At 38.3% G+C, this 60,948-nt stretch overlaps 5 protein-coding genes across 9 annotated transcripts; 2 read left to right on the top strand and 3 right to left on the bottom strand.

Moving 5' to 3' along the window:
* Positions 1–945: 945 nt before the first annotated feature.
* On the bottom strand, positions 946–3,729 carry LOC114305293 (uncharacterized). The gene is made up of 5 exons (XM_082876400.1): positions 3,403–3,729; positions 2,771–3,312; positions 2,287–2,386; positions 1,490–1,721; positions 946–1,394 (listed from the first exon to the last, which is right to left on the bottom strand). The coding sequence occupies exons 1-5, from the start codon at positions 3,727–3,729 to the stop codon at positions 946–948; spliced, it is 1,650 nt and encodes a 549-aa protein (XP_082732526.1).
* Positions 3,730–18,224: 14,495 nt separating this feature from the next.
* Positions 18,225–26,847, top strand: LOC114288439 (uncharacterized). The gene is made up of 2 exons (XM_028231943.2): positions 18,225–18,298; positions 25,305–26,847. Exon 2 carries the CDS (start codon positions 25,449–25,451, stop codon positions 26,643–26,645), a length of 1,197 nt encoding a protein of 398 aa, XP_028087744.2. The 5' UTR covers positions 18,225–18,298; positions 25,305–25,448; the 3' UTR covers positions 26,646–26,847.
* A 1,489-nt stretch (positions 26,848–28,336) lies between these two features.
* On the bottom strand, positions 28,337–37,774 carry LOC114288438 (uncharacterized). 4 transcript variants are annotated; one of them, XM_028231940.2, is made up of 6 exons: positions 37,647–37,742; positions 37,080–37,201; positions 35,742–35,900; positions 34,849–34,900; positions 31,325–31,391; positions 28,337–28,626 (listed from the first exon to the last, which is right to left on the bottom strand). In XM_028231940.2, the coding sequence occupies exons 2-6, from the start codon at positions 37,092–37,094 to the stop codon at positions 28,536–28,538; spliced, it is 384 nt and encodes a 127-aa protein (XP_028087741.1). In that variant the 5' UTR covers positions 37,095–37,201; positions 37,647–37,742; the 3' UTR covers positions 28,337–28,535. The 4 variants fall into 4 exon arrangements, with proteins under 4 accessions (XP_028087741.1, XP_028087743.1, XP_028087742.1 ...); XM_028231942.2 differs by lacking the exon at positions 37,080–37,201 and having other exon boundaries at positions 37,647–37,774; XM_028231941.2 differs by lacking the exon at positions 31,325–31,391 and having other exon boundaries at positions 37,647–37,738.
* Positions 37,775–45,936: 8,162 nt separating this feature from the next.
* On the top strand, positions 45,937–51,394 carry LOC114288437 (zinc ion binding protein). 2 transcript variants are annotated; one of them, XM_028231939.2, is made up of 7 exons: positions 45,937–47,780; positions 47,866–47,921; positions 48,542–48,814; positions 48,912–49,148; positions 49,548–49,667; positions 49,979–50,107; positions 51,056–51,394. In XM_028231939.2, exons 1-7 carry the CDS (start codon positions 46,049–46,051, stop codon positions 51,074–51,076), a joined length of 2,568 nt encoding a protein of 855 aa, XP_028087740.2. In that variant the 5' UTR covers positions 45,937–46,048; the 3' UTR covers positions 51,077–51,394. The 2 variants fall into 2 exon arrangements, 1 of the variants encoding a protein (XP_028087740.2); XR_014332967.1 differs by having other exon boundaries at positions 45,942–47,780; positions 49,914–50,107.
* A 302-nt stretch (positions 51,395–51,696) lies between these two features.
* Positions 51,697–57,451, bottom strand: LOC114288436 (amino-acid permease BAT1 homolog). The gene is made up of 7 exons (XM_028231937.2): positions 57,127–57,451; positions 56,748–56,927; positions 55,376–55,495; positions 54,989–55,180; positions 53,871–54,176; positions 52,949–53,131; positions 51,697–52,325 (listed from the first exon to the last, which is right to left on the bottom strand). Exons 1-7 carry the CDS (start codon positions 57,187–57,189, stop codon positions 51,834–51,836), a joined length of 1,536 nt encoding a protein of 511 aa, XP_028087738.1. The 5' UTR covers positions 57,190–57,451; the 3' UTR covers positions 51,697–51,833.
* Between the last annotated feature and the right edge of the window lie 3,497 nt (positions 57,452–60,948).

Genomic DNA, 60,948 nt, shown 5'->3' with positions numbered 1-60,948 from the left:
ATTTTATTTATTCTTATTATTATTCGTTATTTGTTACATTTTTAAATGGTGAACTTATTACCACCACCACCTACCACCACCAACCACCCACCTGCCAGCACCACCCATCACCACCCACCACCCATCTGCCACCATCACCCACCATCCACCACCCATCTGCCACCACCACCCACCACCTATCACCACCCACCACCTATCACCACCCACCACCCACCTGCCACCACCACCCACCACCACCCATCACCACCCACCACCCACTTGCTACCACCACCCACCTGCCACCATTACCCACCACCACCCACCACCCACTTGCCACCACCACCCACCTGCCACCACCACCCACCGCCACCCACCACCCATCTGCCACCATCACCCACCACCATCCACCACCCATCTGCCACCACCACCCACCACCCATCACCACCACCCAAGACCCACCTGTCACCACCACCCACCACCCACCTGTCACCACCACCCATCACCACCCACCACACATCTGCACCACCACCCATCACTACCTACCACCCATCGCCACCCACCACACATCTGCACCACCACCCATCACTACCTACCACCCATCGCCACCCACCACACATCTGCCACCACCACCCATCACCACCCACCACCCACCTGCCACCACCACCCATCACCACCCACCACCCATCTGTTACCACCACCTACCTGCCAGCACCACCCATCACCACCCACCACCCATCTGTCACCACCACCCACTACCCACCACCCACCACCACATTTAATTTAATGACAACATATTTATTTCTGAAAGTTACTAAGAAACACATTGCATATTAATAACAACATATTTAATTGTCTTTGGTAGACTATACATAAATTTGGATATTACACATTGCATGAACAACATATTTAAGTACACATGTACTAAGAAAACCATTATCTTCAGTGCCCATGGTGAACATGATTTTGCTACATAGCAGTAGCAATTGCATCCCTAACGTTCGATTGGGACGTTAACCCATGTTGTGACATGTTAACGTAGTCAGGTTGGTCTCCAAGAAGCCCGTCTGCTTCTGCTTCTGCTTCTGCGGCCATTTCATTATCAGCTTCCATAAAGAATGGATCCATAACTGCATGCAAACGGATCCAATTGTGCACTACACAACATGCAATCACGAGAGGCCCTTGTCGTGTAGACTTGTAATTTGGCATGGACCACAATATTGGGAAGCGCTTCTTCAAAACACCAAATGTTCTTTCTATGACGTTGCGTAATGACGAATGTCGATGGTTAAACAATTCCTTAGGTCCTGCATAACGATGGCCACGAAACTCTTGCAAGTGATATCGTTGAGACCGAAATGGAGCAAGAAATCCAGGCATGTTCGTGAAACCAGCATCAACTAAATAGTACTTGTCTACATGTAAATAATGAATACACAGTTCTGTCAATTGATATGTATAAAAACAGACAAGGAAAAAAGTGTACAGTATGTTGTTCAGGGACAGTCACCATTGGGTGGATGTGGGAATTGTAGATCAGCTCGTGTAATAGAGTCAACCAGAATAGCGTTGTCGTGAGCGCTACCTTCCCATCCAGAATTAATAAATGTGAACAACATATCGAAGTTGCAAGCTGCGAGTACATTTTGCGATACTGTTGTTTTCCGACCGCGGAATGTATGTTGTCTTGAAGCAGGGACCCATGCATCCACCAATGTGCCATCGATAGCACCGACACAATCCTAATTGACAGATATCAGACTTTGATATTAAAAGCGAAACAAACTGATTGATTTTACTTTCATAATTAAAAAATAATAATATTTATTAACCCTTATGGATATGAACAAATTTACAGGACAGACACACTGTTCGTACCTTGAACCAGGGAAAAAACCGCCTGTCATTTAAAATTTTTCCCGGGATGTCCTCTAGGTTACATGGTTTGATAACCGATGATGAAAGCTTGCACAATGCCCGCATAACAATTTTTATGTGCCGACAAATTGTTTCCGTTGAGTGTTGAAATCTATCTGCCATTATTCGATGGCGATCATTTTGTGCAAAAGTGTATAAAAAAATTCCAAGCGATTCCTCCACACTTATATGCATATGTTCAGTATCGATAAAGCCATTATGGAGTAAAGTGTCTTTCAATAAAATGAATGTTTGTGCATCCATTCGCATAACGTTCATCATTGTTTCTGGATGGCCATTTAATAGGCCGAAGATGTAATCATCACCTCTGAATGGACACGTTCGCTGCGGTCGGCGACTACTTGACGCGTTCATATGGTCATACATTACAGCAATCATCAAGAAATCCATAAAATCATCAACAACCTCATCCTCCTCTGATGAGAGCTCCATTGTATTGTTTTCTCCGTCGGATGACATATGCCTTTGTCTACATCACAGTAAAAGCATAATTATAAAATATGTTATTCATGCAGTAACAGTTAGCGTTATTGGTGAAACAGTAAAATTCAGAGGATAACAAAATTTATTTAACACATGGTCATATTATAATAACTTCCATAGTTTTAATATAACAGAAAACACTTAAAAGTTTAAAAAAAAAAAAAAAAAAAAAAAACTTACGAACATAGAAAAGGAAAAAGAATATGATGGAATGAAAAAAAATAAGAATTAAAACCAAATTAGGAATAATGAAATGATCAAACAGTTCAGCCAAGAAGATTTGTTAACACAAGCAAAACAGAACGTCTCAGTTCACTGCAAAGCGAGGATCATGGCTAGGCGCAAATGGGTAGGAGTGCGCATGAAAAACCTTCGCCATTCCTTATCCTTGAACAGTGTCAGTGCCCTAACGTACTGCAACGGTGGTATGTCCCCAAGCTCAAGCAATGCATCTTGACATGCATCAAGGGAATAATCATCACCACTTGCACTTACAGCCTCAGTCTCATTTTCTCGTGCACGTGAATGTCCTGTTTTGGCTTGTACATAGGATGTGAAAGCTGCACACACATCATCAAACCCACTTGACCGTGACTTTTTGGAACGACCACTGTCAGTCTGGCTGGTTGCAGGGCCCCTCTTGTGACTTTTGCCCTTTGCTGGATCTATATACTCATCCCCGAATAAGTCAACAGGAATGGCCTCAGCAGCATTACTCTCACCAGTGTTACTCCCACCAGCATCGGCGTTCCAAAATTTATTTAACATGTCGTCTTCTTCTTCTGAGTCAAGGGGTCCTTGTGTGGATGCACGAGACAAGGCCCCTGTAGCACAACAATTTTCAACAATCTCTGCCATTTCTTGAAAATATTCAAACTCTTTTGTCCTAAACTTCTTCACATTTCTGTTAGCCTACAACAAGTACAAAACAAGAATTAAGCATTGTATATATCATGAAACGTTTAAAATAAAATTAGAAAATAGTACAGATTAATGGAAAACCTTATCCCAAAATTCATCGGGTGCAACAACAGTGCCTATAATAGGATCCCATCCCAAACCAGTCTGTGCCTGGAGTCGCTTGAATGTCTGGTAACCAGCTTTCAAGCGCTGATATTTTTGGCGCACCTTAACACCTGTATACCGAAATCCATATATGTTGTGCAACTGATTTGCATAATGATTCCAATGCCTAATTGTCCACGAAGTAGTACGGCCCGTTGTTTGATTGTTTCTAACCTCATCTCTCAACATATTAATTAATTTCGTTTCAATTCTGGGCGTCCACATTTTGGTGTTCTCATTGTCATCGGAATTATTTCCATCCATCTATAAATATACAAATTATATTTAAACTATTTTGGGATGAATATACAAGCAGAACGGAGTATTTTAAAGAACACTGCGATGGATATACAACAATAACAGTGCAATATGATTCGAAGGAGAACACAGATAAAGGAAAAAGAACAGATTATTTTATTTCAAGGAAAAAAGTACGTAGCAGATTAATTGAATTTAAATAGCAGAAATATAATCACAAAAAAAAAACATTCAGATAGCAGAAATATAACCACAAATAAAAAAAAAAAAAATCGACTCTTATAAACCCAAAACCAACTTTTTTTCCTGTGTCCCAAACGACCCCTTGCAAGTAGTCATGGAAAAAACATTTTTTTGTTTTATCAAAAAAAGTTTTGCATAAAAAAAATTTCGCTAAACCTTTTTTTTTTAATTCTACAAAATGTAATTTCAGCCAATAGAAAGAAAAGGAGAGTAAAGTATGGTATGAACTCGATCAAAAAAAAAGTATGGTATGAACATTTTATTTATTTATTTCTATAAATTAAAATATGACTCAAAATAATAAAAAAGTAAAATACATACATAAATATTCTAATCTGTTGAAAAATTATGAAAAAATATAATTAATTTTAACATAAGTACATTGACTTATCTTTTAATAAGATCAAAATAAAAAATATTTTAATGTAAAAAAGATAACATTATTATTTTTTTTAATTCATATTCATATGAATGATAAATTATTAATAAAAAATGAAATGCTATAAAAATTAAAAACTTTACTATATTTTCTATAAGTCTTATTTACCATATAAATAAATAAATATAGACATATATATGTCTAAATGGTAATGTAACAGTAGCTATCCCTGATTTTAACCGTGTGTGCCAGCGCTAGGGGTGTCTTTGCTCTCAAAGCCTCAAAATTCAGTTAACATTGGGGTGTCTTTGCTCTCAAAGCCTCAAAATTCAGTTAACATTGTGTTTAAATAGTAGGAAAGAAATCAGTAATTTTTTTTTAATTAACAATCAGATAAAAAAAAATTAGTATTGGTTGCTAACAATGTAAAAAAAAAAAATCTGAAATAAAAAAAACACAATGTTAACATTCAGTTAACAATGTTTTACAAAAAAAATTCAGTTAACATTCAATATTTAACAATGTGTTTAACATTGTGTTATATTGATTTGAATTCAAAACAAATCAGTATTGCTTGTTAATTGAAATTAAGGAAAAAAAATAGTAAAAAAGCCGGTGGGTTCAAACAGTTCAGGGAGGACCGGCGGTTCAAACCATTCAGGAATGGAAAGTGGAAGACAAAACCGGAAGAGAGGTGGGAAGACCGGCCGGTCGACCGGCCGGATGACCCGGGGGACGACCGGCCGGGTGTCCCAGGCACTGCCACTATGCCTTTGATAGAAGAAAGGTTCAAACCGTTCATAATTTCAAATAACAACCGATCTGAAATGGAAAATACGACATACCAAATTCTGATAAACCATTTACGAACTGATTTCAACTTCTCCGAATTCATTTATACATAACAGATGAATGATTTACACTATTCTTGAAGAACAAAAAGTTGAAATAGTTGATCGAGTCGTTTGAAATCATTTTCAGATAACAGATGAAGGATGAAGGATTTATTTACCAGATTAGTGGGAGTTGAATAATTATCGCCGGAGATGAAATGTGTATACTGATTGAACGTGCCACTGTTTGCTCGTCGAATTCGACAATAAATTTGATAAATTTGACCTAAAAAAAAAATTAGAATGAATTTCTCAAATAATTTCCCTATAACAAAATATGTAAATAATTTTGTGAGTAATTTCACCTCCCAGTCGTCGTTGTTTGGTTGCCCGTAATAAGAATCGTCCGCAACGCACAAATCGTAACTCAGTTGATTTGTGTAATATGATACGAGTACGGAGTGGGTTGGGTAGATTCATTATTTATAAAATGAGTCTGACTTCTGAAACTCTCTGAAACTCATCCGTGATGAATCTGAACACAGAAAAGCCACCCGTGATGAATCTGAAGGACAGGTGTAGATGAGGTTCACGTGAAAGTTGGGAGATGATGAAGAAGGCAGAAACGTTGAAAGGGAGATATTTGCTACCAAACAGATTTTCAAACTGTAATTTGAATTAACACGCGGAATCAATTTTTGAACATCGTACCCAAACGTCATACGCGAGCCCACGTGTTGAAAATTGATTTCAGTTCACAACCAAACAGAGCCTTAGATTTGGGAGGTACTCTTCTATACCAATTTCTTCATTTTTCATTTGTCTGTTCTCAATTTATATTTTTTCAATTTTTTGAAATGAAAGTGATGAAAATTTTGAAAACACTATTGGTTCTAAAAAAGAAATAGAGAGGAGGAAGTAAGATGGCAAAAATAGAATTTTATGATGCATCGATGATGGTGTGTTGGAACACATTGTCCTAATGGCAATAATATGCCTTAGATGCTTGATGAACTAAGAAAAACACATGCTCCTGAACCATGTCAAGATGGAAGGGATTTTTTTTATACAAGGATTAGTTAAAACTCTTGATAGAATTTTCTTTGACAAGAGTTTCTTGAGATGAATTTTTTTTTGGCATCACAATTTTTTCTGAACACATTGGATTCACTTTATTTTATGTTTTTGTTTGATCTTGTTGAAGCTAGTAGTTTAGTTAAGATCAATTTCATTGCAATTTTTTTTGTCATTAGTGCCTTGATTGATGCCAGAGAAAATTGTTTGTGAGTAGCTCAATTTTCTCTAATTTATTCAAAATAAAGAGAAAATTGTGACCAAATCAAACAAAATTAGTCCAAATATAGAGAAATTTGTGAGCAAATTAGAAAATTTCAAACTAGAGAAATTGAGAAAAATAGAGAAATTTCAAAATACAGAGAAGTTTGTCTGTGTTTTGAAATTTGTTTAGATCGAAATTTTCCTATTTCTCTATAAAAATTTGAGAGACCCCAACTATTATAAAAATATTTCATATCTTTTATGGGGATATATTTTATGAGTATCAACACGTGGTCAAGGTGACGTCGACGTGTTAGCCGGGGTGCCACGTGTCCTGGTCGTGACGCCGAGGTGATCTCGGCTAGGTCGAGATTATCTCCGAAGATATCGGAGTCCGGGATAAGCGGATAAGGGACAAGAGTCCTAGAATGAGGAAGGACTTCAGCCTGGATAAAGATAAAACTCTTAGGGAGTTTATCTTTATCTATTGGAGAGTCCAAGCTAAACACTGAGCAGAAGTCCATTAAAGCTAGGCTTCTATTTGGACTAGGATTGTGTTGGCTATAAAAGAAAGACACCCCCATGGGTCTAAGGTATGCAATTTATATTCTGAACAGTGAGTTTAACACTTGATCTATCTTTGAGAGATAACTGACTTGATCATCGGAGTGCCCTCGGGTGGATGAACCACCGTCGGAATCTCTTCTTTCTGTTGCAGGTCAATCAGGCGCCATCTATTCTGCCAGTACTCTCCAGTTAAATACTGAGTTGGCAGTGTGGTCAGAAATTCACTCACACAATTTGGCACTGTATGTGGGAAAGAAATGAGAATAAATGGCCAACGACGGACAGAAAGAGAAGATTGAGGATAACACTCCTACTGGGAGTGGGAGACCTGTCGACCTTGACGTCGAAGAAGACAATTACAACGAAGAAACTCGTGACCAGAATCGCGGAGGAAAGGACGTCGGCCAGGAAGGCGACGTACCAAAGAAAACGGACCCAAGCGGGTACTACAACGAGGACGACCTCCAGGTATGGAAAGAAAGATGCCTGCGGAGGGACGATGAGGTAAATACCATAGCGAACAAATTGGCGGACCTGCAAACAATTGTCAATTTCATGATGCAAAATAACGTCATGCAGCCACCATTCCCACTACAGGACACGCCGATTCCAACGGCCAATGCCCAGAACGGAGGGTAGAAAACAATCCCTGTAGCCCCCCAACACGCCAGAAGCAAAAAACACTCTCACCGACCGTCAAAGGAGGTCGGGCAGAAGAGAAGGATCTCGAAGGACACATTACACCAAGGAGGCAGACCCTAGAGAACATCGGCATGTTCAAAGGCAGGAGTTGTGCTTCAATGCGACCAATGGAGAAAGATTGAAAAGGGCTCATAACGAAGCTGAAAGTAGTGCACCTAAAAGGTTGAAATCAAGAGATAGCCGAGCTCCTGGGCGGACCAAAGAAAACTTTAGAGATTACCTCAAGAGAAAGCAACAAAATGCCAAGGTAACGTCCCCTGTTAAGTCGAGAACACCATTCTCAGTGGAGTTAGACAAAGTTGAGGCCCCGAAACGATTTAGTATGTCGAGGTTCCAGATATGCGATGGTAAGTCAGACCCCAACTTTCACATCAATTTATACCTAAACTCGATGGCACTGTACACTGGAAACGAACCATTGCTTTGCAAGGTGTTCCCCTCATCCTTCGGGAAAATTGCATCAGATTGGTTTCACAAATTGCCAAAAAGAAGTGTGAAGACCTGGGAAAGCCTGGCCGAGATGTTTGTGGCTAGGTTCGTGACAAATAAACTACAGCCATTAAGGGTAGACGCCCTGATGGCTCTGAGAATCAGTGAGAATGAAGGCCTTAGGGCCTACGCAAAAAGGTATTATGAGGTGTTCAACCGAATACCCAAGTGCAATCAAGAGGTGGTAGTCGTATCTTTTAAGAACGACATGAAAGATGATTGTGCACTATGAAAGTCATTGGCAAAGACATTGCCAAAAAGCATGGAGGAGCTCATGGCCAGAATTGAGAATTATGCCAGAACCGAGGAAGACATGCCAAGGATTAAGGCGACAAAGCAAAAGAAACTAAATGGCTCGTCGAAGCGAGGCCGAGGTAACAACAGATCCAATAAACAAGAGATAGGGCTGAGAACTGCACAGGCAATCACAACTGTATTCCGAATCCCAATTCACAAAGTCCTGGATAAAATCTGAACCCAACCCTACTTCAGAGCACCAGCTAGGGTACAAGGAGGGAAGAAGCCTTGGAAAGCATTGTGCTTACCATAATGAAGATGGGCATCTGACTCAAGGTTGCAGAGCCCTGAAGTCACACCTAGAAGACCTGGTAAGGCAAGGCCATTTGAGGGACATTGTAGATGAGGCCAAGACAAGAGAAGAGCAAGCGAGACTTCCTCAGGCACCAGCAGCTCCACCACCCCAAGCATAGCAGCCGCAGGTAGGCGGACCTTGGGTAGTTAATGTAATTCACTCGAAGGTCAATGAAAACGAAATACGGAGAGAGACCTAGAAGGTAAAGCACTTGCAGCATGTGTACCAAGTTCGGCAGAAAAGACCTCGGGCCGAGGAGCGCCAGGGACCAGTAGTGTCTTTTATTGAAGACAACCTGGAGATGGTACAACATCCGCACAACGATGCCTTGGTAGTATCCTTCCAGGTTGGGGAGTGCCAAGTGAAGCGCATCCTAATTGACCAAGGTAGCTCTTGTGACATCATGTATGTCAAATGTTACAAGGAGCTGGGCCTTCACCCAGACGATATGGAGCAATCCAATGGCCCAATGACCGGGTTCAATGGAGCGCCGACGTGGCCACTGGGCGTAACAAGCTTGGACGTGCAGGCTGGTACCAAGAAGATAAAGACAGAGTTCACCATAATCGACACACCCTCCCCTTACAACGTTATCCTGGGAAGGCCATGGTTGCATGCAATGGGGGTTGTTCCCTCAACATTGCATAAGTTACTGCGGTTCCCAACAGAGCATGGGATAGAAGAGGTGAGAGGGGATCAGCTACAGGCAAAGAACTGCTCCATGACAGCAATGAAATCCACCTGCAGCATACGAGAACCAGAAGGGGCGGAGATCGAAGATGAGGACGTGGAAGTCCTAGAGGACGTCGGCAAGGAGCTCGCCGAGAAGAGTAAAGAAGCCCTAAAGAAAATCCTCATCCAGCAGGGGGATGAAGAACGCTATTTCCTTCTCGGCTCGGGCTTAGCCGAAGAAGAGGAAAAAGAATTTGAGGCGTTCTTGAGAGCAAACATTGAAGTGTTTGCCTGGACGCCTTACGAGATGTTTGGCATCGACCCTGAGGTCACTTTCCATAAACTGAATGTAGGCAGGTCGGCCAAATCTATAATCCAACGGGCAAGAAAACCGACGTTGCTGCATGTTGCGGCAGTAGAAGAGGAAGTAGATAGACTTCTGGAGGCTAGAGCCATTCGAGAGGTAAATTACCCGACATGGCTATTGAATACAGTGGTGTTGAAGAAAAAGAATGGTAAATGGAGAGTCTGCGTGTACTTTACCAACCTGAACAAGGCATGTCCCAAAGACAGTTTCCCATTACCCAAGATAGACCAACTGGTGGATGCCACTTCAGGGCATGGAATGATGAGCTTCTTGGATGCCTACAAGGGGTACCATCAGATAGCCATGTACCCCCTAGATGAGGAACAGACTGCATTTATCACTCCAAAAGGGTTGTATTGCTACAGAGTGATGCCTTTTGGGTTGAAAAATGTAGGAGCAACTTATCAGAGATTGGTAACCAAAATGTTCAAACACCTAATTGGCCGAACAATGGAAATTAACATCGATGACATGGTCGTGAAGACCAAGGAACCTAAAGGATATCTGTCCGACCTAAAAGTAGTCTTTGATATCCTTAAAACATATCGGCTTCGACTCAATGCATCGAAGTACGCATTTGGAGTGGGATCTGGTAAGTTCTTACGATACTTGGTGACCAGAAGAGGCATTGAGGCCAGCCCAGATCAGATCAAGGCCATCCTAGAACTGGAAAGCCCAACATCGGCGAAGCAAGTACAGATGTTGATTGGAAGGGCTGCAGCCTTGAATAGGTTCATAAGCAGAAGTTCTGACAAATGCAAACCGTTCTGCAGCTTAGTGAAGAAAGTCACAGACTTCTTATGGGCAGAAGAATGCGAAGTCGCCCCGGCCAACTTGAAGAAGTATTTGACCACGGCTCCAGTTCTCTCAAATCCAGAACCCGAAGAGGAGCTGTTCCTGTACTTAGCAGTTTCAGAACATGCGGTAAGCGTAGTGATAATCCGAGAAGAAAAATGGGAACAAAGGGCTATTTACTATGTAAGCAAAATCCTGACTGATGTAGAAACCAGTATTTATCCCTGGAGAAGTTAACGCTGGCCTTAGTAATGGCTTCAAAGAAGCTGAACCATTACTTTCAAGCCCACAAAATTGTGGTGCTGACTGAACATCCTTTCAAGTCCTTGTTACAGCAGGGAGATCTGACAGACAGAATAACCAGGTGGGCAGTAGCCTTGGGCCAGTATGACCTGGAATATAGACCCAGAACAGCAATCAAAGGCCAAGTCTTGGCCGACTTTGTGGCCGAATTCACTCCAAGAGCCATCGTACCTCAGGCTCCGTTGAGCTGAGGTGTACGATGTACAAGCAAGCAAAAAGGAGCCCAGCCGAAGGAACCAGAACAAAGGAAGAAAGAAAAACTTAGGCCCTACAGTATTTACATCGGCGACTTTTTTCAACTGTTTGTTGACGGAAGTTCAAACCGACAAGGAGCGGGGGCAGGATTAGTACTGGTATCTTTAGATGGACAGATACTAGAGCAATCCATTCGTTTAGGATTCAAGGCCTTAAACAATGAAGCAAAGTATGAAGCACTGATTACAGGACTGAAACTGGCAGTAGCAGTAGAAGCAGATGAGGTGATAGTCTTCTGTGACTCTCAACTTATAGTCAACCAAGCAACAGGAGAACTTGCAACCCGAGATGAACGTATGTCAACATACGCAAAGGAAGTAGGCAGGTTGGTGGCCTTGTTTCAGAATTGCCGACTACAGTAGGTTAGCCGAGATGATAATAGTCATGCCGATGCCATGGCCAACCTGGCTAGTGCCATAAAACCTGCACAGACAAGGACGATAATGGTTGACTACTTATCGGGCCCAAGCATCGAACCACTGACCACAGAGCGTGAAGCAATGTGTGTGGACATAGGACCAAGCTGGATGGATGCAATAATAGCTTTCCTGAAAGAAGGAAAACTGCCAGATGATCACAAAGAGGCACACAAGATCAAATTGAAGTTGGCAAGATTCAATCTAACAGCAGAGGGACATCTCTACAGAAGATCCTTCACTGGACCCCTTTTAAGGTGTGTACATCCTTCACAAGTGGAAGATTTTTTGTACGAAATACATAAAGGAGTATGTGGAAGCCACGCTGGGGGCAGATCACTTGCTCATAGGGCCATTACCCAAGGGTATTGGTGGCTCTACATGCAGAAGATACAGAAGCCTATGTCAAGAAGTGTGAAAAGTGCCAAAGGTTTGCACATTGATACACCAACCAGCAGCAGACCTGAACCCAATATCCAGTCCTTGGCCGTTTGCCCAATGGGACATGGATCTTGTTGGAAAACTGCCCCAAGTAACTGGGCAAAGGAAGTACCTGCTGGTAGCAATAGATTACTTCACCAAATAGATAGAAGTTGAACCCCTTGCCAAGATCCGAGACGTGGATGTGAAGAACTTCATATGGAAAAACAGCATCACCAGATTTGGGATTCCAAGAGCAATAGTTACCAACAATGGAATACAATTTGACAGTAAGCTAATCAAGAGCTTCTGTGCAAAATTCAAAATCAAGAATTAGTTTTCAACCCCAAGCTTTCCTCAAAGCAATGGAAAAGCAGAAGCATCCAACAAAGTCATCTTGGATGGGATTAAGAAGAGGCTGCAAGCAGCAAAAGGAAAGTGAGTGGATGAACTACCAAGTGCACTTTAGGCATATCGGATTACGCTGAGAAGATTAACTGGGGAATCCTCATTTGCCATGGCTTATGGCACAGAAATAGTCATTCCTCTGGAAGTCGGCATCCCAGGGATCAGAACCCAGGGAATAGAGAACGGGACTAATGATGTATTATTAGCCCGAGATTTGGATCTGCTAGAAGAAAGAAGGGAGAGAGCTGCAATTCAGCTGGCCAAGGCTTATAATAAGAAGGTCAACCCAAGGGAGTTTCAAATCGGTGACCTCGTCTTGAGAAAAGTCATCGGCAACAAGAAAGATCCCAGAGAGGGCAAGCTTGGCCCAAATTGGAAGGGACCCTATAGAATCATCTCAATATTGGGCAATGGGGCATATCGGCTTGAAGATAATGAGGGCAAAGAGTTGCCAAGGCCCTGGAATACTTACAATCTTAAATTTTTTTTTATCATTAAATTTTCTTGTTCTTTGTTATTAGCCGAAGTAATAAATAAAGTTTTAGCTTGATTTTTCACACTTGTGATTGATAAAATAGTTGATGATGTTTCCAGAATACATGTGTAATGAGAACCCAAGTGGAACTTAAGTTCACATTAGGAGGCAGAAAGTTGGAAAATGGTTCCTAGCAAGGTAGAATATACAAGCTAAAATCAGTCTAACACTTGTTAAAATTTGTGAAAAATTTACAAGTTGAAGTTAGACCGAGATCATGTTGTAAAAAATTTACAAGTTGAAGCTAAACCGAGATCATGTTTAACACTTGTTGAAATTTGTGAAAAATTTACAAGTTGAAGTTAAACCGAGATCATGTTTAAACACTTGTTGAAATTTGTAAAAAATTTACAAGTTGAAGTTAAACCCAGATCATGTTTAACACTTGTTGAAATTTGTGAAAAATTTACAAGTCGAAGTTAAACCGAGATCACGTTTAAACACTTGTTGAAATTTGTGAAAAATTTACAAGTTGAAGTTAGACCGAGATCATATTTAACACTTGTTGAAATTTGTGAAAAATTTACAAGTTGAAGTTAAACCGAGATCATGTTTAAAGTTAAACTGAACACTTGTTGAAATGTACAAGTTGAAGTTGAAGTTGAAATTTGAGAAAAATTTACACGTTGAAGTTGAACTGAACACTTGTTGAAATGTACAAGTTGAAGTTGAAGTTGAAATTTGAGAAAAATTTATACGTTGAAGTTGAACTGAACACTTGTTGAAATTTGTGAATTTTTTTTTTTTTTAAAGTTAAGGCCAAGGTTGTATTAAAATAAGTACTTATGTACTTGCCGGTGTAAACCGTTGGTGGATACAACTGAGGTATTTCACCCCAAGAAGATTACATAGTTAAGGTGTACATTAAAGATATGCAAAAATATTCTAAGTATGAGAACCATACAAGAGCAGTAAAAGGAAGACGAACATGTAAAGCGTTCAAGAGAAGAAGCTGTATTTACATTGAAAAGAAGGCACATCGGCCACATCGAGAGCTTACATTGTTTCAAAGAAAGGAAAAAGTACAAAGAAACAGAAAAAAAGAGAAAGACATCAAGTTAAGACTCTTCGGCAGCACTGGCTGGTTTGGTCTGATCTGAAGACTGCTGAGAAGACATGTCGGCCGCCTTTTCAGCCGCAAGCTCGGCATCTATTTCTTGGAGGGTTCGGTCGAGGCTCTTATTGGCAATAGACACGTCCGATGTTGCCTTCTCAGGAGTAGCATCTTTGGGAACCTTCTCACCCTCCTCATCTTGAGTCAATTCCAGGACTTGCTCATTTGGAGTAGGGGGCTTGGCCCTAGCGGCTTCCTTTGACTTCCTCACCAAAGCTTCCTCCTCAGACTCAGAATCGTCGTCAGATTGGCTTGGAGTTGGGGGAATAGCAGGGCAAGGACGTCGGTGTTCCTGAGAATGGAGTCCTCGGGGACTTCAAGATTTTTCAGTGCAGACATCTAACCAAAGGTGAAACCCTTGTTGCATGCCTACTTCACCTGACGCTCGTAGTTCGCCATGACATCGGCTACCCCCTTAGCATATGCCTTTTTATCTATGGCCTTGATCTCAGCATCCTTAGTGGCCAAGGCATCTTGCAGTTCCTTTTGGGCCTCGGCCATCTTTGTCTCGGCCTCTTTCTTTTTTGCCGTAAGGACCTTGACAATGGCTCGGCAGCGTCAGCTTTCTCCTCAGCTGCGTCCTGAGCTTTTACACCTGCCTCGGCTTGATCTGCCAAGGTCTTCATCTTGTCCTTAGCTCTGTTGAGGAACTTTTGTAAAACAGCGACCTCCCTGATTTTGTCGGCCAACTCCTTCCTCATCTCAAAAGCTTGCATTGAAAAGGAGTGGACGTGCTGGATCGTCTGAAAGAAAATCAGCAAAACTCAACTTTAGTAAAATCCTCTGAGTATGAAAGAATGAAAAAAAAGAAATACCAAGTGTGGAAGACTTACTTGAACAGAGTGCTGAAGCATCAGAGCGAAGTTTTCATACTCGCTCATCTCGGCGTTTCGATTTAGATCATTTGGAAGGAGCAAAGCCGTTGAGAGGGCGACACCGACTTCAAGATCAGTCGCATTGTCGCTAGCTCTGACCGACTTGTCCTCAACGGTGATCTGGGGGGCCTAGGGGGCATTTGCTTTTATGGTCCTCGAGGTCGTGGCAAATTCTGACCTCGGCCTTTTTGACCGAGTTGATTGGGATGGCTCGGCCTCGGCGAGCCTCTTCTCGGGGACAGAGGGCGACTTCTCGCTCGAAGCCAACTTTGAAATTGACAAGGTGTCCTCAGTATCAATCTGAGTCACCGTTGCCTTTGGCTGAGCCTTCTTTATTCTTTTTAGCTTTGACTTTGGTAGAGGATGGGACTGTGCTGGTTGGGCGTCTACGGTGGATGGAATGTTAGCCAAGAGGTCTTTAGCGACTGCTTTCTGGCGGCCCATCTCAGCAACAAAAACAGTTCGCCATCGTCGTTGGCATTGAGATGGTGGGATCAGTTGTGGAGCTGAGGTGGATGGCTGCTCTACTGGATATGAGGTTGACCCTTGATTTGGCCGAGATGAGGACGCTGTTGGAGGAGTTGTGGCAGAAGGGGGAGATTGGCTTTTCTTCCTCTTTGGGACGTCAGGGAATACCGATTTGTAGGTTGGGATGAAATTGAGTACCAAGGGGGCTCTGCGCTTGTGGACTGGCAAATCCAATAGCTTCTTCAAACCCTTGCTGGGGAAAAAGGACTTTCGGAAGCCTTTTTCTGGTTGGGGAAGAGCTGCAAGAAAAACAGACATTAGAAAAAACGAAGTATTGAAGACTTTAAAGACAAAGTAAGTATAAACACTAGGCTCTTACCATTACCCTCTACAAAAACTGTTCGAGGAAGAGGGTAGAGGTGGAGGTCCTCATCTGGAGTGAACTCCCAGTTCCCCGAGATAATGAAGTAATCATCCCCGGTTCCCTTGTTGGAGTCTGGGAGGTCGGCAACGATTTTATACTCTGTGGACCTCGGCTTGAGGTAGTAAATATAGCCTTTCTCGTTTTTAAGGCCATACATGGTGTAGCAGTATTGGATGTCGGCTAAGGTAACCCTAGCATTTTCTTATTTGGCTAAGGCTATTATACCATTTATGACTCGGTAGGAATTGATGGCAAGTTGCATTGGGTTCAACTTATAGTAATGGATTATCTCACGAAAGAGGATGTTGAGTAGGAGCCTAAGTCCGCACTCGATAAAAGCTACAACAGGGAAGGGCATAGAATCAGTTGTAGGCATGATGGAGTCATCCTCCCCAGCCAACCTCAGATGAATGTCGGTCGGGATGTCAAACTCCGCCTAAAGTGTTCTAACTTGGTCGGGGTGTCTACCCTATGCTTCCACATACCCATAACGTCGGCTTAAATTGGAGAAGTTGGATTTCAGAAAGAAGGTGTTTTGTAAGAGTTATAGGGACCTCGGCAAAAACCTAAAATGCAATCTGGGGTAAGAATTTGTGGGGGTCGTTTCGGCTCTTCTTAGAATTTGTGGGTTCTATAAACAAATCCCAAACCTAGATCTATGGAAATGAAGATTGGAGGCAAGAATCTGGAAAAAACACGGCAAACAGAAACAAGAGCAATGATTTAGAATCAAGAAAAGGGGTGAATCATCAAGAACACTGTGACAGAGTGTGTGCCAGGGTGCAAGGCCAAGAATAGTGGTAGAATGAACAAGTATGTGGGTATTATGTGTATATTAAAGAACGGTTTGGGCAAAAAGCAAAATTGTGAGAAAAATATGCTCAAAATACATGGTTGGATTAAAAAAGACAAATGTGAACAAACATTGCAATTATAGTATACAGATGTAACAGTTTGAGGAAGAGTAAAAATCAAAACGAAGGAATAGTGACTTACAAGGGAAAATTAGAGTCGCCGAGATCAGATGGTGGCAGCAACCGGAAAAGTGTAGCGAAAATCCTCGCCGGAGAGGAGTGAACAGAAGTAATTGCAGAAAGCTTCGCAAAAATGATAATGATAGATTTAGGAGAAAAAGTTAGAGAAAGAGTTGGGTCCTTGAGAACGAAGGATACAAAAGTGAAAAGACGGAGAGAGAAAGTTGATTTTGATCAAAACGCGGAGAATGACGGCAAAAAGTCATCAATACATCTAGAGCAACGTGCTTACCAAACGACGCACCCAGACACAAGACGACTTACAAGCGCGTATCGGATACAGCTCAAAGAGAGAGAGACGCGTGGCAAGAACGGTTGAATAGTCATGCGTGACAGCTCATACGTGTGATAAAGCTCTTGAAATTCTTGATTTCATGGAGCAGTACCTCGACTTGGAGGATGATCTCGGCTGAGAAACTTGAACAAAACTTGGTTAATGGTTCTGAGGCATTGATGGAAGCAGACTGTGGGTCTTGGTCATATTGAGCCAACGAGTTCTTACTTCGACAATGAATTAAGAAACAAAGCTTAGCCGACATTATAGAAGAAAGTATTGATATAGGATCCATCACCTCAGGATGCCGAGGTAATAGAACCTAGGAGGCAGTTGTGGGGATATATTTTATGAGTACCAACATGTGGCCAAGGTGACGCCGACGTGTCAGTCGGGGTGCCACGTGTCCTGGTCGTGACGTCGAGGTGATCTCGGTTAGGCCGAGGTTATCTCCGAAGATATCGGCGTTCGGGATAAGCGGATAAGGGACAAGAGTCTTAGAATGAGGAAGGACTTCAGCTTGGATAAAGATAAAACTCTTAGAGAGTTTATCTTTATCTATTAGAGAGTCCAAGCTAAGTACTGAACAGAAGTCCATTAAAGCTAGGCTTCTATTTGGACTAGGATTGTGTTGGCTATAAAAGAAAGGCACCCCCATGGGTTTAAGGTACGCAATTTATATTTTGAACGGTGAGTTTAGCACTTGATCTATCTTTAAAAGATAACTGACTTGATCATCGGAGTGCCCCCGGGTAGACGAACCACCGTCGGAATCTCTTCTTTTTGTTGCAGGTCAATCAGGCGCCATCAATTCTGCCAGTACTCTCCAGTTGAATACTGAGTTGGCAGTGTGGTCAGAAATTCACTCACACATCTTTTATACTATAAAATCTTAATACAAGGGATCTAAAAAAAATTCTCCAAAATATAAAGTTTTTTTCTTTTTCTTTTTCCTTTTCTTTTTCTTTTTATTCAATTTTTCTTTGCTTTTTCTCTTTTCAAATTCAGCAACCAAACAAGGGTATATTTATATTTGTATTTGTATTTATTTAGCCATTGCAGCCCTCACACTCACTCAAACCCAAACTCTCGGGAGGAGAAGGAGAAGCTCTGCTGATAAGCATTACAACAGGTCAGTCTCTCTCTCTCTCTCTCTCTCTCTCTCTCTCTCTCTCTAATCCATTCTCGTGTCTAGTTTGTTCTCTCTTCGTCTTGTGATTGGTCTGTGATTTATTGTTTCCCTTCTCTTATCTCTCTGTTCTTCTTTCTTTGCAATCTCTTATGGCTGCCTTTCCTTTTGTGTGTGTGTGCATATATATATATATATATATGCAAGTATGTGTGTGTTAGGTATGTATAGATCCTCACAAGATACAACAAAATCAAGTTTCTCAATCTTTTATATATTTATGTATGTATATAGCTTTTTTACTGTTCTTATCTCCCCCACAATCCCCCAAAATTGACAACAATATGAGAGAGAAAGTAGAACATTAGATCGGATTTAGTATTTGCATGTAATAAGAAGTTTCATACCCCACTGGAAGGAGGGTTAAGAATCTTTCGAAAAGATTGACATTCAGGTTAAACACCTCATCCATAAATATATATAAAACACGATGAGATTGCAATTATACATTTCAATTTTTTGGTTATTTGATAATTGAGGAAAATCATTTAACATCTTTTGAATAAGGAAAATCATTTACCAGTTTTGTATGATTTGATAAATGAGAAAAACGTTTAATAGTTATTGGAAGTGGAAGGCATTTTTGAAAAAAGCGTGACAACGTTCACCCCGAAAGGACTGTACACTTTATATATAATAGAATAGATTGAATACCAAGAGTGTACCCGCAAAGTGTCAAATTCAAAACAAGCAAATCAATTGTTTCTGTTAATTAGGAAAATTTAAACTCTAAAGGCTAACTATTGGGTTTGTAACTATCTATCTATTCTGTTTCCTTCTGTCAATGTAAATAAATGTTTGCGCTATATCTACCATTGAATGTATACTGTGAAACATGACCTGTCCAATATTGTGCTCCACATGCTCTATGAAATGCCCATCATGATCCTACTTTCCATTTAGTTGCTGAAAGATTGATAAAGAGAGAGAGAGAAAAGAGAGAGACTGGAATGAAAGATTGGTATGGTATAGAATGTTATTTGAATAAAGAGGTACACTCTCCGTTATATAGGAGAGAACATTACAAACATCATCATGCCAAAAGTGTATCCACTAACTGAAAGTAAATGCACTAATCTAAAGCCTAAAGCACTAACATAAAATATATTAACAAATATAAAAGTGAAAGTGTGTGGTAGTGGGTTGACAGCTACAAATGCACTATGATGGATATTGTATGTTAACAGCCCTCCGCAAACTCAAGGAGGGTAGGCATCGACCAAGTTGAGTTTGGAAACAAGATCACGGAAGCGCCCAGGAGGATGAGCCTTGGTGAAAATATCAGCAGGTTGATCGGCAGAAGCAATAGGGAGAAGATGAACAGTACCACGTGTAACATACTGTCGAATGAAATGACAATCAATCTCAATATGCTTGGTGCGATCATGAAAAACATCATTGTGAGCAATCTGAATGGCACTCTGATTGTCACAATAAAGAGAGGTAGCGCCAGAAGAGGAAACACTCATATCAGTGAGGAGCCAGCGAAGCCAGAGAAGTTCCTGAGTAGTATCAGCAAGAGCTCGGTATTCAGCTTCGATGCTAGAACGGGCAGTGAGGGATTGTTTCTTGCTACACCAAGTAAGAAGAGAATCCCCTAAGAAGAAACAGAATCCCGTGGTGGAGCGTCGATCCGTAGGATCCCCAGCCCAATTAGCATCAGAAAAGGCACGCAGTTCAAAAGAGGAGGAAGCAGAGCAGTGAAGGCCATGGAACAGAGTGCCTTTGAGGTATCGAAGGATGTGGAGTAGAGCAGTATAGTGGGGAGTGCGAGGAGCCGACATGTACTGACTAACAATGTGAACAGCATAGGCAATGTCAGGACGAGTCACTGTGAGATAGACAAGACTACCGACGAGCTAGCGATAAAGAGTAGCATCATTGAGGAGAGCCCCATCAAGAGGAGTAAGACGAATCTGAGGATCAACTAGAGTAGATGTAGTTTTGCAATCAGTAAGACCAGCACGAGCCAGAAGATCGGATGCATATTTGGCCTGAGATAAATAAGAACCAGTAGAATCATGAGAGACTTCAAGGCCTAAAAAGTAGTTAAGAGTACCAAGGTCTTTCATCTCAAACTGACGGTGGAGAAAACGTTTGAGGTGGAGAATACCAGTTGCATCATTACCAGTGATAATCATATCATCCACATACAGAAGGAGAAGAGTGGTACCATGAGGAGTAGTCCGTATAAAAAGAGCAGAGTCATAGGAGCTAGAGGTGAACCCGAAGTCATGAATGGTAGAACTGAACTTAGCAAACCAAGCGCGGGGTGCTTGCTTGAGGCCATAAAGGGCACGCTGTAGTTTGCAAACCTTATGAGGGGGAAAAGTAGACCCAGGTGGAGGTTGCATGTAGACCTCCTCAAGAAGATTACCATTGAGGAAAGCATTTTTGACATCCATTTGAAAGAGCTCCCAGTGGCAAGCAGCAGCAACAGCCAGTAAACTGCGAACAGAGGTAAGTCGAGCAACAGGGGAGAAGGTTTCCTCATAATCAATCCCATATTCCTGGTTGAAACCCTTGGCAACAAGACGAGCTTTGTAACGTTCAATAGAGCCATCAGAATGAGTCTTGATTTTATAAACCCATTTGCAGCCAATCGCAGTTTTGCCAGGAGGAAGATCAACAAGATCCCAAGTATGAGTTTTGTCCAAGGCTTGAAGTTCATCAGTCATAGCTTGCTGCCAAAGAGGATTAGTACAAGCCTCACGATAGGAGGTAGGTTCATAAGTAGAAAAGGCAGCAGACCCAACAATATAATCACGAAGGTGGATAGGAGGTTGAGTTACCCGGTGTGGTCGACCCGTAGGAGGATCGGTGGGGGGAAGAACCGGTGGAGAAGAAGGTGGTGCAGGGAGAGGGGGACCTTCAGGGAGAGCAGTCTGGTCAGGAGCAGGAGTGAGCAAGGGCGTCTCAATGAAGGAGGAACCTGTATCAGAATCATCAGAGAAGAGATCTATGGAAGGATTAGTAAACAGTACATTAGTGGAAAGTGCAGGTAAGTGAAAGGAGGATAGGGAGGAAAACATTTGGTGCTTCCAAAAAACAACATGGCGGGAGATACAAAGACGTTTAGAGATAGGGTCCCAACAGCGAAAACCTTTATGTTCAATTCCATACCCAAGAAAGCAACAAAGACGAGAACGAGGTTCAAGCTTGGTGTGTTCATGAGATTGAAGGAGAACAAAGAAGGCGGAGCCAAAAACCTGAAGATTAGTATAGGGAGGGAGAGTGCCATGCAAACGTTCAAAGGGAGTTTGATTATGGATGACAGGGGTAGGAGCACAATTGATAGTGTAGACAGCAGTGAGGGCAGCTTCCCCCCAAAAGCTTTCAGGGCAGGAAGAAGAGAGAAGGAGAGCGCGAGTAGTGTCAAGAATATGCCTATGTTTCCGTTCAGCACGGCCATTTTGCTGGGACGTGCCAGCACAGGAACGATGAGGCAGGGTACCATGACTCTGAAGAAAAGAAAGGAAATCTGAATCCCGATATTCCATAGCATTGTCAGAGCGAAAAAGTTTGATGGATTTGGAAAATTGGGTATGGATCATTTAGGCAAATCGATAATAAAGGGTTTTGAGTTCAGACCTAGTTTTCATGAGAAAAATCCAAGTAAACCGGGAAAAATCATCAATAAAAACAACAAAATAACGAGATCCCCCCATAGTAGTAGTAGGGGAGGGGCCCCAAATATCCGAATGTATAAGATCAAAAGGTGCACAGGAAACAGAAGTACTTTTATTGAATAATAAAGCAGGTTGTTTGGCAAGTTGACAGGGTATACAATCGAAAGTATCTGGAATTACATGACCCAATTGTCCACTAGAAACCAAAGACTTTAAGCAATTAATAGAAATATGCCCTAAGCGACAATGCCAAAGATGAAAAGGAGATAATGAGGAAGTAGATACAGGAGCAGCGATCTGAGGGGAGTCAGGAACATGAAGGTGAATGAGCTCATAGAGACGTCCGTGCTTACGGCCGATCCCAATAGTCTGCTCCGTCTGAGGGTCCTGCACCAAACAATGAGTAGCAGAAAAGGTGACAGTTAGACCAAGTTCACATAATTGACCAATAGAGATAAGGTTTAAGGTGAGAGCAGGGATATGATAAACTTGAGGTAAAGATAAAGAAAATGTGGAAACAGTACCAATATGACGGATAGTCATAAGAGAACCATCAGCAGTTTGAATTGAGGGAATGTGAGGAGATGAAGAGATGGAAGAAAATATAGTTGAACTGGAGGTCATATGATTACAACAGGCAGAGTCAAAATACCAAGAAGAGTTACCTGGAATTACAGACAAAGCAGTATAAAGAGGTGTACCAGAAGGGGAGAGAAGGTGTTTGAACATGGCCTCGACATCCGTTGGAGAAAAGAGAGGAGTTGACGGAGCAGGAGACTCAGAAGAACCCTCAGCGGCAGCAGCAGCAGTGTGATGAGACTGATTCCCGGAATGAGACTGATTCCTGAAACGATGAAAGCTCCCCCGAGGAGAACCACCGCGAGAAGAGTGGCTGTTGGAGGATGAGCGGGATGGATTGCGAAAACAATCCTGTTGCAGATGACCAGGACTAACTTTGTTGCAGTATCGGCAGGTTCTGACGGGGCAATTGACCAGGAGATGTGTTGAAGAAAGGCCCCGATTCTGACAGTAGAGGCAGGCAGTGGTCCGCTGGGTGAATGATGGCCGGTACGGAGGAGTGGCAAGAACAGAGTCTACATGATGAGTTTGGAGAGTACCAAGACGAGTTTCCTCTGATAGCAACTCAGAAATAGCTTGTTCCAGAGTGGGCAAGGGATGGCGATGAAGAAGAGAGGCACGTACGGGCTCAAAAGATGAAGTGAGAGCCATGAGAAAGTGCACCAACCTTTGCTGATTTCGATAGGCAGCAAATAAAACGGCATCTTCTCGGTGAGGCCAAGTCGGTTCGGAAAGAGCAAGCTGGTCCCAAACGGAGTACATTTGAGAAAGGAAGTCATTGATGGACTAACTAGATTCTTGGCGCATCCGATGAAGTTGGCTCTGAAGTTGATATTGATGAGCAAGACCAGTAGTCTGGTATCGTTCTTTCAAAAAATCCCAGATGTCTTTTGCAGGAGTAGTGACAGAGTCAAGTTGAAAGCGACCAAACTGAAGACTGATAGAGGTAACAGAAGTATTTCGAAACCAGGTAATGATTTGGTAATTCTTACTGTCCCATTCCTCAAGGCGATCTTCATATGTAGGAGTAGCAGGAGGAACCGTGGTTTCAGCGGTGTCTTTCACCGGTTGGGTTATGTCCCCGGTGATAATTCGCCAGAGCTTCTTTCCTTTGAGGAAGGAAGACATGGCTTGGGCCCATAGAACATAGTTGGAACCATTCAAAATAACGGAGATGGGATGGGAGGCATCATGACGATCCATAATAATAGTTGAGTAGGGCTAAATTGATAGGAATAGACCTGTAGGAGCAAAATTAGGTAAAACAGAGTGTACTAGTGAGTCCGGAAGGTCAAAAATAGCTAAGAAAGGTGGGCTGTGTAGAGATGATGTCAGCAGGATGGAAAATGATGTCAGCGGTGCACGTTAGCAGAGAGGGCGTGCGGCGCACGGTAGCAGAGAGGGCGTGCGGCGTGTAGTAGCAGAATGGCGCACGCGGGTGCACAATAGCGGAACAGCGCACGCGCGGCTCACGGTAGACGAATGGCGCACGCGGGTGCACGGTAGCAGGCGCGGCGCACGAAAGGGCAGAGTGGAAGGCGCGTGTAAGCGTGGCAACGGAAGCAGAGATGCGCCGAGCAAAAGGGCGGCGCGTGAGAGCGCGTGAGAGTGTTTCTGGTGACGGGCTTGGTGCCGTTGGAATCGTAAGGAGATTCCGAGCTGTTTGGTGTAGTTCCACTGTGTACGGGACTAAGAACCAAAATTGAAGAATGCCAGAATTGTATTACTGTGCTCTGATACCATGAAAGATTGATAAAGAGAGAGAGAGAAAAGAGAGAGACTGGAATGAAAGATTGGTATGGTATAGAATGTTATTTGAATAAAGAGGTACACTCTCCGTTATATAGGAGAGAACATTACAAACATCATCATGCCAAAAGTGTATCCACTAACTGAAAGTAAATGCACTAATCTAAAGCCTAAAGCACTAACATAAAATATATTAACAAATATAAAAGTGAAAGTGTGTGGTAGTGGGTTGACAGCTACAAATGCACTATGATGGATATTGTATGTTAACAGTTGCGATCTTTCAAACCCCGGGAGCGCTGACCAATGTGGGTAGTTCATGGTTACTATGGTTTCATTCATGATAAGTATTGATGCATGGGTGCATTTAGTCCATTTACGTATTTAATATTTATATATGTATGAGATCCGTTTATGTTTTTTTTTTTTTAAATAAATATTTATCAACTCGTATAACTATTCCACTGCCCTCTGTTACTTCTCCCTTCTAAGCATGTCCTACTCTCCCTGTAGTACATCTCCCTATTCTAACCATTATTCTATCCTCGTGGGAATTACCATATAAGATAACAAGAATTTTTTTTTTTTTCTGGAAATACACAAATTGGCACATAATAGGATAGATGTAGTTGAACATGAAACCTTGGAGTTTTTTTCAAGTTCGATAGTATTGTTTTTTTTTACATCAGAAATATTTTTACTTTGGTATCCATTGTATAGTTTGTCTTGCTTCACTTTTGACACCTAATCTTAACTTCAGTTCTTATTGACACTAAAACTATGAGTCCATTGTTTGTACCATTCTCATTTAAAAAATAAAAATAAAAATAAAGAATTACATTCTAATCTATTAGAAATATCAATGCACTTGTGGCAATATTGACATATAGCTGTTTTACCAGAATTTATGATTTGCATACTTTTAGGTGCCCTCAAAAGGTATAGTTCGGTTTGATTTGTCGCTGAAACAAAATTTGTTTTTTTCCCTGTAGGTCACTGGATGTGGCATTATCAAACTCTTCTCTTGTCCGTCGAGTGGAATTCTGAATCATCAACCTGAAACCTCTCTTTTCGATTGGTATCATAGCATCTTTGTTGCTTGTTTGCTGTAGTAACCTAATTGGGTCTTGGAAGATATGTCAATGGCGATGCATATGCCTAGCAAAAATGACGAATGGAGACCCCCATTGTTTGATGGTTCAAATTATGCATGTTGGCAAGCTCGCATGAAGACGTTCCTGTGGTCTTACCGTGTTTGGTTATGGTTTGAAATTGGATGTGGACCTCCTCCGGTGTTAGACCCTAGTGGTAAATATAACCCTAGATCTTGTAATGACTGGGATGAATCAGACTCTGAAAATATTGGCTGGAATGCTAAGGCACTAAATGCGATTTTCTGTGCTGTTACCCCTAGTGTGTTTTGGAAGATCTCTAATTGTGGTACGGCCAAGGATGCTTGGGACACTATTAAAGTTAATTATGAGGAAACACTCTGCGTAAAAAACTTAAAACTTCAAGCCCTAGCCACAAAGTTTGAAGAATGTAGAATGCGGAAGTCAGAAACTTTTGATGAGTTTTATGATAGGCTTAGTGACATTGTCAATTCTAGGTGCAACTATGGGGAACTGATAAGTGAGTCTGAAATTGTAAGGAAGGTCCTTAGGTCTCTCCCTGAACGATTTAGGTTTAAGGTCATTGCTATAGAGGAGTGTAAGGATATTTGTTCCATGAGAATTGAGGATTTAGTAACATCCCTCGGAACCTATGAGTTGAACACGTTTCCACCGAAGAGCATAGATTTCAAAACCGTTGGGGAGGATGATGTTACATCTAGTGATGATGAACTAAGTGAGGAAGACCTAGCTAAATTGTTTAAGGAATTTAAAAAATTCCTCAAGCTCGAAAAGGGTAAAACTTCCACATCTTCTAGGAAGGGTGAAAACTCAAGGTCTAATCAGATTAAGAGTTACAAGAAGTCTGACTCTGGTAGAGGTAGGAAACCCCAAGTTATCCAATGTTATGAGTGTCACGGCTTTGGTCACATAGCTAAGGACTGTGCTAATAAGAAAAGGACTAAGGCTAAGGAGAAGAAGGTAGCCACATGGGATGACACTGAGTCTAGTGAGGGAGAATTGTTTTTCCTGTCTTCAGGTTCCTATTGTTGGATTTATTTTTTTTTTTGGATGTTTTTTGCTTTTCATGATTGTTGGAACGTGTGCTTTAATGTTAATTATCTTTATCAATTCACTATACGTTTCACTAGGTATTCTTGTTTGATTGTTTTGATATGGATTATCCTGGATTTTCCGTCACTCGCACATCTGCTGCAATGAAGACATCTACAACTTTGTGATGCTGTTGAACGTTTCTCTTAGTGGAAAAGAATGGGGTCAATGAAGACATCTTCTGCAATCTGTTTGGATTGCTTTTTTTTTTTTTTCTTTCTTTCTTTGCTTTGTAGTTCTCTTTTTTACCTTTTGAACTTTGTAGTTTCCTGCTTTTATCTATGAAAGAAGCTCTGTTCTTGCAAAAAAAGGGGACAAAACACTGGTTCTGAGAGAAGGAACCTTCATAGAGAACAATGACTGGTAACAAAATAGTCATCTACCCCTTGGTGACCTAGTGGTCAGTGGTCACATGTTCGAGTCGCGGAAACAGTCTCTCCGTTTGTTAGGGTAAGGCTGTGTATGTCGACCCTTTTCAAGATCTTGCTTTAGCAAGAGTTTCGTGCAGTGGGTATGTCCCCCTTTCATTTAAAATATATATATGGAAAATGACTGGTAGCTCGAAAAAAGTGGCCCGATTTTGGCTCGAATCGCAAAACGACGTCATTTTGCGATTCTTTTTTTTTTTTTTCCTTTTCTTTCTTTCTTTTCTTCTTCTTCTTCGTTGAACACAGGAGAAGAACAGAGGGGAAGAGGAGAAGAGAGGGAGAAAGAGAGAGGAGAGGAGAGAAGGGCCCCTCCTGTGCCTCCGCCGGCGCCGATTGTCGCAGCATCTCCGATCGTTGCAGCAGCAGCTCCAATCGTTGCAGCCTCGCCTTCGGCCCCACCTCCTCCAGCCCGATTTTGATAGCCTCCTCCCCTCCAGTTCTCCTTATTCCTCCTCTTTCCTCCTTCTTCTTCTTCTTCTCCTCCGAATTCGAGCCAAATTCGAGCCTCCGAATTCAAGCTACGAATCGGAGTCGTATATATATATATATATATTAATTTTTTTTTTTAAACAAAAGATCTACATACATATAAAGACTATTGAAGCAGATCATTAGGGAAATTAAATCTCATGGAGTTCAATTTCAATTCCAGTTCAAGTAACTCACGAACCCATAAGGGAGGATTGCACAGTAATGTACATTTAATTTTTTCAAGACTAGAGAGCAATGCATCCCAACAATTTAATAATGTTGTTTGTTATCCAATTTTCATATGAGTAATCATTCATCCCCCCTTTTCCCCCACCCCTTTTGACCTCCTCTCTCTCTCATTGGTTACCTTTTCTTTTTCTTTTTCTTTTTTTTCCTGCTCCACCAATCACCTCCTGCCACGTGGCAAAGGGGGGGGGTGAGGGGTGACCCCCAAAAGGGGATCCCAAGCATTATTCTTTTCATATATAGAAAACAATGTTTTTATCTCGGTAAGAAATTTAAGCAAAAATGTTAAAATATAAACGAATTTGGTAAATTAGTGGCACATTGGAATGGCTAAAATGGTGTGAAGAGATGTGAGAAAAAAAACAAGTAAAAACAAAAAAATATTTGCAAGTCCACCTTGACAAATCTTTTTTTTTATTATTTTTGAATCACAAATACTGCGCCCATAATATTAGGAATAAGATTGCAAAAGTCTTGCCTTCTCTAAATCTTTGTTTTAACATGACCCTCTCACTCCAACTTGCTGTTTTGTGAAAATAAAAACAGTTTTAAAATGAAATTTTGTTTTTAATTTTTCAAATTTTATAAAAACAGAACAAAATTGTTATCAGAAGGGCTGAGTGAACCCCTCTACATGTACGGTTACTAAAATACTAAATTATATTATATGGAGAAATTGGGAAGCAAGGGGTGAACTTCTCTTCTTCTGTAGAAATAAACTTAGACATAGCCGAGTTCAAATTGTCTATCAGGTAAGGTCTATAGATGGTATTTTATGTTCTCATTCTTCATTTCCTAATACAACTCAAATCTGGGAAAATGCAACAAAATATCCAAAAGAGGAAAATGTTCCTCAGTGCCTCCTCGTTTTCGATTCGCTTTTGGAAAGCGTCGTCCCTGAAAGCTTGTTGATCTCATAGAGTAGTCCAGCAGAGAACAATAAGCTGCAATGGGTTACAAAAACATCAGTATAGCATCATAAGCAAAAACTCGGTTTTAAAAGCTCCCATTGAGCACTACTACGAAAATTTGAAGTATTTGATGAGAGCATAACAATCCACAACCCTATTTTCTCAAGCTCAAATTAAATTTTCTTATGTTTCTTGGAGATAAAATTGATTTAAAGAAATGATGCTAAACAAATAAACAAACAAAAAAGCACAGATGATCCAGTATAAACCGGCTAAATGGAAATCCTTAACGCCATCTCTCTGCTTCTGCATACCTGACACAAAACCTGTAATATTCAAAGGTAATACAACTCTGTTCCTTATAAATACCCTATAATGAGAAACTGCGAAGTTTTGAGTCATTTTCCCGACTAGCTGGAACCAATCTTCCATCCTAGAAGAAGTTAATATGCAGTTAAGACTATCCACTTCAGACCATTCTCGAGAATGGTGGTTGAGTTCTTCCCAGCAACACACGTTACTGGATCAAAATTCATCTAACCATTTAAGTAGAGACGTCATCAACAGAAGCACTCCAAATACAAAGAGCAAATGGGAAGAAACAAAATGAAATAAAACAACCTCCAAATTTGTCCATGGGGAAAGCATCATCCAATTGAAATTTAAAGACTCTTGTCGAGGAATGAATCATAGACTTTCCTTTCTTATCAGGAACCTACCATGTGCTATCAAACTCTTCATTCCCCCATTAATGACAGAAACAGAGATAATATAGATAAAATGAGAACCGCACATGTATATCCTAATTGGGGTGTCTCTCACTATACCACCATTTCTTCTAAAACCTCACCTTTCTCCATTGACACAAGTCAAAGGTTGACTTGCTTCTATCAACATATGCTAAGATTAGGAAACACCTAAAGGAGATGCTTGCTTCTCTAACAAGAAAGATGTACATTTACAATCATATTCATCAAATGCTAGACATGTATAACCCACCCCAGAAAAAAAAAGGTGAAGATGCAAAAAATACTCATAATTCAGATTACCAAGAACATCATGAATTCCTAACTATTTAATGCACCATGTCTTCCTATACTATAATATGCCAACACATCACAAAGTAAAAAGAGAGCAAAACTCGAATTAACCCTAAAGATTAAAATACCTCTATATCAATTATCAATTAACCAAAATATATGGCCGATAAACATCAGCACAATTTGGGCAGCAAACTTATGGTCTTCAAGATGGGGGATTTCGTCAAAACCCCATTAGAATAAAATTTTAATGCATTAAGGACAAGCACAAAAAATTTTCCTTGAAAAGTCCAACAAATATTGCTATTATCAAAATATTAAACTTTAAAATAATATAACTTTTGATGTAAATGTCGGCTTTTAATATTTCTAGAATTCTCTCATCACCCATTTAATGAGACTTAAGGCTTGATTTTGATTTCGTTTGGTTTGGTTAGAATTCTCTCATTAAGATCTATCAAATAAGATCCATGTTGACTATGAAATTCTTTTTTAAAAAAAATTTATTACCGTTAAAATTAATGTAAACAGTAACAGTAACATGCAAAGTTTTTAAAGGCGAATGAGTATCTCGAGACGTTTTACCCCTCATGAGGTGAGGCGTAAGCCTCAGGGCGCTGAGGCGTAAGCATTTCAAATCTCAAAATTTTAATATTTAGTGAATAAATTAAATATATTAAAATAGTAAAAAAATAAAAACAAAATTAAATATAAAGATGTAAATACTTTTTGCTTGAAGGCGTTGAACATTTTACTGCATAGAAGGAAGTTTTCATTCACTGAAAGTGAAATTGATATTCTTAACTTGAGTGATTGAGCTTCTCACTTGACCATTAAATGTGATTTTTCTTGGTTGATCATTTACTTAATTTTTCCTGGTGATTATAGTTGTAAAAAGGGATTTTTTTTATTTTTTTTTTAAATTTTTTTTATTTTTTTTATTTTTTTATTTTTATGTTTAAACAATCTAATAGACTAACAAAAACCCAAGGCAACCCCTGTATGCGCGTACTCCTCACATCCTTATACGCAAAAAGCGTACAAAGCGCACCTAAGGCACATGTCTCAAACTGTGATGCGTAAGTCTTTGGAGAGTAATGCCTAAAAATCAAAGTCTTGATGCATTTTACCTTAACCTCGAGGCGAGCCTCAGGAAAGCCTTTTAAAACTGTTATTCTGTCTTACAATAACATGTTATTCTGTTTAACAATTATTCTATTTGACAGTAATATGTTACTCTGTCTCACAGTAACATGTTATTCTGGTTCACAGTAACATGTTATTCTGACAATATTGTGCAAGAAAGAAAAAAAAAAGAAGATATTTTACTTTGTCACTGCTCAATTATGTGCTCCGTAGGGAGTTTATGAAAAAAAATAAATTGGACTGTCCTTTACACCAAACTAGGGTCCAATGGAGGGGTTTTGATTAAATTTCTCCTTTAAGATTTCATGTAGGGCAATGCATCTATGTCATGGCTACTTCTCATAGCTTTATGTGGCTTTCCAAATCTTTCCTTTCACTTTGAAAACAAAGATGACATCCCACATTAATCATGATGGGAGCCATACCAATTAGTAACAAAATTTATCATTTTCCTTCCCTACACATACATAATATATATTTTCATATTTTTCCTGAAACATAAAAATTACAATAAAAACAATTCAAGCATGAATCACAAGCATTACCATGTTGTGATACAAACTCGATGAACAGTGCCTGCAGCAATAAGGGCAACTAACTCTGCAAATATAACTGCAAAGGGAGAAAACAAAACAATAACAACGTTATCTTATTTAAATGCTTTAATCCTTTATTAAATAGCCAATGCCGTAAACTAACTAGCATGTCCCTGCCATTGAGTATATTCAAGTGGCTAGATCCCCACCAGCCACCATTGGTTGAGGAAGTGGTGGTCTTAAGAAAGTGTTAATATTGATATATTATTGATTGATATGTTGTTATTTTTTGTCTATTACAAATGGTTCCTTATATAGATGTAGGTGTAGTGGATGGTGTGTAGTGGATAGTGATAGTGGTGTAGTGGGTTAGGTTTAGTGGAGTAGGTGAGGTGGTAGTGGTGTAGTGGGTTAGGTTTAGTGGAGTAGGTGAGGTGGTAGTGGTGGTAGGTGATGGTAAATTCTAATAGCCCCCGGCAAACTCAAGGAGGATAGAAACTAACCAACTTGAGTTTGAAGAGAGGAACAAAACAAGAAAATACATAAAAAAAGGATAGGAGACACTGTATGGTCGTGTCAGACCGTTGGTGAAGACACTGTATGGTGGTGTCATAACGTTGTAGAGGACACTGTATGGTGGTGTCATAACGTTGTAGATGACACTGTATGGGGGTGTCATAACGTGGTAGAGGACACTGTATGGTGGTGTCAGACCGATGTAGAAGACAGTTTATGGGGTCATGTCGGACCGTTGTAGAAGACAGTTTATGGGGTCATGTCGTACCCTTGTAGAAACTAACCGGAATCAATGTCGGGACAGTTTACAGAATCTTGTCGGACCCTTGAAGTAGCTAACCGGAATCAATGTCGGGACAGTTTACAGAGTCTTGTCGGACCCCTAAAAAGTCGCACCCTCAAAAGGTGTGCCCAATCTGTTAAAAGGCGTCCCTCAAAAAGCGTGTCCAATCCATAAAAAGGCGTGCCATCAAAAGGCGTGCCATCAAAAGACGTGCCATCAAAAGGCGCGCCCATTTTGTCTTCGAGCGCCGAGCGGCGCATGATGCGCGTGTCTGCCTCTTCGTCAGGGTCTTTATAAACTGAGGCGGAGGCGGTGCTTGAGGCAGAAAAAAAAACTTTGTGAAAAAAATTCTGAAAAAACTCTTCATTTTCTGAGAGAGATATTCGTTTTCGGAGAGATTGTCTCTAAGAGCTGCAAATCTTGAAACACTCGGTAACCAACCCTTCTCTAAAAAACTCAGCAACCCATAACATGGCCTCTTCTTCCCGTCCAGCTAACCAGAACATGGCCTCCTCTTCCCGTGGGCTGCTTACGCTCTTTCCAGAACTGAATGAGTCCACAAGAGAAATAACTGGTGTGGTGGCCAGTGAACCTCAACCAAACACCTCTGGTTTTGCTCCGTTGAACTTTCCGATGCGGTCGGTGGAGCAAAAAATGGCGGTGCAAACTGATATTGAGGCCAATCAGTATACTCTGAAGTCATGCGTGGAAACCATGACTGCGGTCACAAATTTGTCGCACCGGCTGCAGAGCAGGACAAATGAGGTGCAACAGTTAAACTCCCAGCTGGCTCTGCTCCAACGCATGTATAAGGATGCGCGAGCAGAGATTAGTGTGCTAAAGGCGGAAAATAAGGAGCTGAAGCGGAAGGCCACCGTTATGTTCCGATTTGGAGGGCCGCCATATGCTGCAGTGGAGGAGTATGGGGGAGTGAACGTGCTCGGCGGCGTGGAAAACACGGAGGCAGCACCGTCAAGGGTCGCCCAGGACGGAGGCAAGAAGAAGAGACCGGCGGCAGAGTAGAGAAAAAAAAATCCCGCCTGTGGATGTGGTTGTTTTGTTTGTGGTGTTGTTGTTTTTTTTTTTTTTTTTTTTTGGATGTAAAATTGTGAACGGAGGGAACCCCGACATGAATAAAAGGAGTGTGGTGTGCAAGTTCGTCGTCTGCCTGTTTTGTTTTTTTTGTTTTTTTTTTTTTTTTTTTTTTTTTTTTTTTTTTTTTTTTTAAGAATAATAATAATAATAATAAGAGGGGACAAGCCCACATGGGTGGCTTGCAAACTATATGCTGGGTATAATCAAAACCGTGGGCGTGAAAGTGAGAGAGAGAGAGAAGAGGATGATGGTGTGTGCAATAAAATACAATAAACATAGATATATATATATAGAGATATATTAAAATAAGAGAAGAGGATGATGGTCTGAGTGGGATGTTGGGTGGAGATTGGTTTAAAAAATAAAAAAAGGGTATGGGTATGTGCAAAAGGTGGTGGCTGTTGGTGTCATCAAGAGTGTTAAGCAGAAGCACGAGCCTTTGGCAGCTCACCATGGCACAGTCTCTGCACTTTCTACTGGGTTCTTAGTCGACACAAATCTGGAAACTTCAATTCCCTTCACTTATAGACCACCTCCAGCACCTTTGCGGTATGATGCAAATCTGAGACATCCTCGAACTCCACCAAGCAATCAAGAAAGTTGTGGCAACAAGAATGATGCTGCAGTGCACACAACAGAACCATGGAAACATCGGATAATGACCTCAAGGGATCCGACTGCAAAATGCAAACGGATACTGAACTTGACCCATCAAAGGATCTGGAGGTGGAACTTGAGAAGTCCGGTGAACTTAAAAAATCCGGTGAACAAGAAGAAAAGGATGAAGAATGGAAGAGCCACTAAATCTGGGTACACTGGGTACGATTCATAGTGTTTGGAGGATCCAGAGGGTCCATAGGCGGCCTCTCATGCCGAAGAATCTGCGATGGTGCCGGCAGTGTGTGTGTCTAGTCGTTGTTCAGAGTGAAGGGACTCCAGCCGGCAGTGTGTGTGGTAGATGAAGACGACCGAGACGGTGGTGTATAGGAGGACAAGTGAGAGGAAGGGCAGTGGTGGTGGACTCGAAGAAATTTCAAGGTATGTGTAAAAAATTCTAGCGAATTAGGTTGAGGTCCGGCGGGCGGCTAAGGTGAGGTTACCGCCCGCCGGAGAAGCGAAAATACTAGGTTCTAAACCTGCTCTGATACCATGTTAATATTGATATATTATTGATTGATATGTTGTTATTTTTTGTCTATTACAAATGGTTCCTTATATAGATGTAGGTGTAGTGGATGGTGTGTAGTGGATGGTGATAGTGGTGTAGTGGGTTAGGTTTAGTGGAGTAGGTGAGGTGGTAGTGGTGTAGTGGGTTAGGTTTAGTGGAGTAGGTGAGGTGGTAGTGGTGGTAGGTGATGGTAAATTCTAACAGAAAGCTATTCATAAAGGTAGTCTCCTTCTCGGTCAATGCACTGTGCACAATTTAATCCATTTGTCCCTCAATAAAAGTGGCATGTGCATGATTGAGTGTCTAGTCTACTATTTGTACTGAGACTTCAGAAAAAAGGGCATGAAATAAGAAGTTGAATTCGAAACTCAAGAAAACCAGTACGATATGCTAAATTTACATAAATAATAAATTCATCTTTTGGTCATTTAATAGAGAATATCAGAAAGAAAAAAGTCAGTTTGCCCTTACCAGCACCCCACCCAGTCTTGATGCCAATGGTTTCTTGATAATTCCCAATGAACTGCAAGAGATGCACTTAAGTGAGAGCAAAAAACCATACACAGCTCAATATCATTACAGATATGTGGTTGAGAAATTAAATCATATATTGTTTATAATGTAGGACTTTGGCAAACTAAGAGACCAAGGAACATAAACAGCTGATAATGCAAAGACAAACAACGAAGTATGTAATATGAAACATCACTAAACTAACAAATTATAGTGATTAACAACTATTAGATGCATGTATTACTTACTAGCATGAAATGTATTCAAGTGCATAATAAAATCTGAGAGGCTCTTAAATAATTTCTTACGAAAGGCCAAAGAAAATGAACTAAAGAAACATTGGATCTAATAAGTACTTGGAAAGAGGCCACAGACACAGCTACTATTTACTCAACTATTTAATTGCAGCAACTGACAACAAAGGGCGGCACATAGAACTTCAATTCCCAATTCTTTCATAAAAATAATGATTATTACAGAGATTGGTTGTCATGCAAGAAGTCAAGTAAAATTTCCTTCACCACATGTAGTTGGAAATATATTACAAAGGGAATACCAATATTAAATATTAAAAATGATCAAAACATATAGCATTTGACTGAAATATCTAGCTTCCAATGAATGGGATAGATGTAAAAAAAAATAGTTTAATGCTAGACCCTATAAGGGGTGGGGGTAGGAAATGTTCAAACAGTGCAAGGCAATAAAATTATCAAAAAACGAAAATAGACAATGAAGTTAATATTATTAGAATACCAACCTTTATGTATCAATGCAATAATCAAACATAAGAATGAACAAGTGATTGAAAAGCATTTTAGAATACCACAATCAGAAGCATTTTAACTCACTGTAAGCAACATAACAAATAGGAGAGAACTGGTAAACCCTCCAAGAATAGTGAATAACTCTGTTGATGCCAACTTCCCTCTATACATTTCTTGCAGTGAGAGAATGATGATGAATAGAAGGAGAGAATATAACATGGAACTCCCCGTTCCTGCCATGGACTTCAGGTTGTACAAAAAAACAAATCATTAGATTAAATTGTTAACTATTAAGAACAACAACAATAAGAAGTAATTGTAACAATCACTATTCACAAGCTCATGGATGACTACTATCAGAATAAATTATGAAAGAAAGAATGATGCAAGTTCAGCACAACTTATTGATTAAAGAAAGGCTATAAGCTTGCTTGCATGACCCGTGGCAGTTTGAGGACCCCCCCCAAAAAAAAGAGTTTATTTGAAGCTAAAAGTAGGGGTGAGCATGGTCCGGATTGGATCGAATTGGGGTAAAATCAAGACCAATCTGTTATCTACGGTTCTTGAAAAATTGGATCCAATCTAATCCGTTTAAATCATGGAACCAATCCGAACCAATCCGAACCAATCCATTTAAATACGGATTGGATCGGTTTAGAACCATAAATTCACATAATTAAATAACAAAAAAATATATATAACACTTTAATTTTATAAAAATATAAACATAGCGCTATATTAGTTCCACAATAGCAACATATATTTCTATAATAGTGACATACTGTTCTAGAATTTAAACAACCATAAGAAAACTAGTTTCAACATAAATATTTAGACCATTACAAATTAAAATTAAAAACTAACAAACAAACAAAAGTAATAAAAGAAGATGTTATACGGTTTTATGTTTGAGTTTAGATTTTATATAGAATAAGAGAAGATACTATGGGGGAGGATATATAATAAAAATATATCCTATTTGTATACGGTCCGGATTGGTTCCAATCTGGAACCGTGGGGTTCAATCCGGAACCAATCCGTGTACTACGGATTTTTAAATCTTCAATCCAGAACCGAACTGCGGATTCAAAAAATCAATCCAAACCTATCGGATTGGACTGGACTGGATCGGATTACGGATTTCACAGATTCCTTACTCAGCCCTAGCTAAAAGGTTTCATTTTTTAACAAGAAAAATCTACAGCCATTGTCACCAAGCTCTCCTCTGTTGTGGTACCATGCATTGCCAGGCCCGTCTACGTCCCTTCTGTCCAACTCTGCATCGGGTAGGGACTGTTATAGTTGCGTCAAGGCAGAGTTGCCAACCTTTGGTTGCCCCCTCGTACCCCTTTCTATTTACCTGTAGACGCTGGGTTTGCAATTCATCTTAAACTACAATCATTATGTATAGTTCCTTAATACCTCAAATTTGTTCATCTCTTGTTAGGAGGTGTCAAGTGAAGTAAGCAACAACCGTCTTAGATGTACTAACAGCAAACCCAACTCATAACTGCTTGTAGCAAAACCCTACCTCCATTTGGTTGCTGACAAAACAGATCAAAAAGGGAAATAAGAACAGAATTCAACTCCCATGCTTTCTGTTCTGTTTTTTCTTGTCTCTGATCACAAAATTGAAAAGGGTCTTGCTAACAAGATCCCCCAAGACGCTTTTCACCAATTTCAAATAATCTTTTCACAATTTCTAAAACACTTTTAACACAAATTCTGATACAATACACTGCCCAGTGGCATTTGTTAGCAACAAGTGAAAAACATAAGCATCAAAGTTTCAATTTTTTCAATTTTTCACTGCATTTTAAGAGCAATCAAACGAATACTGAACAACGAAATCAGGACTTTTCCAATGCTAATTCATTAGATTTGCTCATAGATCGATGAAATCTATACGTATACTCTATATGTGTGCGTATATATATATATATATATATAGAGAGAGAGAGAGAGAGAAAGAAAGGATCGGAAACATACCTCCGAACCAGTTGTTGTCACTATTCGCTGCTCCGGTGGATTTCGATCTCCTGAGAAAGAATGGGAATGGGGGTTCTATAATTATAGGCTTCCAGTGTTTTTAGCGTGAGGACAATTTTGTTATTTTTGTTAAAGAAAAAGGACAATTATGTCAAATCGCCTTTGCAATAAAAATAAAAATAAAAATAAAAAGTGTAAATTACAGTAACCTCCCACAAAATTTGGAGAGTTTTACAAATTTTACATGATTATTACACTTAGGTCCGTGTGTGAAGTGTGATTTTTAGCTACAAAAATTTTTTAAAAAAATTATTATAAATTAGTACATAATTTTTTTTTGTTTGCATGTTTTTTTATAAAAAATTAAAAAATTAACTAATAAAATAGTCAATTTTTAAATGGACCTTAGTCTTTTTTATGGATAATTTTATTTTCTCATATCAATTTCTCTTAATGCATACCTTTTTTTTTTTTTTTATCAGGAAAGAAAAATTTCATTTAACAGCATGAAATTAAAAGTACAGGAAGATGACATGCATCGAGAGAGATTAGGCAGTATAAAAATACCCCTACTACTGCTACTTACAGTCATACAACCAACCCCTAAGCTTCTCGATTTTTTTTTTTTTTTAAAAAGTTAAGAAGAACTTAACTAAAAAAATTAAAATACATGAATCTCCACATAATCAACCCACCAAAACACCGGAACCAAACTAAAATAACAAAACCAACACCCAAAGCAACCCGAACTAAAAACCCATCTAATCAACATCCACGCCTCTGCCAAGGCCCACCTGCTATTTTGAAAACTAAATCATTACACCTAAGCTGCTAACAACTCCCAACGCCACCCTTCTTCACTCCCGACGCCTGACAACACTATATGATGCCCATCTCACACCTACCGCGCGCTCCGCTGCTCCACACCTGCTGCACGCTGGCCGGAAAACTCCATAGCCACCCGCTCGAAGGCTGAGAAAACTCCCTTGACTGGAGAAGATCACTCCCTTGACCAACTTCCCAACCACCCCCTAAGCTGCTGCAACACCCACACACCCACTGAACCAACACACCCCTGCAGTAACACCCATGTTGAAGACTCCGAGCTACTGCAACTCCACTGCACAACACCCACAGATCTAAAGATCACAACACCCGCAAGCACACCCAACAGATCATATCCCACCAGGTTTTCTTCTTAGCTCACACCCAGTACCTACTCCAAAGCCTCTGTTGTAGTCCACTCCAAAGCCAACAGGACTTCTACCTCACAGGTCTTCTAACTCACACCGCGGATCCACACACCCACCGAACACCGACCACCCGCTGGGACACAGGTCTTCACCCCTCAAACTCTCATTCGAGGATGAGCGCTCGAGTGAAAACCAGAAAGAACTGAATCACCTACGAACCAGAGTGCACCCCTCAAGCTCCTACTCGCCAAAAGCGCTCGAATGAAATTCCTGGACTCCCCTGATAAATCAGCTATAACGGCAAAGTTGAAACACAAGAAAACATCCGATGACAACCTGGACAGCAACAAAAAACACACCTAGGTGGGAAGATGGAAGACTCAAGTTTATTGAGAGAGAAAACTAACAAGACAGCCGCTAAAACGAGCTAGGCCAGCCAGCCAGCCCAAAAAAAAGGTCGGGGAAGGAGGTTTTTCGAGAGAGAAGAGTGAGAGAGGTTTTTTAGTCAATAGCTCATATGGGATGGTATGGGACTCAAGAGGTCAATGTGAAGGTCGGCAAAGACAGCTTGTTATTCATTTATTGCAACAAATTTTCTTCTTCATTCATGTGCGTGGTGATAATGGGGCCCACTCACTCCTCTTAATGCATACCTTTAATGAACACGTTATTTGTGAGGCCCCTAAAAATTTTACTTTCTTAAAAGTCCTTTACTTTTAAATTATTTTCTTGAAGTCCCTTAGTTTCTTAATTAATTACAATTTTAATTCTATGATCAAAATATATGTGCCAACTGAAAACTCGCAAACCCTAATCTATTTCAGTAACTCAGGAATCATTTTCTAATAGTCTAATACTGATTAATTGACTCCCTAAATATGGAATTACCACTTGAAAACTTTAGGTTTTTCTCATTTTTATTGTGTTTGTCGATTGATCGTCTTTTTAGTCGAAACAAGAAATCCAAACCGAATTAGATTCTCTAATCTTAATTTAGTTTAATTCTACATTAAAATAAAATTTTCAATTCATAAATCAAACACTAAACCCTCACACTTTTATTAAATCACTTATTGACCTCAAACAAGTACTAATATATATATATATAAACTTGTACCTTAAAACTTATTTTATACACTATACTTTACAATTTCCAATATTTGTACACAAGAAAAATAAATAAATTAATTCCCTCAAATCAACGTCAAGTGGCTAGCCACCCTAGATGAACCCTTTGTTGTGTACTTTTTGGGACAAGAATGCTTGATTTTATGAAGAATTTTGACTAAATCCCTAATCATGGAGATATGTTTGTACTAGTTTTCAATCTAGTTCTATCTTGACCAAACTACGACTAAATCATGTTCCAAGTTATAATTAATCTTCTTAATCAATCTCATTCTATTCTAACCAATTACAAATTCTTCCATCCAATTTCAACCAAGGGCTTTTTAGACTTTCCACCATTATTTTTTTTTCCTATAAATAGGACCTCTTCCCTAGCATTTTTGCACATCTGACACACTCACACACTACACATTTCAATTGAGGGAGAGAAAAAGAGAAGAAAAGAGCTTTAGCGGTAGAGGAAAGGAAAAAGAGAAGAAATTGTGCAAACACTTTACTAGACAATCGAGTAAGCCACAACACAACTCTATCTTATTTTTCCTTTCAAATACATACTCTTAGAAGTTTTAAACATTCATTTCAGATGTGTTTTGGTGGCATCCTTGTGTTAAAAATGAAAGGAGTTGAGCCCCTGATTTTACCATTCTTGTATTTCCCTTAATCGGTATAAGGCTACCTTTTTCCATATCAATCTTTCAAAATTTCCAAAGGCACACCTTCATCTCAAATTTCTAAGTTTAATACATATTATTTATCATGTTTTCATCACAGTAGAAGTCGAAAATTTCTCATAGTTGATATCTTTTCTCACAAACTTTCTTATTTCAAGAATTGTGCTAGAGAAATCTGTTTTACAGCCAATTTCCAAAAATTTTAGAAAAATGTAGAAAAATCTTCTGAACCTAAATGTTAAGTCAAAATCTTCCGGAGTTAATTTTCAAGGAAAATTGGTTTCATTGAAAAAGAGTAAGCGATTTGTGAGAAAATCCAATTTTCGTAACGATCGACGAATCTGGACAAAATTAGAGTATTTCTGAAAACCAGATAAAATTATCTACGAACCATAGGAAGGCCGAATTTTGGAAAAATTTGACATAGCTTTTTTAATCTTGATCTTTAAGTGACTCTGAATCTGAAAATTTTATTTACATTGATATTTTATGCTGTTGACTTTATGAATATGCTTATTAGTATATGAAAATGTCTTGGTATGATATTGCATGTATTATGGTTATGTTCCTTATCTTCTTCATTTGACGGTGCTCATGCTTATGTGGATATTACTATTTTGTTAAGTTGTTCTAACATTAATTTAAAACTTTTAACTTAACGAAAAACTTAATTGGGTTGGTATTGGGTTTTCGATCACTTGAATAATGAAGAGATAATAATGTGTTATGTATGAATTGATGGGATGTGTTCCCTAATTAAAGGAAAGTCTTGCGCAAGCGATTGTATCGGAACCCTTGAATGGATTAGTTTTTGTAACAACCCACATTTATGGCTTAGTCATGTTCATGTGCATTCACATCATGTGGTCTTGTTAAGGTTGCATTCATGAATCTTGCCTTGTTTTGTGCTTATGTGATTTGTCTAAGTGTTGTGTGCCTGCTTTGTTCCTTCCTTGGTGTCTCAAGCCTAAGTTATGTTAAGCCTAGATCATTCCAAGCCGAGGTCATCTTCAGTCTAGAATTATCTTAGAACCACTTTGTTTGACCTCCACCTTCGCCCTGACATATTGGCCGAGATGTCATTATCTAGGCCGAGGTGTTCATCACCAAGGCCGAGATGTGTATTATCTAGGTCGAGATGTTACCTTTGCACCTAAGTGATCTTGTCCTGGAGTGGTATGACCTAGACCGAGGTGTGGCACATCTAGGCCAAGGTGTGGCACAGCTTAGTCAAGTGTTGTCCTTCCTAGCCGAGGTCATTGTCACCTTAGTTGCCGAAGCTTTGTCCTTAGCCGATGTCATCACTTGCTAGAGTGCCTTGCCAGGTAGCTTGTTAGATACGCTTTGTCTTACACATGTCTTGTCAATCTATCACATTTTTTAGGAGAACCAACCAGCCGTTGCCACGTGTCCGAGCTGAGTGTTAAATCAGCCGGTAGAGAGAGGAACTTATCATTTGTTATATCCTTGTTTTGAAGAGGAGAGAGAAGCTCTAGGAGAGGAAGATGAGTTCTTGGGAGAGAGTGGATTTCCAAGCTTGATCCCTAGAGATCGAACCGTTAGATCCGTGTTCTAAGATTAGATTCTTGATCTGCCCGTGTTGTTCTTTATGTTCATGTTATTGCATTGCATGATTGAATATGATTTGTAAGCCATGCATTGCTTTGAAGTTCAGTTTTAGAAAGAGAAAATAGTATTCATGTGTTCTTCAAGAAAAGTCATGTTTTGATCCAAAAGTTTGTATCAAGACGCATGTTTTTGTGTTTGTTTCCATATGATCTTCAAGCATGGGTACCCAGGTCCATGTTTTTGAACTTATAGCATGAAATCCCAGATTTTATAATAAAGAAGTTATGATTTTAGCATGCATGTTCTTCATGTTCTTCACGGGTGGAAACCAGATCTCCAGACCTCATTTCCCTAAGTGTAGTCGCCGAGATCACTCTTATCTAGACCTCACACTTAGGCCAAGCATCGTATCTCACCTTGGCCTACCTTGCATGATCATTTACACCTTTAGTTTGTCTTGTGCGCACCTCGGCATGCAGTCGCACGCCGAAGTCTAGGTAACCACACCTCGGTCAGGAGGTGTGAGACCTCGGCAAAGACCTAGTTGGTACCCAGCATGTCTTCCTGACATGTAAAATAGTGTTTTGACTTCCAGCATGTTTTCCCCGAGATCATTTGCATGCATGTAAGACTTGTTTTGAGAAGTACGTTTAGTAGACTTTGCCATGTGTTTGTAGGACTTGGACCTTTGCCTTGATCCCGACATCCGAAGAGCTATGTGAGTGGTATTTTTAATAAAGTTATGTTATAAAGATTTGATAAAGCCTTGTTTCATTTTGAGAAAAGCATTTGATCAAGCATGAATGATTACTCTTATTTTTATGTATCAAGTAAGCTTTGTTTTGATGACATTCTCGGAAAGTCCCTTGTGCTGGAGGACTCTAAACTTTCGCAGTACTAAAGTCCCTTGTGCTGGAGGACTCTAAACTTTCGCAGTACTAAGTATGAGAGATCTCTGCCATCAACGGTCTATGAACGAATGGCCCCACCGATGACCTTGTACGGGTGGTTTGTCTAATCGATTCCGGGTCGATTATTCCCTTGTTTTACCACTGACGGTTTACCACGTGGGTTTTGTAAGTCCGGAATGTCATCCTTTGTATTATGTAGATATTATTAACATCCAAAGTAAGTAAGTAAGTTTTGTAAGATCAAGATTGATGAACTAGATTCATCTCATGTTTTGTACAAGCTATGATATGTATGTTTTGCAAAGATCTCGGTTATCATTCATTTAAAACCTTTATTACTTGTACCATTCACTGAGTATCCAAGCTCACCCTCCCTATGTATATATGTAGGTAACAAGCAAGAAGTCGGCTACGCCGAGATGTGTGTTTTGTATGTATGTTATGTCGGCAGTGAGGATGTCGGCAACCTGGAAGATTATGTTTCTTGACTTGTAGTTCATGTGTTTTGTACATGTCGGCTTGAGAGGCCTTTGATCAATATGTAACATGTATTTTGCTTATGTTATATTCAAGATGTAAGACCATGTTAAAGATGTATGTCATTTCATTTGATCTATGCACTGCTCTTATGAACCACTTGTATTGTAAATTATTGCTTCCGCACATGTTAGCCCCTTATGTAATACTCTGATTGTGTGTGAATTTTGAAAGTTGGCCTTCGGTAATCTCGGATTACTGGCCATCACGGTACCATCCTGCTAGGGGCGGTTTGGGGTCGTGACAGTTGTATTCGGACCCTAGGTGCTTATGATGGATAAGGTTGGAGGAGGTTATGGGCAAGGCCCTTATTTTACCGTTTCTTTTGAGGTTCTCGGTTGGCGCTACACGGTATATAACCGTTGGTAGGCATCCGGGGTAAGGTCTGCAAAGTAGCAAAAGAGAGGGCATACTGAATAATCCGAATCCAATTCTTATGGTTAGGAGGATAAAATCTCTTTGGGGAATTTCTAGAATACTAACTACTAACATTGTAGCATTTGTTATCTATTTGAATGTCATGTTCCTTTCCTCTATTATTGACTTGAATATCATGCTTCACTACTTGGTTGTTATAAATACTTTGGTGTATTGAATTGAGAAAAAGGGACGGAGTGTGTGTGCATTTACTGAGCATTCAAAACTCACGGCGTTTCATGCTAGGTATTAAGGACTATTAGACTGGTCGAAGGAAAAACGGAAGTATTTGAAGACATATGGCTATCCTATGAGAGTTGGGAATTAGTTTTGCAAACACGATTATGCGATTGTAAGTGATTAATCGTTTGCTGTATTTGAAGACATGATTTTGTATTTTTATATATAATATTTGTAACATATCCTTATACTCCGTCAACTTATGTAGGTTTTGTGTTAATACCTTGTCAAGATCTATAAAAAATGTAGCTTTGTTATCTAAGGTGGTTGGACTTAGAAATGAGGCTATTTTGACTCCTCCAACCTTCTTGTGATTTTGCTTGGTTATTAGCCAAATGATTCATTAGTGGCGTTTCCCACTCTTGTAACCTTAGATAAACCCCATATTTAATTGTTAATATATTATCTGATGTTCCCAATTTTTGAGGCGTCACATTATTAGTACACACAAAAAAAATAAAAATTCTCAATACACATTTCTTTACTCTAATAATATCCCTATCTTCAATTTCAAAACCCTACGTTTTTTTTGTTTTTTTTCCATTCACTTACCATTTCTTCGCAACTGTTGCTACCACTCTTACCCTCCATCACAACCACTGCTGCCACTTTCAACTCATCGACTTTCATCATAAACCTCCATAATCAACCTTAAAAGTAGGCAATTGTAACGGAAGGCTTGTGAGAGTGTATGATTCATGACAGAAAGTGATTGCAGACGAAGGAAGAAATAGGCGATGTGAGGGGATGATGGAGGAAAGAGGTGGCTTTAGCGATGGAGGATGGTTGTGGTGTTTTAGAAATAAGATTTGAGTGAAAAAAGATAAAGGTATTATGTAATTTTTATTCTAAGGCAAATTGTATTTAAAAAAAATAAATTCATTAAATGTGTGAATTGAAAGAAATTGATGTGTGAAAATAGAATTATTCCTCTTTTATCAATAATTCATTAGCTTTATAAATAATAAAATAATAATCTGTATATTTTTTACACTAAAAAAACAATTGAGATTGCGGGAGTATTTTTTATCCTTTAACATATAAAATGATTGCAAAATAATAAATAAAATAAAATAATTTGATAGTCACAAACAAAATCGAAAATGGTCAACAATCAATTAAAATAAAAGGATAAAAGGGTGTATGTATAAAATTTAAAAGTGAATGTAAAAAACTTTGGAGGAACTTCCTACAATTTTGTTAAATTTCATTGAAGTCATTGTAATTTTCGAAATTAAAAATTAAAAATAAAAAAAAAATTTGACACAGCAATATATACAGAGAGAGACCTTGCTGATTTTAGAGCATCTCTAACGGTAGTAGACATTTTACCTATCCAAATATTTTTATAAAGTATATATTTTATTTTACCTATCAATTGTTTTATGTTTTTACTCTAACCATGCTCTTTATTTTAGCTATTTATCAAAATACTATTAATTTTATAGAATGCCACGTCAACAACAAAGATGGAGGGAAATAATCTTAATAATTGAATACATTTTACCTAGCGTTGAAGGCTAGCTACATGTAATTAGTGAATATGAGTTGAGCCAAAATACCTAATCATATGCCTAATGCATTGAAATTGAAAAAAGTAAATCATACTAAATATTTTAACTAATAAGTATTATATGACTAGTGGATTGGATATGCTGTTACTGTATAGTTTGAGCTTGGACTGGGTACGCCAGCCATTACAAAAAGTCAACACCAAACAGAAGTAGACGCCGGACATGGAGCTGCCGGAGCCGCCGGAGTGCCCGGTGTGTCTTCAACCCTACGACGGCGATTCCACAACCCCTCGCGTCCTCGCCTGCGGTCACTCCGCTTGCCAGACCTGCCTCAAACTCCTCCCCCAACCCTTCCCTCACACCATTCGCTGCCCTGCTTGTACCCAACTCGTCAAGTACCCTCATCCCCAAGGCCCCTCCGCTCTCCCCAAGAACATCGATCTCCTCCGCCTCGCCTCTCTTCTCCAATGCCCAGATCATCAAAATCCCCAAAACCCCCCAAAACCAATCGAAAAACAGTCAATTCCGATCCATTTTATACCCAATTTGTGGTCTCATGAGTTTTATCTGGCATGGAAGGACTGGGTTGTTCCCGAGGACGCTTTAGTGGTTGAATTTAGTGCTGAAGATGGTTTGTGTTCTGTGTTTTGTGGAATAATTGTGGGTTCTTCTTTGGATTCTTGGGGATTGTCTGTAAGGTGTTCGATGAAAGGGAATGAAAAGGTGAGTCTTGTTAGAGTTGGTGGTTCTTTATGTGAGAATGATTCTAAGTTTAATTACAGTTATGTTGCTAAAGTTTTGTGGGTTTTGTATGGGATGACGGATAGGGAAAGAGCTGAATTGGGTTTGATTTTGAAGGCGTCTTGTTCGAAACAGAGTCAAATTTGTAAGGTATATGGGCTGTGGTGTAATCCGGATGATCAGGGTGTGTACATAGTGTGTGAGAGGTATGCGGGGAGTTTTTTGGAGAAGTTTGGTGATTGGAGAAATGGGTTTGTTGGTGAAAATGAAAGTAATGGTTTGTTAGATACCACAAATTTTGCAATGATTGGTATGGAGATATGTGAATCAGTGAGTGCTCTACATTCAGAAGGATTGTTTAGTGGTTGTTTGGCTGTAAGGAGCTTTAATTTTGATGATTTTGGCCATGTTCATATTGACTTGAATGAAGCCTTGGTGATGAGTAGTAGAGTTTGGAAGATGATTACCAAGGCTATTCTGGGTGCAAAGAAAAGGAAAGAATTGGAAGTAAGCTTAAGAAACGATGCGTCAGAAACCCTTGAATTTGTTAGTCCAGAGCTATTGTTTGAGTTACTGCAGAAGAATGCAATTGACATAGAATGTGGGTCAAAATTTGAGGTTGGCTATGGCTCAGATGTCTGGTCCTTAGCTTGTGTATTGCTTTGGCTTCTTATTGGAGAACCATTTACTGAACTGATGGGCAATTATTTGCACTGTTTCGTACCAATACCAAGTGATGGAAAGGGTTCTGATTATGCAGGATTGTATATGAATTGGATGGAGAAAGTTAGGACTTCATTAGAAACTAAATTGGTTTCAGAGTTTGTACCATTGCAGGAGATCCTATGTGGATGTTTGGAATTTGATCCAGGGAGTCGACCAGATGTGATTGATGTGTGGAAATGCATCAGGGAATTGATTATTAAACCAAAATTCGATATCATGGTCAGTTTAGCTCGGGCGATTGAAAAGAACACTGGGCATTGCTTGTTTCTTGGAGAACTGAGTCAGTTACGAAAGGAAACTAACAAAATATTGGAAAAGCAGTTGGTAAATGACTTGCAGGAGAAAGATGATAGTAATAGAGAAGATGTTGATCAAGTTGGGGAAGTAATGGTTGACAAAGATCTTGTTGAAGGCCTCTCCGGGGGTCATGTCAAATGTATTGATCTGAAGGGCCATCTGGATTGTATTTCAGGATTAACCATTGGAGGTATGGATTTGACTTGGTGCTTTTAGACTTTATTTATGGTGCCATGAAACCATCTTAATTAAATCCCTTTTCATTTCTCTTGTAGGTGGTTTCCTTTTTAGTTCCTCCTTTGATAAAACGGTCCATGTATGGTCTCTGCAGGTACATGCCTTACAGTGAACATTTGTTGAAATTTGTCCGTTAATCCAACTAGCATCAAATTATTGCTTAATGGTTTTATATTCTTTGTGGCACACCCTTTTGTAAATAATGTACAACCATTTCAAGCTTTGTTAAAAAGTTCCCTTTTGGCACTCCACTTGTTAACAAAATCTATGCTAAAAACATGAGTGTAGCACCCAGAAAAATTTTCTTGCAAACTTCTGTTACAAAACATTTTGACAAAGTATTAAAAAAATCTAACTAAAATAAAATCCTACTAAAAAAGTAAACCCAGTTTACTCCCCATTTAATGGGGCTCTAGGAGGGGTAGATTGGGTGCAGGCTGTCCTAAGGTTCAACCCACAATCTCAAGGTTAGTAGTCCAAGTTTTAACAATTGAAACTAATATATTGGAAGTAAAAAAGTTCAATTATAAATTTGAAAAACCTTTTAAGTTTCAAATTTTGATTACTTGTAGCATGGGTCAAGTTTTGCAAATCACTATTAATTAAATCATAAATATGATAGAATGAATGACTCATTTTCATTTTGCAGTCTTGTAGTTTCCTATTTAAATATCCCTTTATACTGAGATTCATTAGTGGATCTACCCATTGCAGGATTTTACTCACTTGCATACATTTAGGGGTCATGAGCATAAAATTACTGCTATAGTTTTCACAGATGAAGAACAACCATTGTGCATAAGTGGTGATAGTGGAGGTGGCATTTACATCTGGGGTATTACTGATCCATTTGGTCAAGAACCAATAAAGAAACTGTTTGAGCAAAAAGATTGGCGCTATACTGGTATTCATGCCCTTGCCATTTCTGGAACTGGATACCTATATACTGGCAGTGGAGATAAGTCAATAAAGGCATGGTCCTTGCAGGTAATGGGCTTATACTCATTTTGTGACCACTCTGGTTACACAGTAATTTTATTGCTTTGGAATCTGAAAATTGAGGTTTCGTTTAATTTGTATTCAGGATTACTCTCTGTCATGTACTATGAATGGGCATAAGTCAGTTGTCTCTACTCTAGCAGTTTGTAACGGGGTTCTTTATAGTGGAAGTTGGGATGGAACTGTCCGGTTATGGTGTCTTAGTGATCACAGTCCTTTGACAGTACTCGGGGAAGATACACCTGGAAATGTGACCTCTGTTTTGTCTCTTGCTGCTTACGGGGATGCTCTTGTTGTGGCTCATGAGAATGGGTGTATGAAGGTTATGTATTTTTTAAACCCTACTTAACTTGGTTATATTTGGTCATATTTCTATAGGCACTGGTTGGAAGTTGGAACTGCTAGGGGAATATAATGACACAACATCAGTCACATCACTTACTATCCCTCAACTCAAGTTATTCATGATGCATAGTCACCAAAAGTAACCAATAAAGTAGCTATGATACCATGCAAGAACTATAAGTCTCAAAATGTGTGAATTGGCTTGTAAAATAACTTGGAATTTTTTTATCCTTTTGTTTGGACTAAAACTCTGACAAATTTTTTTAATGAAGGCCATCACTGGATTGACATCATACCAGTGCACTACAAAATGATAAAGAGTTACTAATTAAATTTAGTACTAAGCAATCATTTTCTTTCCTCTTTGTTCTTTCAGATTTGGAGAAATGATGTGCTTCTGAAATCCAAACAAGCTCACAATGGTGCCATTTTTTCTGTTGGAATGGAGGGGAAGTGGCTTTTTACAGGGGGTTGGGACAAGGTTGTTAATGTGCAGGTAAAATTTGTAGTATATTGCATAGATTCTATGTCAATCACCCTTCTAAGTCCTGAGCTCTTTTTTTTAATTGATTGCATTGTTGATGCTAACCTAGATAATAATTTATGCTATGAAACGTTGGAACTTCCAAGAAATTTTTTTATTGAATTTGATACTTCTCTTTCTTTTTTTTGATGAATAAATGTGATGCTCTTCTCAAAGTAATATTTATATTTTTTTTGTTCAATGTTTTCTCTAATTTAGATAATTTGGAATTTGGATCATCTGCATTTTGTTGAAGGCTCGTGAGGTTGTCTACTGATTTTCAGGAACTATTAGGGGATGAGTTTGGAATTGATGCCACGAGCCTTGGATCTATTGCCTGCGATTCTGTTATAACGTCTCTCTTGTACTGGCAAGGAAAGCTTTTTGTTGGACGAGCTGATAGAGTAATTAAGGTATACCAGATCTTTTCACTTTGATTTTGATTTTTAGTTTTGTTTTCCTGGGAGATTTCTCTAAGCTTTCCTTGACAAATATTGATACAAATGCTATGATTTTAGTGACTAAAAGATTGAAAAAAACAATAACTTTGTGTCCCTGTGAAACACCGCATCCTTTAAAGCAGGCATTAATTTTGTCTAAAATATTCATGCGGGGCATAGCGAAATCAAAATTCATCAAAAGTTTGATATGGATGTTCTAGATAGTACAAGACCAAATCAGTGAGGCTTCACTTTTGTCTCTGTATACCTGTCATTTAGCTTCAGGTTTGGTAGCCGAAGTCTTGCAATATATTTGCTTAACAGGCTCTCTTACAAGTTAGTTTCATGTTATCTTGTGAAATTCTCTAATTTGGGTGTCTAGTCTAAAGGATATGAATTTATTTAATTTAATTGAGCATCTAGCCGTTGATAGAGCAAAATGATGAAAAATGGTTCATGTAGTCGACCCTACTTTAGTGGGACACAAGACTTTTAGTTTGCTAAGTCTAAACGATCTTCTTGCTAAAGAACAGTAGTAGTAGGATTGTTAATGGAGGGTCGGTATTACTTTCCTGAATAACTGGTGCCTTGTTGGATGGCAACAATTTCATGGACACCAATTTTTCTTAAAAAGTTCTATTTCATGATCTTGTCCCCTAAATTGTTTCCAAAAATTTGCTCCACTTTATTCCTTAGAATTTGTTTTGATTGTCCAGCATATATTTTTTTTTTTGGTTGCATCGGAAAGAAATTGTCCTTCATATTCAAAATGGCTAATTTATTTGCTAGGGGGATGCAAAATAAGTTGTTTGTACAATGGAATTTTCAGTCTAGTATGCATGAGTTGGTGGTAGACAAACCAACATACAAGCTTAACAATTGGATAAATGCTGATTCAGTGTTTCTGTTTGAGCTCACCAGGTATACTTCTATGGATTGTAATGGAAGTCTCACTTGAAGGATCATGTGGACGAATACAACATATGAAGATGCATGCTGGTGGCCACGGGCACGATGAGCAGGACAAGTGAACACAACTATTGTTTTGGTAATGTGGATAATTTGTATAGATTAAAAGTTGTTTATTTGCATACCATATTAAGTCACTATTCAAGAAAAGAAATATAGTAAGATAAATGATATGTGTAGAGTATAGCTTGCAAAGAAACTGGATCACACGGTATTTGGTTTGTCTGAAAGATGATAGGTAATTTGTATACGAGATTTTTGATTGAAAATATATGTTGTCCTTTTCTTCTCTTTTCTTATCGTTAGCTCATGAGTTTGATTGTTCTTCCTTTACTGTAAGTTGCCTTAATGAGCACCCGTTATATTCATCATGTTGTTTGGGAGATTAGTTTTTCTTTCCTTTTTTTTCCCTAGGAGAAGTATGTATAGAAATGCTTTTTGACTACTTTGTTTAGCTGCATTCATTGTGTGCTACATTGAGAACTCTTGCCAACTTTCTTGACTTTCATGGCCATTCGATCTATATATAGTGATTTTAAACACGATTTTCCCTGAATTGAGAACTCATGTGTTTGTTCCATTTACTCGTATGATTGTGAAAGTTCAAGATTTAACTTAGAATGATTGCAACAGAAGTCTGCAAGTCAACAGACTCAAATCATACAATAATCAAACATGTCGATGCTATGGAAACAGGGGAGATAGAAAACAAACCCTAGTATCACAAATTCTAAGAGTTTCCATTCTGCATGTCAATGTTTCTTACAGGACCCTTGAACCACTTCCTAGCATCCAAAACCCACCAAAGCATTATAAGCATCAAAGCAACACCAAGAGCTATTGGTGCATAGTTGAAGGTGCTCCATGTAATAGGATAGAGAGTTGGCAACAAGAATGCTGAACATGTATAGCATATCCACAAGAATGCTACCAAACAAACAGGCCTTCTTGCTCTTCCCAAGTAGAACGGGCCGGGCTTGAAATTCTCCTCTGCCATCACCATCCTTGCGAAAATTGGGACAGCGTAGCTACCGACCCATCCTATTGTGGCTATGGAGATGATAGCATTGAAGATCACGTTGATTTTTAAGATGGGAAGGCCGAGGATGGCGGAGATGACCGCACAGAGCCACACTGCATTTGTTGGAACCTTATGCTTGGGGTGAATTCTTCGCCATATTGGGGAAAATGGGATTCCATTATCCCTGGATAATGCATAAACCTGAAAGGAAAAGAGAGACAGTTTGTTGCTTGTAACCAAACATAGTACAAGAGAGTGGAATAGGAAGAAACTATAGGTACATATTGTGTCCCAAATAATTGATAAACTAAATTTTTTGAGAAAGGAAATCACCAAGTAGGAGAGTGATTGAAAAAGGCGCTAACTGGCTCTTGAACTTGTCTATTGCTATGTTTGGATTATAGATTTAAGTAAAGATTTAAAAAGAGGAAGGAAGGTGTGTAAAATGTAACTATATTTTATTCACATTTTATTCACTTTTTTCATTTATCTTTCTAAATTACTATCCAAATTCATGATTCAAACACAGTATATATGTTGGTTCTTGGACCTCTCTATTGCTGTATTTGGATTATAGATTTGGGTAATAATTTAGAAAGGGAAAGGAAAAGAAAAAATATTGGTAAAATGTAAATATATTTTATTCATATTTTACTTCTTTTTTTTTTTTTTTTTTCAAATTCTTATTCAAATTCATGATCCAAACCCAGCTTAGCTTACCGAAAGTATGTGTGTCTATGTAAAGTGAGAGTAGGGAAATTCTTGCATGCTATTGGAGAGAGAGACAGCGAGAGAGAGAGAGAGAGAGAGGGAGAGAGACTTACAACCCTAGCAGCACTGGTGGTGACAGAAAGGCCACAAAAGAAGTAGGAACCCCAGATGATGCAGAGGAAAACAACAGCTCCTGTGGAATTGTGATACCTCCCATGGAATGCATCATAGAAAATCTGTGCCGGTACAAGTGCCCCTGCGGTCTCGTTGTTCACATCATACAAGTAGTTTGGGTCCTACCATCGAACAAATTAATCACATGCTTGTGACACATCCCTGTTTGGTTCTAGTTTCATTTTTTTTTTGTTTTATGTTTTTATTGACTGAAAAATACAAAAAAATTGTTGCGCAAACCATTGTTAAAACAACCAATTTTGTAGGAAACATTAAAAGTTGTGTTCAAAAGTAAAATACACTTATGACCCTTAAAGTATGGGTTTTGTGTTACATAGATTCTCTAAATTTTACTTTGGTCAATTTACCATCAAAGTTTTCAATTTATATTAAATTTGTCCAATTTTAGATGTCAGTTTAAAACATTAATGGAAAAACAATAAAATGTGTTATTTTGATTTTTGAAGTGTCAATTTTGTCAATAACATTGCAATTGATCTGATTTACAGATAAAATTAAAAACTTTCAAGATCAAAGTGACACGATCGAAGTGTATAATTTAGGAGCCACTGATGTATTTTATTCTCATTTTGTTAATAATTTAAACAAGCCGTTTGAAATTAGATTAATTTGACTCAAATTACAAAAAATTTAGAGACAAAACTGAAATTTATAGGATCAAAGCGACACAGAATGCTTTCTTTAAGTATATTTTATTCTTTTTAAAAATTACTTTTTCATAAAAATGAAAATGATATAAAATGATGTGTATTTTCAAAATTTTCATTGCTTTGTTTTTAAGACACAAAAAACTAAAACAAAGAAAACAAAATCAAATCAAACAGGCCAGATGGGGATTACCTTGATGCTGAAAGTAAGAGACAAGTAATATGCCCAACCAAACACACTGATGATGCCAATGCTAGAGAGAATAGCAAGAGGTCCAGTTCTATCAGCTCCTTTGGTTTCTTCAGTCAAATGAGCAGCAGTGTCATACCCATATAGACAGTAATTGCTTAAGAGTACAGACATAATCACTGCATAAGGAATGCTTGAAATGCCAGTGTCTTGAGGTGCCATTTCAAAATGTGTGAACACATAGGAAGCTGGTTGTATTGGATGTGCCACAAATGGAAGTGTTATTATCACAACCAAACCACCAATGATCTGCCAACATGTTAACTTGTCTCAGATGATTAACTGACAAAGCCATATATAATCATATTGTCAATACTGATATGTATATCGTGATATTGTTAATTAAAATCATACTAGGCATGATCATAAGAGTCCCTATCTATTGTGGAGTCAGACAGCGAGGTAGAACTGTACTGTGGAGATCCGCAGACACTCCATCAAGACAAACTTGAGCCATAGCCTAATCCTAGCCTTACTAAAGGTGTAGTGTGGCAAAGAGCCGGTAGCCCACAATTAATGGACAAGAGTCTTGCCCTCGAGCTTCACTCCCCAAAACTACCCATGTCCTTTTCATCATCAAATCACATGTGATAGCAGTAGAGCTCAGCAATACCATAGGCCTCGTTTGGGAAGTGGCTATTTTAGAGGCTTTTTGGCTTTTTGGCTATTTTAGTAGGCTATTTTAGTTTGTGTTTGGGAAGATGAGATGGATTTTTATTTGAGTTATTGTATTGAAAAATGTGTTGAAATGATGTTTGAAGTTAAAATGACAAATTTGTCCTTAAGATTACAATTTTTTAAATTGATATAAAAGGGCAAAATCGTAATTTACTAGTTGATGTAACAATTTGTCAATTGACAGTGTAGGCTGTGCCTACACTGCCGGCAGCTGCAGCCTATTTTTTTTTTTTTTTTTTTTGAAAAATTTTGTACAGTGGGACTTTTTGGCTTATTTGTAATTTGAAGTTATAATGGCCTCAACCCTTTCTTCCCAAACAGCGCCTATGTAAAAAAAAAAAAAAACAACATATATTTAGTATATGAAGCATTGATGTGAGTACCTGCCACCAAATGGAGAGAATGTGGAGGTAGGCAACAACACTCAAAGCAAAGGAGTTGAGGACAGCCCAGATGAAGATTAACAACAAATACATTCCCAAAAACACACTCTTTGGTGCAAAGTATCCTCCTCCCTTGTTTGTTCCTGTCCCCAATAGTATTATCATCTGCAATGCCTGTGCTCCTGAATATGCCTATTTATATATAAAAACCAAACATGTATATAAAATGTTCTCATTAAGCAAACTGTTCTGCTTGGAACACAAAAGTCAAATATAGAATGGAACACATAATACATATGAATGGTTAAAATTTGTTAGTGGACCTGTTTTTTAAAAATCTTATCAATCTATACATTTTGATTCTGTGAAGGAGGATGAAGCACCCACCTGAGCACCCATTCCAGCAACGAGGCCGATGGTCTCGAGCCAAGCACAGCACCATGATGCAAATGGTCCCCATCTTGGTCCAGCCAAATAAGCTGTCCAAAAGTAGAGCGAACCTGTTGTCTGCATTCATCATGTTTCAATTTCCAAAATCACATTCATTTGGTAATCAGGAAGTATAGAAATACACAAATAAAATACATAATTAGACATAAAAAACACATAGATGAGTAATGATATACAAGGACCACAAAAAATTCATACAAAATGATATGATAGATATATGTCTTTAAAATTAGAAGGTCCATTAAAGTGACTTATAATTTTCAAAATGCCACTGTCACGTCATTCTTGTGGAATTTTTTGTCTAGAATTTTTGTTCGCAAATCATTTATCATATTTTAATTTTGTAACATTTTTTTTTTTAAGGTTCAAAAACATTCTAGCTCCAGTTAATCAATTTAGACAGTGTGAGTAATGGGATCATTTAAACTTACATTTGGTAATTCAGAGATTAAATTGACAAAATTTAAAAAATTAAAGAATAAAATACAACAAAGCTCATATTTTAAACCATTAGTTTAATTAGTCCTTTTTAATGAGAACCCATCTTAATGAAATATTCTGGGGATGATTTCATTTCAGTGCACTTTTAAAAAAATATTTAAAAAGGTAAAATTATGAACTTTTTTATGATTTTGTAATTAACTTTTGCGAAAACATCTGACTTGTAAAATCCCCTAAACAATTTTCAGTCGTGCAAAAACCAGGTTCATAACAAAAACAAAAACACTTCAAAACAAATTGTCTCTTCCTTTTCAAACATTCCATCTTTTTTCATTTTGAAAACATGTAAAAGAGAAACAGAATATGTAAATGACAGCAATCTACATGATACCAAATGTCCCTCAAAGAACTTTTAAAATTGAGGCTGCCAGAGATTAGTAGAGCATCATAAGGAAATTGATGTACAAAAAAATTATTATAAAGAATTTATCACAAGAATAACATGACAATAATATTTTTAAAGATAAAAGCTGTTTTTGATTCAATTTTGATTTTAAAATGAGAAGATATAAAGCTGTCATATCATTTTAGATAAAGTTTCTGCATAAATTTTCTATTTGTATTACAATAGGTCAGGATTGATGGGACTTAAGGCTTGACTTGGTTTGGTTTATTACAATAGGTCAGGGAACACAAAAGCCAAACACAAAATCGGAAATAAATGGGTTGATAAGATTTTTGATAAGTAGCTCCACAAATAAATCTTGTAAAATCTTGTTTATTCATGATTTTTTTTTTTTTTGTGTTTGATTTTATGATTAGTTTATGTGTTCCTAACATAGTTAATAGGAAGAGAAAAGCAACATACAGGGAAGGAAGAGCATAATTCAGCCATGACAACTCCAACAAACCAGGTGAAGAATGTGACCACAATCCATCCCCATATTAAGGTTGCTGGACCTGCATATAGCAGACTTTGTCCATACAGTGGTGTTCCAACAAAAAGTGCCATGCTTGAGAATGTAATTGCAAGTGTTTTGAAAAATGTCTGCAACAAACCAACCAAACAAAGATTTCATTATCAAACATTTCTAGCTTGGATTACTAAAAAACCCAGATAAAAAATAGTTTTAAGATATTGTAAAATTTGCTACAGGTTTCCAAAGTAGATCTAAGAAGAAGAACAAAGTCAACACAAACATGGACACAGACAAAGACATAAAATTAAGTGAAAAAATAGAGTTGACCATCTCTCTTCTGAATTCTTGCTTGTATCCGAGCTCATTGAGACGCTTCTCTCCAGAATCCATTTCCAGAGCTTGCCAATTGACAATTGATTGTTCTTCTTCTCTTGAACCCAACACTATGAACTAAATAACTGATTAATATGCCAAGGAGAGGGAGATGAGAATTGTGATATTGTATATCATCATTCCAAGATCTGTGGATGATTATGATGTGATGAGCACAGGTGGGTTTGAATATTAGTCGGTCACAGTTCTGCTTTTTAACGTGAAATGTTTTTGTTTATTTTTCGTTGTTTGGATGAACAAAAAGCAAATATTTTTGCATCATTTTTTCAAAAATGACGTATTTTTAAACTTTTCGTAAGTCAATTTTTATAAAGTTGACTCTCACTCGCTACTTTTTCAATGCATTTAGTATTTTCAAATAAATAACTTAACTTACTAAAAAGTTATAAATGACACTTCATTGAATCAAAATTTTCTTTTAGACAATAAAATGTTTTTGTTTCAAGTGTCAATCAAATGCAAAAAACAAAAACAAAAACAATTTTTTTTTTTTGTAAAATTAATTTACAAGAAAAATGTTTTTATATAAAATATTTTATGTCAAAACAAACAGCCTAAGGTAAGAACATATTTTGGAAGATGAAATCCAAGTTTTCACAAAGAGACATTAGAGACCTAAAGGTGGAATGTGAAAGGAGTTTTTTTTATGCTAATTAAAATGCAGAGTTGTTTTGAAATAGATTTCTTTAATCCAATCCAAGTAGTTTTAAACTTAATTTTCAAATCTACGTTGTTTCATGAAATCATGTTTTCAATATACCACTTTATAGAGTTGAAGCAAAGTTTTTTTTTAAAAAAAACGTCATAATTTATTTTTCTATTTCATTCAGCAAATCAATTAATAAGTTGTGTTATCAAAACACAACTTTATTAAAATCTCGCTTTTAAAATATTACTTCATAAAACAACTTTGCTCTTGATTTAAAGCCCCTTGCCTTTGGTTAAAAGACCTTGTGAGGTAGAGTAATATTATATTTACAAAAAAAATTTAAAAATTAATACAGCATAGTTCAAATTTATTTTAAGTATAATGACAAATAAATTTAAGTTGCACCATAATTTTTCTATACATGAAATTTGTAATATTATAAAGAAGGATCTTTGTTGCATCTTTACTCCCTTGGCTAGTTTCCATCTCTTTTGATTGTCTTTACTTGCTTGTCTTTTACTTGTTTGGAGTCAAATTGAGGGGGCTAGGGAAAGGCAAAAAAAAGTTAGAATCTTTTGGTTTTCCGTTGGTCTCTATGAATTGCTAAATATAACAATCAAACTGGCGTTTGGTTCAATTGTTAAAATAGTTTACAACTTATAACTTAATAGATTATAGATTATAGATTATAGATTTAATTAGAAGTTGTTAATCTGTTTGATATAACTGTTAGATTGTAGATTTAAGTTGCTAAGTAGTGTTTGTTTAATAAGCTGTAAAATATATTTTTCTTGTATAATGTCCTTTTTACCCTTATTAGATATAAAAATGTTAACCTATTTCATTTTCTTCATTTTTTTTATTACATGCCAATTAATATAAAAATTGTGATTTATTTTTTCATTATGCACAAAATATCAATGAATTAAAAATTGTGATTATTTATTTTCATTATAATACAAATTATAATATAAAAATTGTTAATTTTAAAAATTTATTATTAATTCATTACAATTAATATTAATTAATAATATAAAAATTGTTAACTTTTTTTTAATTTAATAATTCATCACAAATACCAAACCCTACCGCTGGCAGCCTTAGCCACCGCCAGCCGCACCCTTCTTTTTCTCCTCCTCATCCCACAAATACCAAACCCTACCGTCGGCAACCCTCTGCAAAACCGGAGTGAACACTGTGAGAGTTAGGGTTGATCGAGAGAGAGAGAGAGAGAAGCTTGTCGTTGATCGCGATTGCGAAGAGAGAGATAACTACGATTGATCGCGATCGCGATGCCAAAGAGGAGAAGAAGGGTTTCAGATCACAATGCCGGAGAGAAGAAGAAAAAAGGTTTCATCGTCACGCCGACGATCGCCACGCCGTCCATCGTCACTCGCGATGGTTTCAGATCGTGATGGGTTTCATAGCACAGCCAGAGAACAACGTCAGAGAGAGGGAGAGAGAGATCTGATTCATAATGTTGAAAATTGCCTCTTTCTCACGCCGAAAATCGTCTCTCTCTCTCTCTCTCTCAGAGAATGAACAGTGATTTTGTGGTTTATATAATGACAATTTGGTAATATTTCAAATTAGTGAAGGGCATTTAAGTAATTTTGACAACCCCCCCCCCCCCCCACCTCCAAGGTGTCATCCCGACTTTCAACTTGACAAGAATTGGCCTACATTGGTTAAGCAGGCTGTTTCTCTTTCCTTTTTAAAATTCTAATCAACCAAGAAATTCACAACCATGTACTTTGCTTTCTTGACTTGGATTCTTGGTCTTTAATACTGTGTTTGGTTTAGAAATTTGAAAAATGTAGGTAAAATATAAATAAAATATACCTACATTTCACTTAATTTTACACATATTTTTTTCTTTCTCTTTCCAAATTACTTCCTAAATCTCCAACCATACGCAATGTAAAACCATTTTGATTGCGCACATGAAAATGTGTCCTATCATGAGGTACGAGTTATGCATCATAGATATTTTTACTAGATTGTAGTAATATGACATGTGAATTTTGAAAAAATATTTATTAATTTTATCATACATGTTCCGGGATTGTAATAAATAAGAATGGTATATTATATAAGAAAAATGATGCAGACCACTAATTAGTGGTTGCTCTAATGATGTGGCAGTACCACATGTATTTTGTGTCTTAGTTTTGTTTTGTTTTTTTTTTTTTACTTTCCACATCATTAGTGATAGTGTTAATGGTAGAAATTTAGTGGTCTGTAGTATTGTTGATTATATAAATACATTGACAATATCTGAATACGTACAATAAAGTAAATACATATTTTTTAATACTAAAATAAAGTCTCTATTATGCATAATATTTGTTGATAGGATACTCAAGACTTTTCCGTTGTACTAATTTATTGTTGATTTATTTATTTATTTTTTAAAAATTCTTGGTGACGTGAGATTGAAGTTGAGGTTGTATTTTATAACAAAATGATTCCCTTATGTAACGGTGGAATCACGTTTCTTTGGTTCCAGCGGAGGATTAGTTTGGTTTTAGATTAAAAAATTTAGAGATATTTATGTGTAGGTTTTAATAAGTGGACTTATTGTCTAATGGGTCTTATGAGAGAAATTTATCATAAAAAAATTTCACTAATTGTAAGTTTTAGCGACAATTTATAAAAATCATGATAAAAAAAGTCACTAATTGTCAATTTTTAGCGATGTGTGTAAAAAATTATTACAAAAAAATTATTTTTAGCGACAATTTTATCAAGATTTATTTTCAATCAGATTTGATGGGAATTAAATCCAACTATTAAGACTAATTGATAATTTACTCAAAAAATTTTAGAACTATTTATGATTGGTTTGGTTATGAGGTTAGTAGTAACCTGGATGTATTTCAGTAAAATAAATTAAGTCATTTCGATAATAAAAATTTGAACCTCTTAGAAAAAAGAAAAAATTTTTAAGTCACAAAAAATTATGAATACTAAACTTTTAACCTTTCATGATTATGTCATTGGCCTCGTTTGGGAATATATTTTTTTAGTACTTTTTTAACTTTTTGGATAAAATATGATATAAAAAAAGAAAAATGTTTGAGGGCCACAATTTTTGTGGCCACAAT

The sequence above is a fragment of the Camellia sinensis genome, chromosome 6, assembly GCF_055761805.1.
Source record: "Camellia sinensis isolate YWXY chromosome 6, ASM5576180v1, whole genome shotgun sequence".
Lineage (NCBI taxonomy): Eukaryota > Viridiplantae > Streptophyta > Magnoliopsida > Ericales > Theaceae > Camellia > Camellia sinensis.
This window is presented reverse-complemented; position numbering and strand designations above follow the sequence as displayed.

Coding starts and splice junctions, on each gene's coding strand:
- LOC114288436 (XM_028231937.2), bottom strand. CDS start 57,189: ATGGATTCTGGAGAGAAGCGTCTCAATGAGCTCGGATACAAGCAAGAA. Junction 56,928..57,126: donor AAGAATTCAGAAGAGAGATG/GTCAACTCTATT, acceptor GGTTTGTTGCAG/ACATTTTTCAAAACACTTGC. Junction 55,181..55,375: donor TTGCTGGAATGGGTGCTCAG/GTGGGTGCTTCA, acceptor ATATATAAATAG/GCATATTCAGGAGCACAGGC.
- LOC114305293 (XM_082876400.1), bottom strand. CDS start 3,729: ATGGATGGAAATAATTCCGATGACAATGAGAACACCAAAATGTGGACG. Junction 3,313..3,402: donor CCGATGAATTTTGGGATAAG/GTTTTCCATTAA, acceptor TACTTGTTGTAG/GCTAACAGAAATGTGAAGAA. Junction 2,387..2,770: donor AAGGATAAGGAATGGCGAAG/GTTTTTCATGCG, acceptor ACTGTGATGTAG/ACAAAGGCATATGTCATCCG.
- LOC114288437 (XM_028231939.2), top strand. CDS start 46,049: ATGGAGCTGCCGGAGCCGCCGGAGTGCCCGGTGTGTCTTCAACCCTAC. Junction 47,781..47,865: donor TTCAGGATTAACCATTGGAG/GTATGGATTTGA, acceptor TTTCTCTTGTAG/GTGGTTTCCTTTTTAGTTCC. Junction 50,108..51,055: donor GAGCTGATAGAGTAATTAAG/GTATACCAGATC, acceptor TGAGCTCACCAG/GTATACTTCTATGGATTGTA.
- LOC114288438 (XM_028231940.2), bottom strand. Junction 31,392..34,848: donor CAAGACTGGGTGGGGTGCTG/GTAAGGGCAAAC, acceptor CTCCCTTTGCAG/TTATATTTGCAGAGTTAGTT. Junction 28,627..31,324: donor CGAGTTTGTATCACAACATG/GTAATGCTTGTG, acceptor AACCCATTGCAG/CTTATTGTTCTCTGCTGGAC.
- LOC114288439 (XM_028231943.2), top strand. CDS start 25,449: ATGTCAATGGCGATGCATATGCCTAGCAAAAATGACGAATGGAGACCC.